This window comes from Citrus sinensis, chromosome 2, assembly GCF_022201045.2.
Source record: "Citrus sinensis cultivar Valencia sweet orange chromosome 2, DVS_A1.0, whole genome shotgun sequence".
Taxonomy (NCBI): Eukaryota; Viridiplantae; Streptophyta; class Magnoliopsida; order Sapindales; family Rutaceae; genus Citrus; species Citrus sinensis.
The window spans coordinates 6,895,897-6,963,640 of NC_068557.1; the positions used below are offsets into that span (position 1 = coordinate 6,895,897).

Consider the following 67,744-nt stretch of genomic DNA (forward strand, 5'->3'; position numbering starts at 1 on the left):
CTTAGTAGTAAGAAATTGAGTTTCGAGCGTTTCACCAATTCAGTTTCTTTCATGAGTAATTTGAAGAATTTCCCAAGTGTCTTTTGTAGAGTCACATTTCGAGATCAATCGGACCTGGCTTTCATCTATACCGTTGCAAATTGCGTTTAGAGCTTTGAAATTATGGCTAGCCACGGTGATTTCTTCTGTATTCCACGTTTTTAAAGATTTCACAGTTTTGAGTCCTGCAGCATCTTCGGTTCCAATTGACTTTATGAAAGCACTCATCGTCTCCTTCCAACAAGAGTAGTTGTTCTTATCAAGTAGTGGTGCACACGGCATAGATCCTTCTACGAATGAAATTCTCCCGTGAATTTCCTCTCTCCTCAAATGTTGATAGCAAGATCAATATCGCAGGAATTCATTGATTTTCTTTCTACATCATTTAAGGATGGCTAGAAGCTGTTATGCCACAGTTGCGAAGAAGACCCTACAAGTTAGCTCATTAGACACCCGATGAGACTTACTGAATGGTCGGCAGGAGCCGGTTGAGACCTTAAAAGAGATGGTAGTAAAACAAGATGACCCGAGCAAGGTTGTGAAGATCGGATCCAATTTAAGTCGGAGCTTAAGGGACAAGCTGATAGAGTGTTTAAGGTCTCATGTTGATGTGTTTGCCTGGTCACATGAGTATATGCTAGGGATTGATACAAGGATTGCTTGTCATAAGTAAGCAATCAGTAAAGAAGCAAAGCCAGTGAAATATAAGAGGAGGTGCTTTAACCAAGAAAGGTATAAAGTCATAAATGTCGAGGTAGAGAAATTGCTCCGAGCAGGATTCATCAGGGAAACCAGTTATTCAGAGTGGATTTCTGATGTAGTACTAGTAAATAAAGCAAATGGAAAGTGTAGAATGTGTGTAGACTTCATGGATCTCAACAAAGCATGTCCTAAGGACATCTTCCCTTTACTAAAAATAGACCAGCTGGTCACAGCCTGCTAAGCTTTATGGATGGATTTTCCAGCTACAACCAAATACTCATAGACGAGCATAATGAAGAAAGCATGGCATTTGTTACTAATATGAGTTTGTTCTGTTACAGGGTGATGTCGTTTGGTATAAAAAATGCAAGGGCCACATATTAGAGATTGGTGAATATGATCTTTAAATCCTCGATTGGGCAGACAATGGAGGTGTATGTAGATGATATGATCACGAAGTCTAAAGAGCCGGCAGAGCACATACGGCACTTAGAAGAAACATTCGAACTGCTCAGAAGATACAAGATGAAACTCAATCCAAAGAAATGTGCATTCGAGGTATGCTCAGGAACGTTCTTGGGGTTCATGGTGAGCTATCGGGGATCGAGGCTAACCCTGAGAAAATGGGTTCGATAACAAAGATGAAATCTCCTCGGATGATGAAGGAAGATCAAAGCCTTACGGGAAAGCTACTAGCTTTTAATCGATTCATATCAAGAGTAATAAATAAATGTCATGCCTTCTTTCAGGCTATAAGAAAAGGGAAAAAATGGAGTGGTCAACAAAGTGCAACGAGGCATTTGAGCAGCTGAAAGGGTATATTACCAAAGCCTCATTATTGTCAACATTGCAGGAGGGTGATGTGTTGTACTTATACTTAGGCATATCCAAATGGGCTACTAGCGATGGTTTGGTGAGAGAAGAAGCAGGAACCCTGTGTACTAAGCCAGCAAAGCGCTAATAGATGCTGAGACCATATACCAATGATGGAAAAGTGGGTGTTCCCGTTAGTAACAACGGCACGTAAGCAGAGGCTATATTTCCAGGTGCATCTAGTGGTTGTGATGATTGGCCAGCCTCTTCGACATGCCCTCTAAAAGTCGGAGGCCTCTGGTCGCTTGGTGAAATGTTCAGTGGAGTTGAGTGAGTTCGACATAACCCATAAACCTTGAGCAGCCATTAAAGCGCAAGCCTTGGCTGACTTGTGGCGGAATGCATAGTGCTGGATGAGAAAACTTACGAAGACCAATTGCCTAGCCAGGTAGAACCAAAAGGGGATTGGTTGATAATAGTAAACGGGTCATGCAATGAGCAAGAGTCTGGAGCAGGAATGGTAATACGCAGCCTAGAAGGAGTCAAAATTTCTTATGTCATAGAATTTAAATTTCATGCGACCAATAACTAGGCGGAGTACGAAGCTTTTATTATTGAGTTAAAGTTGGCAAATGCCCTAAGAGCAGAGAGAGTCAAGATTCGAACAAACTCCCAGTTAGTGAGTAATCATCTTAACGAAAACTTCCAAACGAGGGACGAAAAGATGAAGTTGTATTTAAGGAAGGCAAAACAGATGGTCAAAATGTTCCAGGAGGTGGAAATTCAGCAGATATCGTGAACAAAAAATTACCGAATAGATATATTGGCCATAATGGCTGCAACAGCAGATCCAAAACTACCAAAGTCAATCTGAGTGGAGGCTAAAACCTCACTAAGCATTGAACAAGAAATGAAAGTAATATAGGTGGATGCACAAAACTCCTGAATGGATCCAATTATTTCATATATCCGCGATGGAAGTTTATCGATGGATAAAAAGTGGGCAACAAAGATGAAGTGTTAAGCGGCTATATATACGCTGCTCGATGGGACATTCTATCGGCGGGGATTATTTTTCCTTTTCTGCGATGTTTGGATGATGAAGAGACAGACTATGTGTTGCGAGAAATACACGATGCGATATGTGGCAACCACTTCGGGGCAAGAACTTCGGCGTTCAAAGTATTAAGCAGAGGTATTTCTGGCTAACAATGCACCAGGACGCACGAGAGATTACTAGAAATTGCAGAAGTTGTCAAAGTTTCTTGAATGTTTCTACCCAACCTCTAGAAAAACTTACTGTTATGTCTTCTCTATGACCTCTTGCACAGTGGGGAATTGACATGATTGGCCTCTTACCCAAAGGATGGGGAACTGCTACACATGCTATTGTAACCATATATTATTTTACAAAATGGGTAAAGGTCGAAGCTCTAAGTTAGATCATGGAAAAGAAAACAACTGGGTTCATTTAGAGGAACATTATATGCAGATATGGGATTCCTTACATGCTCATAACAGACAATAGAAGGCAGTTTGATAACCATAACATCAAAGAATTTTGTCAGAATCTAGGTGTTGAGCTGAAGTTCTGTTCTCTAACACATCCCCAATAAACAGGTAGGTAGAGGTTGCTAACAAAGTTATAAAGAAGCTCTTGAAAATCAAATTAGGGGAAAAGAATGGAGCGTGGGTCGATGAGTTGCCTGGTGTGTTATGGGTTTATCGGACAACTTACAAAACAACAACTAGAGAAACCTCATTTGTCTTGGCCTTTGATCACGAAGTTGTGGTACCAGCAGAAATTAGAATAGGAACACATAGAATGGAGTACTTTGATGAGGAGCAGAACGATGATAAGATGTGTCTGAATTTGGACCTGTTAGAGGAGAAAAGAAAAAAAAAGGCCTCGCAGAAGGTGATTGAATACCAACAGAGGGTTGCGTGCTACTACAACTAGAACGTGCGGGTGAGCAAATTCAGAGCTGGAGATTGGGTGCTTAGGAGAGTAGATTAAAGTCCAAGAGATCCCAACAAAGGCGTTTTTATCCCTAACTTGGAAGGCCCGTGCAGGGTGTTGCAAGCAACCGATCCGGGAGCTTAAAAGTTGGTGTATCTAGACAGAGGAGAAGTAAAGAGATCATGGAATACGGAGAACTTAAGAAAATATTTCCAGTAAGCAAGCCATCACTCAGAGTTTTTCGGTCAAAATATTCATGTTTATTGTAGCAGAAGCTGCCACATACTTATGTTTTCTACTTTTGTAGCCGTTTAAGTGTTGAGTAATAATAAAATGATGAGTTTTATTCAGACACATCTGACAAAATAATTTCTAAGGAAAATAAAGGGTCAATAAGTTTCAAGGCCTATTCGAGGCGAGGCGAGACAAGTCAAAAGTTTGCCAAGAACCTGCTCTGTCAAGCGAAGATGAGCAGGCAAAGCTTACAAAATAATTTCAAAGGCAAATAAAGGCTCAATAGGTCTCAAGGCCTATTCAAGGCCAGACGAGTCAAAAGTTTCCTAAAAACCTGTTCTATCAAGCGAAGACAAGCGGACAAAGCCTATAAAATAATATTTAAGGCAAATAAAGGCTCAATAAGTCTCAAGGCCTGTTCGAGGTGAGACGAGCAAAAGTTTGCCAAGACCTACTCTGTTAAGCAAAGACGAGCGGGCAAAGCATATAAAATAATTTCTAAGGCAAATACAGGCTCAATACGTCTCAAGACCTGTTCGAGGCGAGACGAGTCAAAAGTTTGCCAAGAACCTGCTCTGTCAAGTGAAAACGAGCGGCCAAAGCCTACAAAATAATTTCTAAGGCAAATAAATGTTCAATAAGTCTCAAGGTCTGTTCGAGGCTAGACGAGTCAAAAGTTTGCCAAGAACTTACTCTATCAAGCGAAGACGAGCAGACAAAGCTTATAAAATAATTTCAAAGGCAAAAAAGGCTTAACAGTCCCATAGCCTATTCGAGTTGAGATTAGTCAAAACTTGGCTAAGCATATGCTCAATTAAGCGAGGATAAGTAGACAAAAGTCAATGAAATAATTTACAAGCAAATAAGAGGCTTTAAAACCCCAGGGTTATTTTCAAAATCCAACATTCAGATAACTTTATTCACGAAATCCAGCATTCAGATAACTAAGAATACAAAATTACAGTTCATACAAGCCTTTAAGAGCAAATATTTATATGCATAGCAATTAAAGGGCATGATTTACAAATGGTTCAAAATGTGTGAACATATGAAAAGTTTGCGGTTCAAACACGAAGTAAAACCCATAGATCATAAGGGGGAGGCTCAACTGGTTTAGAGGGGTCCACGATAGTAGCAAAGACGGGACTAGTGACTTCAGTAGGAGAAAGGACCTCTTCAACACCTGTATTTAGCACTTCATCCCCAACTTCTCGGTGCTGCTCTTCAGGAACTAGAAGGGTCCCTTCTTGGCCATTATCTCTCTGATTCTGCTCCTTCATATACTTGTTTACACCTGCCTCTAACTTATCCATCTTTAATTTTGGATATTCATTCTTAAGGATAAACATAATTGAAATATAAGTAAGCAACCCAAGAGGGGGGGTGAATTGGGATTCTAAAAAATTATTCAATAATAAAGAAAATCTTAATGCAATTATAACTCAAATTCAAAGCAATAATAATTAAGATGATCACAATATAAAAAGGTAAGGGAAGAGAGATTCAAACACGAGATTTTTACGTGGTTCGGCCAACCTCACCTACGTCCACGCCTCCAAGCTTTCCGGGCTTGAGGATTCCACTAAGCAAGCCTCCAAGGCTTCAAATGCTTACACTTGACTTCCAAGGTGTCAATGGACCTTTACAACAAGAGATTATCCCCAATCTCTTAACCCAAATGTATCCCAACACTTACAATCACTCAAAGTAAAAGATTACAAATTTGTTTTGCCTCTCACAATATACAAGATAACTCACTGATGCTTAATATGTGAATAGATGAAGCAAGAATGTGTTCTAAGCTCTATGAAGATTGTATTCTCGAATATTAGCTTAAATGGTTGTGTTGTGATCCTATCTTCTTTGAATTTGAATGAGCTTATTTATATTTGGAACTGAAAATCTAGCCGTTACAAACTGTCGGACAGAAAACGGTTCACCGTTAACCATTAACAGTTAACCGTTTAGGCTGGTCAAAGTTACCGTTGGGCCAGATTTCAAATAAACGGTTTGCCGTTTAGGATTGCCCTTTTGCCGTTAACTTCCAGAGTCTTGCAAGATAAGCATTGGACATCCGTTTACACTAAACGGTCAAGGCCTTGCATGAAGTAACGTTTCTAGATAGTATCAGTTAACCGTTTAGTATTGCCCTTTCACCGTTAACTTCCAGAGTCTTGCAAGATGAGCATTGGACATCCGTTTACACTAAACGGTTAAGGCCTTGCATGAAGTAACGTTTCTGGATATTATCGATTAACCGTTTACAATAAACGGTTAGCCGTTTGTCTCCAGTAACCTGCACAATGAACATCAGTTAATCAATACCAGAGGCGGACAACCTTCAATTCTGGACGTTATCGATTAACCGTTTAAAGATAAACGGTTCACCGTTAGTTTCCAGTAGCCTTCCTATCTTGGGTGTTTTCCGTTAAGCATAAACGGCTAGAGCTTAGGCAATATGATGCTCTCTGGTGATAATCGGTTAACCGTTTAATAATAAACGATTCACCGTTAGTTTCCAGTAACCTTCCCATCTTGGGTGTTTTCCATTTTCCATAAACGGTTAGAGGTTAAGGAAATGTGTTACTCTCTGCCTTTAATCGGTTAACCGTTTAAAATAAACGGTTCACCGTTTATGACCAGAGTTGCAATTTTAAACAAGTTTTTGCAGAGAATTTCTTTCTAATTTGAAAATCCATCTTTTATGAAGAAATAAGGCAATGATTAAAAGAGTTTTCGTTTATTAAAAAATAGCTCCAATATTTTTGTCAAAATACATTTAAAATTTGCTATCATCAAAATCAATATTATTAACATATTTATGTTAACAATCTCCCCCTTTTTGATGATGACAAATTTCATTCAATGTTTTAGCTCCCCCTTAATATGTGCTCCCCCTACATGTATGGCCAAATTGAGAAATGTGAATAAAAGGATTCTTGCTTTAAATCTCCCCATTTTAAATCCAAAAAAAAATATTTACCATAAATTATCTCCCCCTTCATCATCAAAAAGAAAAGAGGAAATAAGAAATAAGCAAATCCGTTAAAGAAAGTGGCCGGTTTTGGCAAGCGAAAAATTTGGCAGAGTTTCCCCTTAAAAATGAGTAAAACCATTAATACAAAATGAGATAAAAACACTTCCAAAATTAGATCAACATTAACTTCTGCTTTCAACAAGCCAACAACTCCATAAACAAGACAAAAAAAACACTTCAATATCCACAAATATACCAACACTCCAATATCCACAAATAAACCATTTCTACAATATCCAACCAATTCGGCAATCACAAAGCATCAATAATCTAATCATCAAGAACATCACACACATATGCATTAAAATCAAAATAATAATAAAAATGCTAGCAACCAAAATGTAAAATGTATGTGCGAGGACAAAGCTCAAAAAAAAAAAAAAAAAACTACGGAGGCAGAGAAGATGTGCTCCCCGGATCATTGCCGAAATAGCCGAGAATAGTGCGCTATCCAGCGATAAGCTCCATCTGCTGATCAAGGCTCTGCCGCTGGAATATCTGAAAGTCAGAACGCAGCTGCTGGTGGTCACGGGAAAGAGTGTCCAACCGATCAAGAATTAGCTGCTGGCGCTCCGAAATCTGCTGAACATCAGTGATCAGCTGCTGTACGGCATCTGAAGCAGGAGGCTGAACTGGAGCTGGAGGCGGCATAGAGGTAGATGGTTGCTCGGGAACAGCAGAAGGCTCAGGAGCAGGAGGCGGCTCGGAAGAGGAGGGAATGTCATCATCCATCGCACGCTCCTCAGATTCTGAGTCAGCTGGAGGCTGAGGAACAAAACGGCGACGCAGAGGATGAGGATGAGCGCCTAGTCTAAAGTCAGGAAGCTGATCGGGACGATAGATATCATTGAGCATCCGATCATCCTCTGTAGCAATCAAGGTATCCCGGTTTTTGGAGTTGCTTGTCTTTATCCACACTCCATTCTTCCTAGAGAATCCGATACTGGTCATAGCCTCGGGACCAATCCGTCGAGTCTCCATATGTCCAGTATCAAGAAGTGGCACCTCAAAGCGTCGCAGTATTTTAGTGATGATACTGCCATAAGAAAGCAAGCGGTGGTTGACCGCTGGAGTACTCAGCATATGTCGCACAATAATATACCCGAGGTTAATGGGACGGTCTGTAAGAAGGCTATCCAATAAGGCAACGTCCAACCTCGTAACCTCATCCGAGTGACCCTTTCTAGGAGTCACTATGTGCTGTAAAATAGTGTGTAGAATACGAACTTGGAGAGGTAAAAGTTGAGACCGAAACATAAGCAAACAAATCTCATCCGATAAGTCACGACGACGACATATATTACGGACGCCATGAGTATGAGAAAAAGTATCAAAGGAGAGGGCTTTCCTAGAGGTGTAAATGTCAATCCCCTCGCAAGAGATACCTAGAAAGTCAGCTAAGTCCGCATCATCAAATTCTATGGGTACATGGTCGACTTGAGTGACTATCCTATTTGGGCGAGTATCAGAGATTTCCATGTTGGAGTAAAAGACTCGCACTAAATTTGGATAAACTCGGTCATCAAAATCAATGCCAGACTCTCAAGGCTAAAGCATATCCCGAATACTTCTACCATATACAACCAAATTACGGAAATCATCAATGTCAACAAAGAAGGATTCAAGTACCTTTCGACCATCAAAGCGATCTTCGAACCGCTTAGCCAAGGCAGGTGTGGGGAAGTGAATCCTTGAAAATTCAGAGACCTCCCGATGTGGTATGGGATTCCTTGGAGGCACAGATTTACGCCTGAGATTTCTCCGAGAGGGTTCAGCCATGGAAACACGTAATGGGACGAAAGTAAATCGATAAAAGGTTTAAGAAAGAGTAGAGGATGTGAGTAGGATGTTCAATTTGGTTGAAGAAAGGTGGAAATCGGATTAAGAACGAAGAAACCCGACCCGCGACAGTTAGGGTTTAAATTTGGGATTTTTGAATTTTGGGCTCGATTTGAAGTTTTGAATCGGTAGAAATGGTCTAAAGGTGACAAGAAATGATTTTGAGGGTTTGATTTGGCACGAAAAGCAAGAAAAATGAGGATTTGAGGACAAGAAGACCTTCGGCTGCGCAACAATGGAGGAAACGGTGAGAGGGTAACTGGAGAAGGAGAAGAAAGGCTTTGAACAGTTTATATATTTTGCGAAAACGGTTAAAGGGTAACTCCCAAGGACTAAGAATAAAGGTAACGGTGAAGGCTTAAACGCATAACGGCTAAGGAGTAACTGTTAGAGGACTCGCTGTTGAAAAACGGTTCACCGATTGTGGCAAACAGTGAAAGGGTAATTGGACAGACACACAATCTCGTTTCTGGAATTAAACGGTGATCCGTTTATGGGAAACGGCTAACCGTTTATTTTATCTGTAATTTCGCACATTTGATTTAATTTTTGGCCAGCAAATAATATATTTCAAGATCATTTGATTGATCTGAAAATATTTTATGAGCCAATTTAATGCATGATTCATGAACATGTTTTCAACCAATCAATTCATATAATCAAGATATATCAATGCAAATTCATCATTTGTCTACCAAGCTCAAGCATTTCATAAATAATAATCAATCAATTTAGTACACTCAATAGCATGAATAGAGATGTTAATGCAAAAATTTCATCATCCCAAGTTCATGTCGAATTTCTGAAAATTGTTCTTCGCAAAGCGGTTTTGTGAAAATATCGGCAAGTTGTTTTTCTGTGGAAATAAACTCTAATGCAATATCTCCATTTTGAACATGATCTCTCAAAAAATGATGTCTTATTTCTATATGCTTGGTTCGAGAGTGTTGAATGGGATTCTTTGAAATATTTATAGCACTAGTATTATCACACTTAATAGGAATTTGTTCAAGATTAATGCCATAATCTCTAAGTGTTTGTTTCATCCAAAGTGCTTGTGCACAACAACTTCCGGCAGCTATATATTCAGCCTCGGTAGTTGAAAGTGCAATAGAATTTTGTTTCTTACTAAACCATGAAACAAGAGAGTATCCTAGAATATAGCAAGTTCCACTAGTGCTCTTCCTATCCACTTTATAACCAGCAAAATCCGCATCCGAAAAACATGTTAAATCTATATGAGTTCCCCTAGGATACCAAAGGCCAATATCTATGGTTCCACTCAAATAACGAAAAATTCTTTTAACAGCGAGCAAATGAGATTCCTTGGGACATGACTGAAATCTTGCACACAAACATACACTAAACATGATATCGGGTCTACTTGCAGTCAAATAAAGTAGGGATCCGATCATACCTCGATATATTTTGATGTCCACTTCTTTACCTTTTTCATCTTTGTCCAGCTTGGTTGTTGTGCTCATTGGTGTATTCTTGGTCTTTGAATCATCAATGCCGAATCGTTTGAGTAGATCCTTTACGTACTTGGCTTGATTTATGAAAATTCCTTCCTCGTTTTGTTTGATTTGAAGTCCAAGGAAGTATTTCAACTCTCCCATCATACTCATCTCAAATTCCTTGCTCATACATGATGAAAATTCTTTACACAACAACTCATTAGTAGAACAAAAAATGATATCATCAACATAAATTTGAACAATAAGTATGTCTTGGTTCTTATACTTAACAAATAGAGTAGTATCCGCTTTACCCATTGAAAAGTCATTTTCCAACAGAAAATTCTTAAGTCTATCATACCATGCTCTAGGTGCTTGTTTTAAACCATACAAAGCTTTAAGCAACTTATAAACATGATTTGGAAATTTTTCATTTTCAAAATCAGGGGGTTGTTTTACATACACTTCTTCCATAATATACCCATTTAGGAAAGCACTTTTCACATCCATTTGAAATAAAATAAAATCTTTATGACATGCATATGCTACTAACATCCTAATGGATTCTAACCTTGCTACAGGAGCAAAGGTTTCATCAAAATCAATTCATTCTTCTTGGTTGTAGCCTTGAGCCACTAATCTAGCTTTATCTCTTACAACCACATCGGATTCATCCATCTTATTCCTAAACACCCATTTAGTACCCATTACAGATTGATGTTCAGGTTTAGGAACTAATTCCCACACATTGTTTCTTTCAAATTGATTTAACTCCTCTTGCATTGCCATAATCCAAGATTCATCATTTTCTGCATCCTCAAAGGATTTTGGTTCAATTTGAGAGATGAATGCATTATGCTCACAAGTATTTCTAAGTGATGATCTAGTTGTTATACCTCGTGAGGGATCTCCTAAAATTACATCTTTAGGGTGAGAAGAGACATACCTCCACTCCTTGGGGAGTGTTTGAGAAGTACCTTCATTTTGCTCCACATTAGGTTCTTCATGATGTTCCTCTTGAATTCCATGTGGTGCATCCTCTTGATTGTCATTTGATGCTTCTTCTTCTTGTTCTTCTTTTCCTGCATCATCATCAACAATGACTTTCTCCGAAGAGGAAGGGTTAGACTCATCAAATGTGACATGCATAGATTCTTCCACAACTAAAGTTCTTTTGTTATAAACTCTATAAGCTTTGCTTGAATTTGAATAACCAAGAAAGATACCAACATCGGATTTTGGATCAAATTTACCAAGATTGTCTTTTGTGTTCAAAACAAAACATTTGCATCCAAAAACTTTAAAATAGCCAATGTTGGGTTTTCTATCTTTCCAAAGCTCATAAGGAGTTTTGTTAAGATTAGGTCTAATCAACACCCGATTTAAAACATAACAAGCGGTGTTGACGGCTTCGGCCCAAACATATTTTGGTAATGCATTTTCATTTAACATGATCCTAGCCATTTCTTGAATAGACCTATTCTTTCTCTCAACAACTCCATTTTGTTGTGGAGTTCTAGGTGATGAAAATTGATGCTCAATGCCTAGATTATTGCAAAAACTCTCAAATGCATGATTTTCAAATTCTCCTCCATGATCACTCCTAATGCATACAATACCATGCCCTTTTTCATTTTGTAATTTCTTACAAAGCACTTTAAAAGCATCAAGAGCATCATCCTTATTGGCTAAGAATAATACCCATGTATATCTAGAATAATCATCCACTATCACAAAAGCATAATATTTGCCATTTAGACTTGCATATCTAGATGGCCCAAAAAGATCTATGTGAAGAAGTTCAAGTGGTTTTGAAGTAGAAATATGGTTTTTATTCTTGAAAGAAGTTTTAATTTGTTTTCCAAATTGACAAGCTTCACAAATCTTATCCTTTTGAAAACCAATTTTCGGAAGACCTTTAACTAAATTATCTTTCGAAATTTTTGAAATCAAATCCATACTTGCATGTCCTAACCTTCTATGCCATAACCAACAATCATCATGCAATGCCGAAAAACATTTATTAAGAGTAGATGCACATTCTATGTCAATGATATAAACATTACCACATCTATTTCCAACAAATAAAGTTTTGCCATCACATGAGTTCTCAATAACACAACTAAATTTATCAAAGATAACTTTATAACCTTTGTCACATAATTGACTAATGCTAATTAAGTTGTGTTTCAAGTTTTCAACCAAACATACATTCTCAATTAGAGTTGAAGAAACTTTACCAACATTTCCAATTCTAAGAAATTTTCATTTTGAGTTGTCTCCAAAGGATACGTCTCCACCATTTTCAATTTTGGTAAAGCTTGAGAACCATGCATAGTTTCCGGTCATGTGCCTTGAACAACCGCTGTCCAAGTACCATTTATTCTTCTTCAAGCCCTACAAGAAAAAGTCTCAAGTTTTAGGTACCCAAAGCTTTTTGGGTCCTTGAGAGTTAGCAACGGTTCCCTTTGGAACCCAAATGCACTTGACACCATAATATGCATTCCTTTTTACGGGACATCTAAATTTCATATGACCATTTTGATTACAATAATGACATACAATCTTATGATCATTTGTGGAGGTAGCTTTAACAAAATAATTCTTATAATACTTTTGCTTCAAGTTTGGCTTATATCCAAGTCCTCCTTTATCAAAAACACATTTTTGTGTGTTAAGCATATTATCCAACATCTTTTGCCCATTTGTAAATTTCAGAACAATTTCATTCAATTCATTATTCTTTTTCTTGAGTAATTCGTTCTCATTTTTCAGCTCATCTATGTGTGATTTCAAATGCTCATGTGAGATGCTAGGTTTCTCATTTGATAATGCAATTTCATCATGCAATGTTTTTCTTCCTACTTCTAGGCATACAATTCTTGCATTTAGAGATTCATTTTCATTTTTGAGCTTTGCCATTTCCTTTTTAAGACATACATTCTTTTTACCAATTTTCATCAACTCATTATGCAAATCTTGAAAAGCATCATACAATTCATCATAGGTAGGATCACTTACTTCATTGAGATCATCATCCCCTCCTATTGCCATGAGTGCTAGGTTTGATACTTCTTGCGATCATTCTTCATCATTTGATTCTTCCTCACTATCATCCCAAGTTGCAACCATTACTTTCTTCTTGAGTTTGTTGATAAGTGGGCACTCCGATCTTATATGTCCAGGCTTCTTGCATTCATAGCAAGTGATTGCCTCCTCCTTCTCCCTATAGTTCTTGAAGTTTCTGAAATTTCTTCGCTCTCCGGTTTTCTTGAAGAATTTTCTGAACCTCTTTGCTAGCATGGCTAGTTTTTCATCATCCGGTTCACTCTCCTCATCACTCTCATATTTTGAAGCTTTGAGAGCAATGCTTTTCTTCTTCTCCTCATGTCCTTTTTCTGCAGCTAAATCCTCTTCATACGAAATAAGAGAACCAATTAAATCATCAAGAGGTAAAGTATTTAAATCTTTGGCCTCTTCAATAGCAGTTCTTTTAGGTCTCCATTCTTTTGGAAGTGACCTAACGATTTTCTTAACTTTCTCACTATTTGAGAAGGTTTTCCCTAAAGCACCTAGGGTGTTCACTATGTCCGTGAATCTAGTGTACATAGAATACACAGTTTCATTTTGTTCCATTTGGAACAACTCATATTGGCGAGTGTATCTACTGATTTTAGACTCTTTCACTTGATTTGTCCCTTCATAGACAACTTCAAGTTTGTTCCATATCTCTTGTGCACTTTCACAACTAGATACTCTATGGAATTCTTTCTTATCAAGGGCACAAAACAAAGCATTCATAGCCTTGGAGTTTAGAGACATCTTTCTCTTTTCTAACTCACTCCATTGACTCGATGGTTTAGGAATATCATCTCCTACTTCATCTTTGAACGTAGGCATGCATGGACCATCACAAACAACTTCCCAAATTTCATCATCTAAGGCTTACAAATAGATTCTCATTCTAGTTTTCCAATAAGCATAATCATTACCATAAAAAAATGGTGGTCTAGTTGTGGATTGCCCTTCTCTAAAGGTTGAGTCATTTAGGGTTGCCATGGATCTTTTACTCTAGACGATTAAGTCTTAACAAGAGAACGAGGCTCTGATACCAATTGAAATACAAGTAAGCAACCCAAGAGGGGGGGTGAATTGGGATTCTAAAAAATTATTCAATAATAAAGAAAATCTTAATGCAATTATAACTCAAATTCAAAGCAATAATAATTAAGATGATCACAATATAAAAAGGTAAGGGAAGAGAGATTCAAACACGAGATTTTTACGTGGTTCGGCCAACCTCGCCTACGTCCACGCCTCCAAGCTTTCCGGGCTTGAGGATTCCACTAAGCAAGCCTTCAAGGCTTCGAATGCTTACACTTGACTTCCAAGGTGTCAATGGACCTTTACAACAAGAGATTATCCCCAATCTCTTAACCCAAGTGTATCCCAACACTTACAATCACTCAAAGTAAAAGATTACAAATTTGTTTTGCCTCTCACAATATACAAGATAACTCAATGATGCTTAATATGTGAATAGATGAAGCAAGAATGTGTTCTAAGCTCTATGAAGATTGTATTCTCGAATATTAGCTCAAATGGTTGTGTTGTGATCCTATCTTCTTTGAATTTGAATGAGCTTATTTATATTTGGAACTGAAAATCTAGCCGTTACAAACTGTCGGACAGAAAACGGTTCACCGTTAACCATTAACGGTTAACCGTTTAGGCTGGTCAAAGTTACCGTTGGGCCAGATTTCAAATAAACGGTTTGCCGTTTAGGATTGCCCTTTTGCCATTAACTTCCAGAGTCTTGCAAGATAAGCATTGGACATCCGTTTACACTAAACGGTCAAGGCCTTGCATGAAGTAACGTTTCTGGATAGTATCAGTGAACCGTTTAGTATTGCCCTTTCGCCGTTAACTTCCAGAGTCTTGCAAGATGAGCATTGGACATCCGTTTACACTAAACGGTTAAGGCCTTGCATGAAGTAACGTTTCTGGATATTATTGGTTAACTGTTTACAATAAACGGTTAGCCGTTTGTCTCCAGTAACCTGCACAATGAACATCAGTTAATCAATACCAGAGGCGGACAACCTTCAATTCTGGACGTTATCGATTAACCGTTTAAAGATAAACGGTTCACCGTTAGTTTCCAGTAGCCTTCCTATCTTGGGTGTTTTCCGTTAAGCATAAACGGCTAGAGCTTAGGCAATATGATGCTCTCTGGTGATAATCGGTTAACCGTTTAATAATAAACGATTCACCGTTAGTTTCCAGTAACCTTCCCATCTTGGGTGTTTTCCATTTTCCATAAACGGTTAGAGGTTAAGGAAATGTGTTACTCTCTGCCTTTAATCGGTTAACCGTTTAAAATAAACGGTTCACCGTTTATGACCAGAGTTGCAATTTTAAACAAGTTTTTGCAGAGAATTTCTTTCTAATTTGAAAATCCATCTTTTATGAAGAAATAAGGCAATGATTAAAAGAGTTTTCGTTTATTAAAAAATAGCTCCAATATTTTTGTCAAAATACATTTAAAATTTGTTATCATCAAAATCAATATTATTAACATATTTATGTTAACAATAATGCAGTTGTAGCCGAAGGCGAGCCTAGAATTATATTTCTCGTCCATTTGATCCTCCATACTATTGACCTTATCCTTAAGCTCTACTATAACCAACTCTAAAGACTTGATACGCCATTCTTACGTTGATTTCTAGGTGTCTTGCTTGCTTCGATTAGCGTCCAGATTAGATTTCACGTCGGCTAATTCACGATCGAGCTGAGTAGCCTTGAATTCAGAAAGAGCAACTTTCTCCTCGAAGTTAAGAACTTACTTGTAAAGTTCAAGTAGCTGCTCCTCTACACGCTCAGCTTTTTCAGCTTTTTTCTTTAACCTATTGATCTTTGCTTCTCGTTTCTTTTCTTGATGTGAAGCCTTGAACTTATAGTAAGATGTTGCCGTAGTAAGTTGAAAGGCAGTCTTTTAAATGAAACCCCCCATTTCACTAAGAGTTATGCCCTCAAGCTCTGTAACGAACTTGAGCCCTACCACCCTAGCATACTTCCTCTTATATATACCCAGGAAATCACTCCAGTCTTAAGGCAGAGTTGGTGAAGCTCGTTCAGCCGAAGGGGCAGCTCTCTCAAGGCTCCTCTCACAAGACCACTCACTTGCACCCTTGCGGGTTGGAGGAGGTAGGAGAGCCGGTAGAGGAGAGCTGGTCGAGGCGGCGTTATTCTTTTCTAGGGGGTGGGGACATTGCTCGAGTCATTTGTGCCGTGAGCACATTTCCTCGCTATGGCGCCAAAGATCCTATTGTCCATCATTGCAGCAATGTCAACTAGGTGGGATTCGACGAGCTGGTTGATGTCAAAGGGTCTTTACACACGCAAGCGTTGACAGGGGTAGTTCAGACCTGAAGCAACAATCTCTCTTCGATGTTGTAAACCAAGCTCTAAGAATCTGAAAAACATAGTAAATGTGAGAAGGAAAGTAATTATTGATTTAAGGCTTGAGGCATGAAGAATAATAAACGACCTGAGGTACAAAAATGAGAAGGGATGTGGACACTATCACCAGGTGTTTGATTCACCTGACCCCAGTTTCCCTAGAGAAAAAGAATTTGGTCTTCCAGTTTCCATATGAGGTGGGAACGTCAGTAATTAGTTTTCTCTTCGTGGAGTTTAACATGAAATAATACCAACTCGAGTCTTTAGGGCTGTTCCTCAACTGATACAAGTTCTTTATTTCATCAGTGGTGGGCTAGTCGAGTTTGCACCTGAACCACAACATGAACAAGCCCGAAATAACCCTCCATCCATTTTGATTGAGCTGACTAGAGGCCAGGTACATTTCACTCAATACTTTCACAAAGTAGGGTTGGAGAGGCAACCTAACAACTAACTTAAAACATTTCAAGTACAAGGTTACAAAACCCATAGGAGGTCGACTGAGGACATCATTTGTTTCCAAGAATGACGAAGTGGATGTCGTCGGGAATACAATAGAGGTTTCTTAAGTTGTGTAGGTTATTTTGTGTGGTGCTGCACCTCATATAATCGATAGGATAAGAATCAACTTTTGTTCTATGGCCAAGGTTTCTCTTTTTAGTTGGTCTGCTCTGCTCGATACCATCATTTCTATAATCACTCACCCTATTATCATTTTTCGTTCCACTCGAGTTATGGGTCTCACCGGAGCTCGATGCTTGTTCTCTTATACCCCTATTGGGTTAATTACCATAAGGTGATGGGGTAGCCTCTAACGATGGTTGCATGAGAACATTTTCGATACTAGAGGGGCCTACATCACTTAGGGGAATTAGGGGATTGAGGAGATATTCTCTTAACATGTGAGGGTAAGAATCTACTTCCTCATCACTCTCAACTTTAATAATCTTTCCTTTTTGATTCGACATAGTATGAATGAAAACAAATCCAAATACTCGAACAAGAAAGCACAATACAAATCAATACAACAACAACCAAAAGAAAGTTCAGAAAGCGATACCTGGGATGATCTAGGGTCGGCGAAGTGACTGTCGCGGCAAAAACGACAAAAAAGGAAAGTTTTAAGCATAAAGAGGACGCCCGACTTCGAGTTAAAGTCAGTTTTTGGTGAAAGGCGGAAGAATGAGTTGAAAAAATGGGAAAATCGAGGTTTAGGGATTTTGTTGATGAGAGAGAAAAGAGAAACATTTAAGTAATGCATATGTTAGTTTAATCGACGCGTCTCGAGGGCATGTAAACTGCCATTTTAAATTTCAAATACATGGTATGGGAAACTCCACATCATAAGCATTCAAGGTGATATGACAGGAGGTCAGATCGGTATTGCATGGCCTAAGGACATAGGTGTTGGCTCCTAAGTGTTAGAGACCGCTTGAGCAGCTAAGTAATTGAGGAGCGCAATTTCAACCTCATTTAATCCAGGTCAGGGATGGACGACCAAGATTTCGTGATTACCAGAATAGTATCATAGTTTCTAATCTCTGTTCGTTTCATTCACAACACTAGAAACTGGGGGACTGGCGTTTAGGTGACCAAAAGAACACCAATTGTACACATTTTTATCTGGTCGAGGAGATTTGAGAGTGCCAAACGAGATAATATTTAACCACTTGGACCTCCTTGTAAAGGGAAATTGCAAGATGGCACCACGGTCCTCTTCGAGGTACAACCAAAGCTCGACTTGAGAGTAGTTCTTGGAAAGTTGGGTATGATACCCACATTTAAGCGACTATTTTGCCACTTCCCAACCGTCCAAAGGAAGGCATGTTAACCACTTCATAGTTTTTGCAATCCATGAAGACCACGAAAGTTCGAATATTATGGAGGTGGATTCCAAATACAAGAGGAATCGCCGATAAAGCCCCTAAAAAATCACAAAGACAGAAAAAGAAAAAAAAGGGAATATGGGGGAAACTCTGCCATTTTGAATCCAGAATTCATTGTCTTTAAGCCTTTTTAAGGCATTTCCTTCGTTTTATAATTGTCAACTTACATAGATTGATAATCCAACGTTTTTCTCGACGGACTTAAGTATCGAAGGGTTTTCAACAAAAAAATCACCGGCGCCCCTTATCTATTTTTGTGATTTTAGGTCAGAAGAGTAGGACAAAGGTCAATTGAGGTCGTCGAATCCGGTTTATTGGAGAACATACGAGCAGCTTTGTGCCCTACCAAAAACCAATCTAAAGCGTTGACGAGATAACCTGGTCTGCTCGAGATAACGACCAAATTTCAACATCAACACAAATTATTTTCAATAGATCTTAAATTGTAATATATCAAAATGATGTAATACCTCTAAACAAAAAAAAAAAAAATTGACATGCACCCCAAGTTGCTTTTTCCATTTGTTGATTTTTGAAATGCTGCTAAGTTTCATTGTATTATGGGTTAGCCTGTAATACAATTCTGTATGTCATGCAGCTGCCTTTATTATTTTTTTATTATTGCAGATGTAACTGGCCACCGATATCAATTATGAAACAGGTAAATATTAAAGGTAATTATCATACAGCTACCCTCATTTCCAATAAATATCAAAATAATCAGTTCAAAGTAGAACACTACCAAAGAACCCCTCAATTTAACTTGAAAATATACTACTTTCTTTTTTTTTTCTCCGAATAACATGAAAACACGTAAAATATATGAGACTTCTATACTAATTAGAATAATATTTAAATATAAATTAATAAATTGACCAATTAATTTTTAATATTACATTATAAAGTTAAGAGTGTTCTACATAAAAAAAATTATCATAATATTTTATCAATTTTTAGATAATACAATGTAGTATAAATATTTAGACCTATAATATTTCTATATTAGCCAAGTATAAAAAATCTAATGTTTGATATTTTTAAATAATACTCAAAAACAATCTCTTGTGTAAATTAATTCATAGAAATTAATGTGAAATTAATTACTTTATTCATTATATTATGTATTACTTTTATGATTTTCTTTATTCACTATTTTTAAGTCACAATAATTTCTACAAATACTTGTAATGGACAATTAAGTACATATTGTTAATTTTTAATCTATTTTTATTAGTGTTATTGTGATTAATGATATCATAATTCATACACTAAGCCTTTTCCTTTTTTAATGTTGTTAATAACTCCAATGAGCCTTTAGTCTAGCGGTGAATCTCTACCCTCACAGTTAAGCAGGATTGTGAGGGTAGGGGTTTGAGTTCTCATGGACTCAAACTCTTTCAATTAAACATTATGCATGATCATGTGGAGTTATTTGCAAGTCTTTTTCCCTTGCGAAATGCAAGTAGAGTAGAGATATCCCTCATTTATGATAATTTGATGTGTAATCAGTATTAAAAAAAAGTTGTTAATAACTATCATGGCTAGCACTTGGTCAATATTAATTCGATTAAACTAAATTCAGTTATGACATTATTATTTTTTTAGTATTATTTAATTTAATATTATTATTTTAGGGGTATGGTTGGGAGAGGACAAATATAACTTTTTAACTCTTACAATCTCTCATGAGTTTTACTCGGTAGCAATAAATGAAAAAACCATCCAACCGTCCCCTTGGAGCTGAGTAATATTGTTAATTAAAATTACAATTCTTATTCACATTGCATTGTAAATATTAGAAAAAGAGATAACAATGAGCCCGTGTTTTGTGAAATTGTCTCGAAGACCCTTATTATTTTAAAAAATAATCATATATTTCTCTTTTTGGACAATTATGTCCTTTAGCTAAAGTGACCCACCGATATTCCATATGAACATAATTATTCAAAACAAGATTTATATAACAGTTTCACTAAATCATAAGATATTAATATACTTTTTGTCATAACCTTGGGTAATTACAATCTAAACACTACTAATATTGAATAATTTAGAAACGTTTTAAATTAAATCAAATTATTTGAGTAATGTACAATATTATATTTCGTTATATTATTTGTATACTAAATGTTGTTCAATTCATTTATTAGTGTTACAAAATTATTACAATATTGGTAGATTATAAAATCAAGTATCATTGAAATATAAACATATAAAAACAAGTCATCGGATAGAATATAAATTATGTATCCAATTGTATAAGGATAATTTATTAAATTTATTCGTATTAATAATTTTTTGATATTTTTTATTTGTATTACTATAATAAACATTTAGAATGAAATGTAATAAGGTTTAATTTAGGCAGTAAAACTACCGCCAATATGAAAGAATGATTTATTAAATTTTAATTTTTTTGAAATTTTTTCCTATATAAAATTGAAAACCTTATATAGCTTTTCTTTTTTACCCCAAAAATATAAACACTTTAGTACTTCATATTGTTGAAAACCCTAGCCCCTCGCCTCAGCCGTGCTCAAGCATCAGAAACCAGCCACCATCCTAGTAGTCGCGCCGTCTTCGTTCCAACGACACTAGATCACAGTCGCCGTTTTCGTCGCCGTCGCCGTCCCCATCCTCGTCCTGCATATCAGCCACTAGCTCACCAGCCCTCACCGTCTTGTCACTTTCCTCCATGAACTCTCTCTACACACAAACCCTAGACTAGCGAGTTCAATCAAAGGGTGAAGGTTGCTTTCTTTCTTTTCTAACAATAAAGAACAAAGATCTCATCAATTTCCTTTTAATAATAACTTCTAATTAGTGATTCGGCACTTCTTCTCAATTTACAGCTCTCATTTTTTTATTTCGTCTTTAATTCTTGAAGAACGAAGAACAAACAGAAGCCTTTCAACTTTCATCGACTTTGATTCTCGAAATTTAGGTATTTCCTCTATCACTCACTTAAAGAATTAAAATTCTTCACTTTGATTTTGACACCATGGTTAGATATTGATTTATTGCTTGTTTAATTAGTTTAGAGTTTCATTTAATTTGTTTTGAGTTGTTCACTTTTATTGCATCTTCAAGATGGAATTTTGGTACTCTAAATGATACAAAGTTTTATTCCTATGCAGTATGATTAGAAGAAGTAAATTGATTGTGCACTTGATATTTTGCATCTTAATTTACAAATAATTTAATGCCTAAATTCTTATTTTATCAACCACATAGTCAAAAGTGATTTGTTTGGGTTATATAGGCTTACCTGTAATTCTGTATTATTTATATCTTCATAAATTCTTGTTTATGTAGGCTTGATTGTTGAGGCTTCTTTCATCAGTGATGATGTGTTATAGACTTGGTTGTTGAGGTTTGTTTTATCAATGATGATGTGTTATTAAAAAAAAAAACACACACACACATTTTGATTTTTTTTTATATATATAGAATAAGCATGACAATGGATCTTTAAGTGTGTATTAGTAATTTAGTAATTTGGCACCCATTTCTTTCTAACAAGTGCTATTAAGTTCAATTATTTTATTTCACTTATTCTTTACTGACCATGGTAATCATTCAGGCCAAGCATAAAAATACAACATACTATAAATTGATCTAAAGTAGGAAATACTACATAATTCAGATGAGACTGGTTACTAATTTCTAATATTAAAAAGCTGAGATTTAATTTTAATGTGTATGTAAGAATTCATCGGTGGTGAGGGTTGCCATTGTATTTGACTCTTTGTCTTTGGAAATGTTTTATCAAGATTTACTTTTGCTAATATCACTTGGGTAATGCCCTGGACATGCTTATCAAATGTCATTACTGCTAGGTTTATGCTTGTTGTCCATAGTTCTTAGTCTCTAATTAATTCAAAATATTGGGAATATCTTTTTATGGCACATTGATCTTTTCTTGTTGTATATCCTTGATCTGTATTTTGATCGATTAAGTATAGGTGTTTGAGTCATTGCTCTGTATTTTTGATGGATTAAGTATGGAGCTTTGAGTTTACAATTGATCATGGGTATTTTCTAAAATCTTATTACTTTGAAAAAATTGTAGGTTAAAGGAGCAAGTAAGCCCCTTTTCAATAAGGACAAAATGTCGCAGACATAAGGTTTTATCTTCATCTTATTTATTGTCTTAGAATGAAAAAATGACAATTTGTTCAAGCTGTGAAAGCTTGGTAAGGATTCTTAAAAACCAGAAAAGTGAGGATGGCTAATGCGTGGTGACTTACTTGGTGATGGATAATTTGGAGGTGATGCCAAATTAATTTGCGTCTCCGCATTTCAATTTCTATTTCAGTCTCTACTCTCTAGTGCTTGAACTGGTAGCACTGTCTTTTTTCCTCTAATTTTATGTAACCTCTTGTGTCATTGTTCATGGATTGAGATATGGTTTCGATTATTTGAATTAGCTATGATGACTTTGTTTTGTGGCTCCTTAATATTTCTTAAATTGTTTTGCATAAACATTTGTTTTTCCTTATATGAATGTTATCCCTGTTCAGTTATTTGTTGCAGCCTCTCCCATTTTTCATTCTTTTTCCATTTTTTTCTTGAGTTTCTATCTTTAATATTTCATGTGGAGGATTTTGATATGCTCATTACAGTTTTCTTTAATCATAGAAGTAAATAAAAATATGATATGAAACAATAATTCATAGCATGAATGAAAATGGTAGAAAAGTAGAGATTGAACTCTTGTTATTTTGATTTTTTATATTTGTGGTATTACAATATCTTAGGAATTGTAAAGTAATCTACTCCTTTTTTTGTATATTTTTAACTAATTCTGTAATGTCTAAAGTTTCGATTATATTTCAGTGATATTACTAATAGGAACTTCAACTAGTGTTTCAGCATTGCGAAGAAGATTCAATTTTAATTGAGTATTTTTGCCAATGTAATTGATTAGCATTTTTCTTTTAGCTATAGGAGATATTTTAATGATCTAACTTGCATAGTCTCTAATGTTTAGTTGAAATTGTAGTTGTTTGATTGTTAGATTTAATTTTATTTGCTTTATTGTTTATTGGATTTTGTTGCTTATCTTAATTCCTTGGATTATAGTTGTAACATGTAATATGATTTGAGTTGTTATTTTAAAATAAAGAAACATTTACTTGTTATTTTTTATATGACATCTACATGCCATATTGTTTAATTTTATATCACTTGTTACTAGTTAAAATGAATTTGTGGGTAAATGAAATTTTGATCTTGGTAATTCTTGATGTATTGTTATCTTTATTTTTATTCCAAAGATCACTTGGTCGTTAAATGAAAGTAGACATAAAAGTTGCATCGAACAATTATGCAAGTCGAGAGTAATTTTTTTATATTGAATATTGCTGTTAATAAATCCCTTAAAAATATATGTTAAATGAAAATATATTTTGTGTTTATTTTAGATTAAAAGTCTGAGTTTTTCTGTTGAAAACCAAATTTATTTGATCCTACCTAAGAATTTGGATCATGCCTTTGAAATTCTAAATATTGTTGTTTACTTTGTGGTTGCATTGTGTTTTCTAATGTCATTTGTTTTTTTTTTTTTTTATATGTAGATACTTGAAATCTAAAACGAGCAGCAGCTGGAGTCCTAGTTTGTGGAAGTTGTAAATTAATTTAATTTTGTGAAGCTATTTGGTCACAAGCTTGTGAAAAATTCTAATTGTCTTATTACATCTGTTTAAATGAATGGAAGTTTTAGTTTACCTAAATTTTTAGTGCATCGCAAACAATTAATAGGGTAGTTATTATTTTATTTGCAAAGGAATGACAACAAATCAAGAGTACCGACCATTCCAATCAAGACATGCCAAATTCAACAATTAAAGTGATGTTAAAAAAAAAAGTGGTATTCTCTTAGTACCAAATTAAGCTGTAAAAAACTTCTAAAAATGATTTTAGTCAAGTTAGAAAAATTGAAGATCTGATTCTGTAATTGAATAATTGACTTAATATAATTTATTTTTGAGATAAAAAAATATACTTTGGTGTAACATATCGAAACATCAAAAGTAAGTATAAACAAAATTACATTAAAAAAAAAGAAATCTAATCAAGTTGAAATGATAGAAAAAAAATGATGTTTTAATACAAATAAATTAGCATCAATTTTATTAATTTAAAATATTTTGGAAGTTATAACTTACGTTTGCCTTAACTTTTTAAAAGATAAAATTTTTTGAGAAGCATAGCAATTGGCTGCATCCTTAGATGGTATTATTGTTTAAGTTATAACAAATTAAGGAAATTCTTTTAAAAGTAAAGAGAAAGATGAAAATAAATTAATAAGGTTATTTTAAACGTAAATAATTAAAATGGAGAAAGTGGTTCAAAAGAATTAGAATTTTCTAATTTTTTATTTAAAATTATCATGATCTAAAACTTGAATTTAGACATTTTTTATTTGAAATAGAATTTTATTTTTCAAATTATAAATTTTTCATAGGAAAATGAGAAATGATAAATGAACAAATGTTTACGTAGAGTTCAAAAGATCAAGTATGGATAATCAAATTAATGATTAAAATAATCTCTCAAAATAATGAATAACGATTTTTTAATCTTTTTTTCTCTTTCAAGTACAAACAAAGCATTTTTGCCAACCTTTGAAACTTTGATATAACATATTAATTTTCTTGGTTCATTGAATAATCATATAATAAATATATAATTTATTTGATCATAACAATTTGAAAAATAAACTTGAAACATTCACCTAAATGTTGGAATTCAATAAAAAGAGTAGGAATATAGTATCGTGGAAAAAAGAGTTGAAGAGGTTAACACAATAGTTAGAACAACTTACAAAGAATTTGATAAATTCCAATGAGAAGTAGAGATCTTAAAAACGAACTTGAAATATTAACCTAGAATATTGGAATTTAGTATAAAAAATTAGGAATATATAACCAAATCGTGGTGCTAATAATAGTTGAAGAACTTAACCCAAAAGTTGTAAGTATCTACCAATAATCTGATAAATTCCAATAATGCATAGGGATCTGAAAAATAAACTTGAAACATCCACAAAAAATATTGAAATTCAATTAAAAGAGTAGGAATATAAAACCAATATATTGTAGGAAATGAGTGGAAGTGCTTAACACAGAAATTGAAACAACTTGACAAGAATTTAATAAATTCTAATGAAAAGTAGAGAACTAAAAAATAAACTTGAAACATTTACTCAAATATTGGAATTCAATAACAAGAGTAGAAATATAGGACCAAAATTTGGTAAGAAAATAAGTTGAAAACGTTGCCCCAAAAGTTGGAACAACTTACAAAGAATTTGATAAATTTTAATAAAAAATAGGGATCTGAAAACAGAACTTGATATATTTACCAAAATGTTGGAATTTAATAAAAAGAATAGGAACATAGAACAAATAAATGGTGAAAAAGGAGTGGAAAAACATAACCCAGAAGTTGGAACAACTCAACAAGAGTTTGATAAATTCCAATGAAAAATAGAGATCTAAAAAATAAACTTGAAACATTCACCCAGATGTTGGAATTCAATAAAAAGAGTAGAAATATCGAACCAAAATTTGATGGAAATAAAAGTTGAAGAGGTTAACCAAAGGTTGGAAGAACTTACAAAGAATTTGATAAATTTTAACGAAAAGTAGAGATTTAAAAAATGAACTTGATATATTTACCTAAAATATTGGAATTCAATAAAAAAAAATAGAAATATAATAGAAAAAAATGGTGGAAACAACAATTGAAGAGTTTACCCAAAAGTTGTAAGTACTTACCAATAACTTGATAAATTTCAACAATAAATATGATTTAAAAAATGAACTTGAAACATCTATGTAAAATATTGGAATTCAATGAAAAGAGTAGGAATATAAAACCAAAAAGTAGTGGAAAAAAGAGTTGAAGAGCTTAACCTAAAACTCGGAAAGAATTACCAAAAATCTGATAAATCCAACAAGAAGTAGGGATAAAAAAATAAATTCGAAACATTCACAAAAAATATTAGAATTAACTAAAAAGAGTAGAAATATAGAACAAAAAAATGGTGGAAACAAGAGTTGAAGTGCATAACCTAAAAGTTTGAAGAAGTTAACAAGAATCTGACAAAGTTTTAACAAGCAGTCGAGATCTAGAAAATGAACCTGAAATATTCAAGCAAAATGTTATAATTCAATGAAAATAGTTGGAATATAGAACCAAAAAATCGTGAAAATAAGAGTGGAAGAAGTTAACCCAAAAGTTGAAATAACTTAACAATAATTTGATAAATGTAAACGCGAAGTAGGGATCTAAAAAGCAAATTTGATACATTTACCAAAAATATTGGAATTCAATAAAAATAGTAGGAATATTGAACTAAAAGTAGTGGAAAAATAAGTTGGAACAACTTAGCAATAATTAGATAAAGTCTAATAGAATATTGAGATAAAAAAATAAACTTGAAATATCAACTTGAAAATTGGAAATTTAATGAAAGAACTGGAAATATAGAACTAATAACTAATGAAAAATGAGTTGAAACAACTTACCAAAAATTTGATCAATTCCAACGGAAAGTAGGGATCTAGAAATTGAACTTGAAATATTCAAACAAAATTTTGGAATTCAATAAAAAGAGTAGGAATATAGAACTAAAAAGTGGTAGGAACAAGAGTTACAAAAATTAACCCAAAAGTTGAAATAATTTACCAAGAATTTAATAAATTCAAATGAGAAGTAAGGATTTAAAAACTAAACTCGATATATTTATCCAAAATATTGAAATTTAATAAAAAATAGTAGGAATATAGAACCAAAAAGTGGTAGAAAAATAAATCGGAACAATTTACCAAAAATAGATAAAGTTTAATATATTACATAGATATAAAAATAAACTTGAAATATATCCCTAAAAAGCTGGAAGTTAATGAAAAGAGTGGATATATGAAACCAAAAACTAGTGGGAAACGATTTGAAATAATGTATCAAAATTTAGATAAATAACCACGAAAAATAGGAATTTGAAAAGTAAACTTGAAATATGCATTATAAATATTGGAATGTGACAAAATAAGTAGGAATATAACCATTTTATAATATATTTATATTTTTTGTACTATTTTTAAATTTAAAATTATTACAATATTTTTCCTCATTTAATTACAATTTTATCTTTTTTTCAAAATTTTTCATAAATTTTTCACACTTAAAACAAATAAAAATGTAATTTTTATTATATTATCCGGTTAAAAACCGGTTGTGCTGGTTGCATGCATGCGCTGTATCAGATACAGCGCTGCATGGTAGGTTGACTCTGTATTATATGCCCTCATTCTCGCAAAAAAGTAAAATGACAGCAAGATTTACTTTAAGATGGCAAATGCTTGAGGAACAAAGCACCAATCAACCATCAATCGCATGAAATAGTATATTTGCCGATTTGCAACAACACCCAAAGCTTAATTATAATCATTATTACATTTATAATTTACTCAAAAATAAAACATATTTTATTAAGATGTCTGCATCAGCTCTTTTAAATGGTGAGTCGATAGCTAGAGACAAAGTCAAAGACAGATATAAATGGGGACGGCCGGATTAATGATGGTCCCTTACACTTGTTGTCTCTTCATTGCATACGCAGCTAGAACTTTATTTCACAATTCAAGCTATGGGGAATTTAACCTTCACAATCAGAGAAATGAAAGGTGAAGAATTAATCACTGTGTCCATCCTTTTCCATCCAATTAATCCTAACCTTACACTCATGCCGTCATCAGTCTATTTCAGTTAAACTTGTGAGGAACGTGACCTGCAAGTTTTTCAGAATATAGTGCACGATGCACGTTGCGCGGAGGCTATCCAATCCTTATTTTAATGAGAGTCGTACGTGTCTTAAATTTTATATTTTAAATAAAATAATATTTATTAATTTATTAATAAAATAATATAATTAATTTACTTAAATTTTATAAAAAAATTATTAATTATTTAGTCAATAATGTATCATTTAAAATTTTAAAATACCAATTATTACTTTGATCCCAATTATATAGACCCGTGAAAAATTAAAATTACTCGTTTTAGCACGATGGTTTGACAGAGGCTCTCGTGTTGACGTGTGTCTTCTGTTCTATCGTCCTGTTACTACTAACTACTATAAATGAAGCATGAAGCATGCACCGTTGAGGCAACCAATTACATATCTACTTCAAGAAACTCATACTCCCTAATCAATGGTATCAAAATTTTCCCAAGCTCTGTCGATTACTCGGCAGGCACCGGAACTAATTGTTCCAGCGAGGCCAACACCACGAGAAGTGAAGCAACTTTCAGATATAGATGACCAAGAAAGCCTAAGGTTTCAAATACCAGCAATATTCTTTTACAAGAATGACCCTTTACCTTCAATGCAAGGAAGAGACCCTGTTAAGGTCATTAGAGAAGCAATAAGTAAAGCACTTGTGTTTTACTACCCTTTAGCTGGCAGGCTTAAAGAAGGTTACAACCGCAAGCTTATGGTGGAATGCAATGCTAAAGGAGTCTTGTTTATTGAGGCTGATGCCAACTTCACACTTGAGCAGCTTGGAGATGATATTCAGCCACCATGCCCGTATTTGAACCAACTGCTTTATGATGTTCCAGGCTCTGAAGGCATTCTTGGTTGCCCTTCGTTGTTAATTCAAGTGAGTCTCTCTTTACTTTAATAAGTATGTAACTTTATTTTCTGATTTTAGAATTGAAAAAAAATAGTGGTAGTACATGCTGAAGATTAGTTAGGTGATCAGTTGAGTGGCTTTAAGTAATTTATTTAACTAACCACTCGAGTTTGAATAATCTTGAGGGAAGAAAGGGGTTAAAAATATCAATTTTCGACTTTGTTTATTAAAGACATGGGCGGATGTAGCATGTGACCCCCACCGGCCAAATTTTTTTTTTAAATAGAAGAGAAAAATATTTTAATTTTTTAATTAGTTCCCGTTAAATTTATTAAAATAGTCACTATAAAATATAAACCCCCATAAAATTTAAACTTTGACTTTTAAGAATTATAAAAATTTATATTTTAATTAAAAATAATGATAGCCCACGACTCAAAATATTTTCTATTATAAAAAGTAAGATTAATTCTTCCAGTTTCAATAATAATAATAGAACGAACGTTTTCAGTAATGAAACTCATGAAGAATCATCTTTGGAATGGATGAGATAAATGATAATTTAGTTGTTTATATAAAAAATAATAAATTTAATAATATTGATAATGAGTCTATTGCATAACATTTTTAAAATATAAAAATGCGTAGAGAATAATTATAAATGTATTAGAAAATATTTCATATATTCAAAATTTTAGTTTTTTATATTTTACTATTATCTAATTCAGCCCTCGGTAAATTATTTTTCTAAATCCGCCACTGATTAAAGAAGAAATTAATATTAAATTTAGATTAAAAAAAGTATCAATTCCTACAAATACATAGATTTTTCTTGAAAATTCTAAACTTAAAGTCGATATGATTGTTAAACTAATGATACAAATTCATTCATTTAATAATCGTATAAAATGTAATTAATTTTAATACATTATTTGTATCGGTTTTATCGAGTTGGCACGTTTTTTAAAAAATTATTAGTTTTACTAATAATGATGATAAAGATGTGAAAAAAAGAAGAAGAGATCCTTAGTAACTTTTACATTACATAATGACTTTTTGAGGTATATATATCCTGTTTTGCTATCGGAGGATTCATTTTTATGTTTATAGGTGACGCGTTTGACATGCAGTCATGCAGAGGATTCATTTTTGCAATACGTTTTAATCATACAATGTGTGATGCTTTTGGTTTAGTACAATTCTTAAAAGCCATGGAGGACATGGCACGTGGGGAACGTTCCCCGACTGTATTTCCAATTTGGCAACGACAAATCTTAAATGCCAGAAATCCCCCACAAGTAACATGTATCCACCATGAGTACGATGAAATAAACACAAATGAGGTTCCAAGTGACAACATGGCTCACAAATCGTTCTTCTTTAGCCTCAAAGGGATCAAAGCTCTGAGAAATCAGCTTCCTTTTCACCTTAAAGATTGTTCAACATTTGAGCTATTATTAGCTTTTCTATGGAAATGTCGAACAATTGCACTCAAGCTACAACCTGAAGAGATTGCTAAAGTTTCCTGCATCGTTAACGTACGAGGAAAACGTTATAAAATGGATATTCCTCCAGGCTATTATGGCAATGCATTTACATTTTCGGCTGTATGTTCAACAGCTGAACAATTGTGTAAGAATCCAATAGGATACGCCGTTGAATTGGTGAAAAAGGCGAAGGCTCAAATGAACGAAGAGTATATAAGGTCTGTAGCGGATCTTATGGTGATCAAAGGGCGACGAATAAAGTCCTCGACTAGGGGAAATTTCATTGTTTCGGATCTAAGGAATGTTGGACTTGGAGATGTTGATTTTGGGTGGGGGAAACCAATTTATGGTGGAGCTGCTGGGGCTGTAGCAGTGTTCAGCTTCTGTGTTAAGTACCAAAGCAAGAATGGAGAGCCTGGAATTCTTGTACCAATATGCCTGCCGCAGTCAGCTATGGAAAGGTTTCAAGAAGAGCTAAAAAGATTGATGATTCAAGGATCTATGGAGGATTTATGGAACACTAACCAGACTCAGGTTTTCAGCAAGCTTTAAGGGATATATCTCCTCAGTTTACGTAGTAGCTTATTTTGATCATAAACCAATAATGCAAGTTATGCGTCCTCTCAAGTTATGTCTAAACCTAAATAATGTACCCATTACCCTTAACTTTTTAAGGGTATACGTTATTAGTCATTTACGATTTAGATATATATTTTCATAAAAATGATATGCTTGAAGTTAGTATATTAAATAATGTGTTACCAACAATTGACCATCATGTATTTGGTATTTGCAGCACTAATGAATAAATGACATGTTAAGTTTTACATCATTTATAATGCAAACTTTGTATTCTAATTTTATAAACATATTATTATTCTGAAAGCTAAGATGAGTAGAAAATCTTAGTTCAAAATGAAAGTAGCAATTCCATGTCTAAACAGACCTTAGTAATCATTTTTGCCATGTTGCACAAGAATATAAAAGATTCAATAGATGAAATATTTTTGGAAAAAAAAAATTACTTCCAAAATGTTTAGCATAAAACAGATAATACTACACTTTATCAAACTTATTTTGGAAAAGAACTGGACTGTTCCCCCTTTCTGTTTACTCACTATAGCAACAGCATCTTGACAAATCTATCAAAAATAAAATAAAATAAAAACAACGGTGACAAATCTATAATAATAATAATAATAATAACAATGTTGCGGAAACGTGAGTTGAGCAATTACTAATGTGCAACTTCTGAAGAAATATAAATGTGGTGTTAAACAAATGTAAAGAAAATATAACACAATGATTTACGTGGTTCGGCATAATGCCTACATCCACGGGCAAAAACTGAAAAATAATTTTACTAACAATGGAAATTTATAAAAGTGGGAACAACCCACAAAACCCACAACCCCAATACACCCAAATGGAATCTCACTAGAACACTTAAATGGAAGTTCTCTCAAATTCTCTCAAAGAACTCTCTACTTCTCTCAAATTGGGATGATTTACAAATGCATTTTGCGTCTCTATTTATAGGCAAAGCATGCTCACCTACCACACGGCTTCAATTTGACTTTAATTGGCTAAATTGACAAATTTGGTAATTGGTGCCAAATTTGTCATGCAATACATGCTAGCTGTCCCATGCCATTTATTCAATTTGCATATTTTCAAAACCTAACTTTGCTTTTTTGAAATTGGTAAGCCGACCATTTGACTTTTCAACAATTCTTCACCTCGGCGAAGATTTAGTAAATCTGAGCCGATTGTCAATAAATCATCCTCCAGTCTTTGCCTTCTCCGACTGCTTTTAAACTTGTAGGATATTAGTCAAGTTTAGACAATGCCCAAAGTTGATCGCCGTCACTACCTTGGTCAACATATCTGCGGGATTATCTGCAGTTTTAATTTTCTGAAGAAGAATCTTCCCCTCATCAACAATTTCCCGCACAAAGTGAAATCATACATCGATGTGCTTCGTACGCGCATGATAAACTTGGTTCTTCGTTATGTGAATAGCACTCTGACTATCGCGATACACATTAATGTGCTCCTGTGCCAATCCCAAGTTTTCAAGCAAACCTTGTAACCAAATAGCCTCTTTAACAACCTCTGTAATTGCCATGTACTCAGCCTCTGTGGTCGACATTGCAACTGTAGACTGTAGTGTAGACTTCCAACTAATTGGCCCTCCAGCAAAAGTAAATACATATCCGGTGGTTGACCGTCGTTTGTCCAAATCACCAGTATAATAAGAATTAACGTACCCGATCACACCTTGACCAAGTGTATCGTCTCTTTCAAACAGTAAACCAACATCCACGGTCTTCTGAATGCACCGTAGAATCCATTTCACAGTTTGCCAATGTCCTTTACCAAGTTATGCATATATCTGCTCACTATACCAACTGCATGTGAAATGTCAGACCTTGTACACATCATTGCATACATCAAGCTACCCACTGCATTTGAATACGGAACTTGTAACATGTATTCTAGTTCCGCATCTGTTGAAAGAGATAATTGTGGAGAAAGCTTGAAATGAGAAGCCAACGGGGTACTTACAGGTTTTGTCTGCTCAGTCATACCAAACTGCTGTAGTACCTTCTTTAAATATTGCTTTTGAGATAAGCTTACTTTGCCACGATCTCTATCTCTACATATCTCTATGCCAAGAATCTTCTTAATTTCACCCAGATCTTTGATCTCAAACTCTTGGTTGAGTTAAGTTTTTAACTTCTCTATCTCATCTTTGCTCTTCGATGCTATTAGCATATCATCGACATACAATAACAAATAAATGAAAGATCCTTTTTGTAGCTTGCAAAAATACACACAATGATCAAATTTATTTCTTGTGTACCTTTGCCCTTTCATAAATTGATCAAATTGCTTGTACCACTGCCTCGGAGATTGTTTCAACCCATAAAGCGACTTTGTCAATTTGCAAACCCAATTTTCTTTTCCAGCAACCTTAAATCCATATGCTTGAGTCATGTAGATTTTCTCTTCCAAATCACCGTGTAAAAATGCAGTTTTTATATTAAGTTGAACTAGTTCAAGATCAAATTGCGCAACCATGGCTAGCAAAATTCGAATAGACGAGTGTTTCACAACTAGAGAAAACACCTCATTGTAGTCCATTCCTTCCTTCTGAGCGTAACCCTACACTACCAATTTAGCCTTGTATAGAATTTCATTTTTATGAGGAAATCCTTCCTTTTTTGCATATACCCATTTGCACCCAATTGCCTTCTTTTCCTTGGGTAGTGTAACTAACTCCCAAGTTTCATTTTTGTAAAGAGACTGCATTTCTTCGTTTATTGCTTTCTTCCACTGTATGCTTTCTGGATTACTTATTGCTTCTCTGTAAGTGGAATGAACATCATTATCTACAATTGGAAGTGCATAGGCCACCATATCAACAAAGCGAGCAGGTTTGCGAATCTCTCTGCGTGGCCTTCTATATGCAATTGAATCTTGTTGCTGTGAAGGTTCTTGGGTCAGAACCTCTTTATCATTTTCAATCGATGGAGAATCACTATCCATCTCATCGACACCAGCTGGATCAACTTTAACTTTTTCAAACTCCACCTGCTGCAAAGTGCTACTGGTCTTGTCATCCTCTTGAGAATCTTTTTGTTTCAACATAGTTGATTCATCAAAAGTTACATCTCTGCTGAAAATAATCTTCTTCGTAATAGGACACCAGAGACGGTATCCTTTTACTCCACCAGTTATACCCATGAACAATACTTTTTTTGCTCTTGGGTCTAACTTAGATTCTTTTGCATGATAAAAAGCAGTGGAACTGAAAACATGTAAAGAATTATAATCAGTAGCAGGTTTACCAGTCCACATCTCCATGGGTGTTCTGCCCTCAATTGCAGTTGATGGCAAATGGTTGATCAGATGGCACGCATATACAACTGCCTCAGCCCAAAACTCTTTGCCCAATCCAGCATTGGACAATATACAACGAACTTTCTCCAGTATAGTTCGGTTCATGCGTTCTGCCACCCCATTTTGTTGTGGTGTATCTTGAATAGTGAAATGTCGCACAATACCCTCATCTAGGCATACAAGTTATTTCTTCTTGTGTCTTTCATCACCGTCAGCGCCCCAGCTACTACTTTCAACAATCCATCTCTTAAAGTGATTGTGAGCCCTTTAGATTCTAGGACTCCTAATGAGATGAGATTTTTCTTCAAGTTTGATACATAGCGAACATCTGTCAAAACTTGGATTGAGCCATCATGATTCGTTAATTGGATTGTACCTATTCTCATGGTTTTACAAGCATTGTCATTGCCCATAAAAATAACTCTACCATCTAGCTCCTTGAAGTTAGAAAACTAACCCTTGTTAGGACACACATGATATGTACAACCCGAATCCAAAATCCACTCATCTGAGTGACATATCAATGTCATGCCAACCAGACTAAAGTCTGACTCCTCATTATGCTCTATTACATATGCATCAGAAATAGCCTTGCCCTTTTGTAACTTAGGACAATTCTTTTTCCAATGCCCTTTCTCGCGGCAAAAAGCACATCCATCTTTGGCAGGTCTCCCTTTAGACTTGTTCCTTTTTCCATGTTTGCGGCTTTACGAACGACCTCTCGTTATCAGTGCTTCTGCAACTGTATCTCTGTGATCCTTTCTGTCTTTCTTTCTGGTCTCAGAGTTGTACAATGCACTGCATACAACATCGAATGTGACATTGTCCTTCCCATGAAACAAAGTAGTAGTGAGATGATCATATTCATCAGGAAGGAAATTCAACAACAACAGTGCCTTATCTTCATCTTTAAATCTCTCATTCAGATTTAGCAAATCCGCCAATATCTTGTTGAATGAGTTCACATGGTCATTCATTGACATGCCATGTGTATATGTAAATCGATAGAGTTTCTTTTTCATATAAAGCCTATTTTCAAGGCTTTTCTTCATATATTTTTCTTCCAGTGTCTCCCACAATTTCTTTGCCGATGCCTCCCTCATGACAGAGTATTTCTGATCTTTAGCCAGACATAGGCGAATAGTACCACATGCCTGTCTATTGATTTTTATCCACTCTTTGTCATCCATCACGTCAGGCTTTTCTTCAAGAGCAACGTCCAACTCTTGTTGACATAAGACATCCAACAACTCACATTGCCACATACCAAAATTATTGGTACCATCGAATTTCTCCACTTCAAACTTTGCATTAGTCACAGTAGTTCTCGTTGATGAAGACGATGACGATGCCTCTGCCATCCTTTTTATCTCAAATGATCAGTTTCTTCAACAACTATTTACACTTAAAAACCAGGCTCTATGATGTTTATTTCGCGTGAATAAATGTACCAGGAAAGTTCTCAGGAAACTGGACTGGAACTAGGTCCCAATTAAAAACCAGAATCCTTAAACTCTCATCGCCTTTGTTGACAGAACTTTTCTAGACATGCAAAAATACACACTACTTACAATAGACTGTCTCCACTGTATTCGTGAATAATATCGTATATGAGAATAATACCGTATACGTAAACAATATCGTATCCCCCCAAGTACAAACCGTCGGCTCTGATACCACTTGTTGCGGAAACGTAGGTTGAGCAATTACTAATAGTGCAACTTCTGAAGAAATATAAATGTGGTGTTAAAAAAATGCAAAGAAAATATAACACAATGATTTACATGGTTCGGCGTAATGCTTACATCCATGGGCAAAAACTGAAAGATAATTTTACTAACAATGAAAATTTACAAAAGTGGAAAAAACTCACAAAACCCACAACTCCAATACACCAAAATGGAATCTCACTAGTACACTCAAGTGGAAGCTCTCTCAAATTCTCTCAAAGAACTCACTTGCAATTGCTCTTTACTTCTCTCAAATTGGGATGATTTACAAATGCATTTTGCGTCTCTATTTATAGGCAAAGCATGCTCACCTACCACACGGCTTCAATTTGACTTTAATTGGCTAAATTGACAAATTTGGCAATTAGTGCCAAATTTGTCATGCAATACATGCTAGCTGTCCCATGCCATTTATTCAATTTGCATATTTTCAAAACCTAACTTTGCTTTTTTGAAATTGGTAAGCCGACCATTTGACTTTTCAACAGACAGCAGCAACATCTCAACAAATAACAATAGGTTTCTTATAAGAAAATATTCAAACTTCTAGCACAAGAATGCTAACAAGCTCAACAAGTTAACAGAATTTCAGCTTCCTACCATTTTTGAAGCTTCTAGCACAAGGATGTTTTCCGGTTTTTGAAGATTTAGTTTTCTTTTCTGAATTCGACGAAGCTTTAATTTTGACTTTTGAGTGAGAGAGAAGGTCTCATTCGGTGCGAAGCTTTAATTTTGAGATAGAAAGAAGGTTTCACCGGGTGTTGGATAAAAAAAGTGTTTTATGGGTAGTTAAATAAAAATTAATTGGAAACAAATCATGACCATTAAGTTTAATAATGTCACGTGTCAATGGATCTTCAGGAGCTCAAATAGTGATCAAATTAGAAGTGGATATCAATCTTACTGATTAGACATTATTAGGCCATTACTTCTTGAATTTTAACTGGTGTAGCTTGATTTTCCACATCAACTTTTTAGGGATTTGGTACCTTTTCAAAGTCGGTTTCCGTTTTCTTTTTTGGCAATTTGTGACGCCGTTCACCATTATATATATGGGATATGGTTGAACAGTTATTTGTTGCTATCGTCTTATTGTTTTGCTTTGATTTTTTTTCTTGTTTATTCGGAAGAGTTTGAAAATGATCATTCCTGTGTTTGTGAAAATGTCTCTCCAAGTTATGAGCATATGAGTTGCGATTAACTCTGACGTTCTCCAGATCTCCCTCCCGGTGTCACTTTTACTCTCTATCTCGATGACATCAGGTCTATTCCTGATGATGCTGTTTTGGCAGCAAGTTATATATTTGTATTTTTCAATTGCGCCTCTGGTTTTAGAGTCTTTTTGAGAAGTCTGGTGTGAATCCACAGATGATTGGTCCAAGTACGCTCCCCTACTTGCAGGGTTGTAGTACTCTGAACACCACTCCTAAAGGCAATCATTACATAACCTTGCATGATTTCTTGATGACGTGCCGGTTTCAGCAATTCAAAGCGTGAGATCTGAAGGAAAAGAATAGTTATTTTACTGCTCCTTGATCTAATGGCTATCCGATGGCTTCGCATCCGTTCTGTGATCGCAGAGACAGTTATAGACAGTGGACAACCTTATCCTCATTGATTATTTCCGATCCTTGGCGCAGTACTTACTATCAGCGGTATGAGTTTAGGAAGAGATACTATAATTTTTTCCCTCAAGTTTCTATTCTTGCTTCCTGTTAATTACTTCGCCATTTTCCTGTTCTTATTATTATTTTGGGATGCTTTTTCAGGGAACGATCTTGTTCAAATCAAGCATGATGTGGTCTGAGAAACTTATCTTCAGGCAAATTATAACGGGTTTTGTCCGGGATGGGTTCCTTGAGAATTGTGCTCTGTAAAGTGCTATCAGGACATTGGACCGTATCAATCACTTGATAATATTTGACGAATATGGTATTCTAGTTGCTCCGGAATCTATTTCAAAGATGTCTTCTCGTGATAATTTCGAAACGAAGCGGATTTGTCATTTTCTTCGTAATCATGAGATTCCGGATCCCAGCAATTATAATGATTTTTATAGGGAAGGTTTGGAAGATTATTCGGATTTTAGTTTAGAAGATCCGGGTGTATCTGAAACCTCAAGTGGCCTCCGTACTTTTGATTCTAGTGTTCCGGCTATCCAAAAATGTAAAAAGGCTGCTAGGGCTCTTAAAGATTCAAATAAGCCTCGAAGAAGGTTACACAGACAGGGAAACTTAAGATTATGAATGATGTTTCTGACGAAGTAAGCATAGATGGGGAATGGGAGGACGAACCTGATTCGGAAACAAGATCTAAGAAGAAGCATGATCCAATCATTATGGGTAAAGAACACAAACCAAATCCGCATCCAAAGAAATCCAAAGCAGAAACGGAAAATAAATTTGAAGATTATAAGGAATACGACGATTCGAATAATGAAGATCCCGGTAAACTCGATAAGGATGCTGAAAAAGAGATCAAAAGAGTTAGAGATTATTTACAAGGTAATCAATTTTATTTATTTGCCATTCTCTATATTACGCATGCATAATATCATGAAAAATGAATATAATTTTTTGTTTTGTTTTTCCTTATTTAGTAGGGTATTTGGTTTTTCTGATAAAGGATAAAATCATATTAAAAATCTAAACATCTATATTCTCTTTAATTTTTTTTTCTCTCTCAATGTAATTTCTATAAATATTATACATTGATATGTTAACAAATTTAAAGAATAAATCATTGTCCCAAACAACTTTAGAAAAATACTTTTTCCGTCTTAAATTTTAATGCACATTACACATATTTTTGCCATATACAAGAAATTATCATTATGTGGAGATAAGTTTCTTAAGACAAAATTAAAAAAAAATATAACTTATTATAATGTAGAGTTTATTCTTACCATAGCTAGTTTAAATTGATATAATAATTTTTTATGATTACAAGGAGATTATTTTTATATAGAATATGACTATAGATAGAGATTTTTCCGCATATCATATATATTTATGTAATTTTTTTAAGGGACTTGCTAATCGTAAAAGGAGCTCCGCCCCGCTAGTTAATAAAATATCTTTAGCTTCGCCTTGCTAGTTAATAAAATATCTATGATTTTAATTTCATGATAAGTATCAGAGGTAGATAAGAAAAACTAGACCATCTAAACTCCATATGCTTGTGACTTGTCTGATTGACGCTAAGTTTGAGTCTCTCACCATGAAAAAGTGGACAGAGTTTGTCACCAGGCTTTTTCAAACTATGTGTGGCAACTCACGTGATTGCACAAAGTACTCCACTTAGCCAGCCACTTAAAATGTCCAGTAGAAGCTAATGCGTCGCAAGTAATTCAAGACTCGTAATGAAGGTTATGCAAGAGAGATTTCTCACCAACACAAAGAATAACACACACAAGCCACGAGAACACAAATGATTTGCTTTTTACGGAGGCACCAACCCCCAATTTTTCTATTTTTGTGGTAGTGTCGTTAGGGTGCATCAAATTTAAAACTTTACTACTAATATAAATAACTAGTACAGAGTGAGTAAGGATCGATCCCACAAAAATTATGCTAGTTATATTTATTATCAACTCTAAAGTGGGACTTAAAATAAAAGAATAATAGGAATAATAATATAAATTAATCTAACTAAAGAAAATGCCAATTATAAATAAAAGGGGGGTTTTATGAATTTTTAAATAAATAGAAAGAAATAAAGAACTTAAAACTACGAAAACAATAATTTAATAACAACTCTAATTAAAGGAGAAAGAAATAATAATGAGAAAAATTTTGGTTAAAAGATCATTTGCCACCACCAAACATGCACATCATATATCAATTATATCATCAATTTATATTGAAACTATCAACTGTAGACAACAATAAGTTCTGTTAGTCTCAATCTTTCCTTAGTGTGTCGTTAGACAAAACAAGCTCTTCACCTAATTTCTAACCATTAAATAATTTAAAATTAGCTCTTTAAATTTAAGATAATGGAAGCATTAAGTAGAGAAAGATATTAGATTGATCTAGCCAATAAACACACAAGCTCGGATTATTTAACCTAGGTTATATTCTCCAATTGAAATAACTAATTCCAATCTGCTACTAATGATTAAAATATCAAGACAATTACGGATCAAGAATTTTAATTTACCAATAGAATTTATTCAAATCCTATCTAATTGCCACTTAAATAAGATAAGAATAAAATCATAAACATTAATTATAGAAGAACATAAACAATCTCAATTAAATAAACTGAATGATAGAAATTGAACATTAATCATATGAAATATTTGGGGTTTTGAATTCACCCTCAACCAAACAAAAAATCTAGCCTAACATAATTATATTAAGAATAAAAGAGTTAATAAAACTAGACAAATAGATTAATTCAAACGGCTGCCTCCCTATTTTTTTTTCTTCTCCTTTGCGGTTGCAAATTGTTGAGTATGTGTGGCTGCCGATTCTTTTGAAATCAAAAGCCAGAAGTTGGCTTTTATAGTGCTTAAGCCACCGACCTTAGTAATTAAGGTTTGAACTTTTGTTTTCCATTTTTTTTCCTTTTTCATCCTCATGCACAAGCTTTTGTGATTGGCCATGATTTCCAAAAGCCAAAAGGCTTTATTTTCCGTCCTTTCACGTGCTGGCCACTTAATATGGCAATCTTTTTTTTTTTTTTCCCAATTTTGCTTTCATGTGATGGCTTAGCTTGTTAATTGGCTTGGCTTCCTTTTTGACTTCCTTTGTCCATTTTTAGCTCCATGTGCAAGATTAATTTTGCTTGGCCCGTACAAGCTCTAATTGGAAAATATTCTTTATTTCTTTCTAATTCTTAATCTCTTTTGCACTTTTGTCTCTCAATCTTCAATTCTTTTCATATTCTGATTCTTTCAATTAGATTTCTTTCCTAAATACTCCGATTTAATTTCTCTTTAATCCCATAATATACCTAAAATAACAAAATAAAAAAACTAAGATAAAAATAACACAATAAAAATATAATTTACTAAATTAAAAATTAACTAAAATAACTAGAATATTTAAGACCAAAACAAGAAAAAAGATGAGGAAATTAATAGCAAAATATATGAAAAATATGCACTTATCATTCTGCATAATTCAAGTTTCGCATGCTGAAGGACACAACTCTCCACAATAAGAAACATTTACAAATAGTTCAAGTTTCGCATGCTCAAGGACACAACTCTCTGCTTAAAACTTGTGCCCCCAACATACATCCCCATCACTAGTTATATACATAAGTTTGCAAATGACACCCCTATTTGCTAGGTTTATGTGGCTGCGCCACCCTCACACAACCTAAATTTCCCTCCCCAAATTTTAGGCACCACTAGCATTATCTAAAGAGCACATCTCTACTCCCCCTTGAATCAAGCAACCGCTGCCCATTTAGCCTATTAGCAAGGAAATCATGGGATATAATCGCCACTGCCCATTAACTTTGCCCCTCATTTCTGGGCATGTGATCCAAGCCCATGTTTTCACACTTAGTTGTACCCACAATTGCCCACTCATGCTTAATTTTAGGGCCACTTTCTAAGAGTTTCAGCCACCATACTCCATGTTCAACCACCATTGTCCCGCACTTAGCCCGCAAATGAACTCTTTTCATTTTTCACATGATTTGGGCCCACGTGCATGCCCCATGTTGCTGCACAGTCATGCACACTCCGACACACAATTATGCCATTATCTCGCAAACTACCCATGCAATTGAGCTACTATCTCACGCATCGCTGTGCCCCACGCTTGCGGGCTGCTGCGCCCAGTGCTCGCGCGCTCTTGTGCCTTCGCGCTTGCATGCTGTTGCGCCTTGCGCTCAAGTGCCCTACGCCTCGCGCCCACCGGCCCATGCGCGTCACACCCGCTCGCCCGTGCATCTCACACCTGTGCACCCATGTGCTCATGCACTTGTGAAATGTTGTGTGCGCTGCCCATGTATGCCCTTGCGCTCACTATCTCGCATTCCCTACACCTATGCCACAACGCACACTTGTATCAGCGGCCCAGCCCATACGTCATACTTGCTTTGCTTTGATGCTTGCCCCCAAGCACGCCTATGTTTCTGCCATGACTTGGCATAAGGCCCGAAGCCAAGCCAAGACAGTCGGCCATCATGACTTACAGTGGTAACAAACCTCCCCCACCCAAAAAGCACAACGCCTTCATCGGTGGGGTAAATATGTCTGCTATAACCTCCCATACTCAAAGCTATAACCTCCACTAGTGCAGCAACATCTTCCGTAACCTTGTTCAGCTTATCCAAAATCCCATTCATAAACTTCGCCCAAGTTTGCTTTACATTTGCCGTCTTGAGGGAGTTGATTTATGTGTTCTTAGCCAAGCTCTCCAAGTCAGGTTGTAAAGTGCCCACAATTGCCTCAAAATGCACTAACCTGTCCTTTTTTGACTCCCCTGTCATGTTGGTTTCCACTATTATCAATCTCCTTGAAACTACATAAATACATTCTTTCACTCTAGTTTCTCCCTAAAACTATAAAAGCACCTATCCGCAAACTGATTTAACCGAGCTTGGCTCTAATACTAAATTGTCACTGAAACTGAGGTAGCCGTCCTCTGATACCAATATGGTCACCAAAATTTTTCTAACTATGTGTGGCAACCCGCGTGATGACACTAAGTACTCTGCTTAGCCAGCCACTCAAAATGCCCAACGGAAGCTAATGCATCATAAGTAATTTAAGAAGGTTATGCAAGAGAGATTTCTCACCAACACAAAGAACTACACACACAAGCCACGAGAGCACAAGTGATTTTCTTTTTACAGAGGCACCAACCTCTAACTTTTTTATTTCCGCAATAAGAAAAGTTTACAAATAGTTCAATTTTCACATGCTCAAGAACACAACTCTCTACTTAAAACTTGCGCCCCCAGTATATATCCCACCACTATTTATATACATAAATTTGCAAATGACACCCCCATTTGCTAAGGTTAGGCGGCAGGTCACCCTCGCGTCACCTCAGTTTCCCTCACAAATTTTTATACACTATCAAGCATGATTTAAGTAGCACATCTTCATTCCCCCTTGAATCGAACAATCGTTGCCTATTTAGCCTTTTAGCAAGGAAATCATGGGGATGTAAAAGCCGCTGCCCACCAGCTCCTCGATAAGTAACCACCACTACCCACTATCTTTACCCCTCATTTCTAGGCATGTGATCCAAGACCATGCTCTCCTACATAGTTGCAAAAGACATTGGCCCAGTTGCGTGGGCAGTTTGCGGGATAATTCGAGAGAGTGGCGTAATTGCATGTCAGAGTGTGCACAAGTTTGCAGCAACATAGGTCGTGCACTTGGGGATAAATCATACAAAAAAAATGAGAGGAGTTCATGCGCGAGACAATGGTGGTTGAATGTAGACCATGGTAGCTGAAACTCTCCGAAAGTGGCCCTAAAATCAAACATGAGTGGGCAGTTGTGGGTGCAACTAAGTGGGAGAACATGGCCTTGGATCACATGCCCAAAAATGAGGGACAAAGATAGTGGGCAATGGCAGTTACATCTCATGATTTCCTTGCTAATCAGCTAAATGGGCAGCAATTGTTTAATTCAAGGAGGAGTGAAGATGTGCTCCTTTGATCATGCTTAGTGGTGGCTAAAATTTGGAGAGGGAAATTGAGGTAGTACGAGGGTGGTGCGCCACCTAACCTTAGCAAACGGGGATTTCATTTGCAAAGTTATATATACAAATAGTGATGTGGATGTATGTTAGAGGTGCGAGTTTTGAGTAAAGAGTTGTGTCCGTGAGCATACAAAACTTGAACTATCTATAAACTTTTCTTATTGTGGAAATAAAAGCATTGGGGCTTGGTGCCTCCGTAAAAAGTAAATCATTTGTGTTCTCGTGGCTTGTGTGTTGTTCTTTATGTTAGTGAGAAATCTCTCTTGCATAACCTCTATTGGGAGTCTTGGATTACTTGCGACGCATTAGCTTCTGTTGGGCATTTTGAGTGATTGGCTAAGTGGAGACTTAGCCCCATCACATGAGTTGCCACACATTGTTAGAAAAAGCCTCGTAACTAGTTTGGTATCAAATCCAGGCTCGGTTAAATCAGTTTGCAGACAACTAGTTTTGTAGTTTTGGGAAGAAACTAGAGTTCAAGAGTGTAGTTATATAGTTTCAGGGAGATTCACAACGACGAAAACCAACATGAAGGAGGAGTCGACAAAGGACAAGTTGGTGCGCTTGGATGCAGTTGTGGACACTTTACAGTCCGACTTGGAGAGTTTGGCTAAGAATACAAAAATCAACTTCATCGAGACGGAAAATGTGAAGCAAACTTCCATGGAGTTTGTAAACAAGTTTTCAGATAAGTTGAACATGGCTACAGAAGATGTTGCTATACTAGCGGATGTGCTTAAAGGGATCTTGAAAAGGAAGTGGGATTGCTGAAACATGCAGTAGGGAACACCTCTGAGGCAGAGGATGGACCTTCGAAAGTTAAAGTATTCGAACCAAAGGCTTATAAAGGAACTTAGAATGCCAAAGAGTTGAAAACTTTCTGTGGGACATGGAGAAGTATTTTCGAGCTGTTCGTGTGCCTGAAGTGGAGTGGGTCATTATCACGAGCATATACTTAGAGGCCGATGCTAAGTTATAGTGGTGGAGTAGGCTTCAAGAGGATGTTAAAGCGCAACGACCAGCGACTGAAACTTGAGACAGGCTTAAACGAAAACTGAAGGGACAATTCTTCCCGAAAAATGTTAGCTGGCTACGAGGGGGAGCTCGAAGAATCTAAAGCATATTGCATCGATAGGGAATTGCGTCAAAGAATTCAGTTCATTGATGTTGAACATCAAGAACATGTCGGATGTGGACAAGCTTTTCAATTTCATGTTAGATTTGGAGTTGTGGGCTCAAACAGAATTACGGAGGAAACCTGTGAGGGATTTACCGGCTGCAATAGCAGTGACCAATGGCTTGGTAGATTTCAGATTTGTGAACGCTTGTCCTTCCAAATATAAGAAATCAAAGGATGGTAAGAAAGGCAATTCCTACTACTAGAATTTTGGTAAATATCAAATTCGTCACAAAAAATAATTTGCGTCAAAAAAATTATGGTCGCAAGTTGGTCACATTAGGTCTGTCGAGGAAAAGTATATACGACGAAAAAAATGGTCACAAAATATAATTTCACTTTGTCTCTGTTACCTTTTTGCAACCAATTATTTCGTCATAGATTTAGAATATTTGCAACCATACTCAAACTGGTCGCAAAAAATTTAAATATAATATTATGTTTTAATTATAATTTTATAAAATTATAATTTGTTTATTTTTCTTTAATAATTAAGACAATTATAACCAACGTCATGAAAGTAGAAAAATTAAATTAAAATTTATTATTGATAAAAAATACACAAATTTTAGCAAACGAAATTACATTATTTAGAACAATTACATAATTGTAACACTTGGACAATTACATAATGATCCTCAAATAACATTGTAATATTTGGAACAACTATATTTGTTCATAAATTTCTTGATTTTCTTCACCTCTTTGTATATGAACTTCAATATTTAATTTATACCAAAAAAAAAAAGCACAAAGGTTAGTTAACTTCTACACATGATAATTAAATAAAATTATGTAACCAAAAAAATAAAAAAGTTTGTGAGAAAATAAAATAGGAAGATAGAGTGAGAACAAGAGAATGAGAATTATAAGAGTGAGACAACTTAGAGATAAAAATGAAAGAGAGAAGAATATTACAAATATATATAACATGCTAGTCTTTTGCGACCACGTTTAAATTTTGGTAGCAAAAACTTGTTCAAATTGAGTTTAATTGTGTAAGACGGTTCAATTTCCGCAAAATCTTTTGACTTTGTGCAACAACTTGAAAGGGGTCACAAAAAGTAGATATTTTGAGACGAAAATTTGGTTTTGTCCCAAAAAAGAAGTCGCATATTAATTTTATCCTTTTTTGTGACGAAATCTTGAAGTGGTCGCTAAAAGTATAGAATTTTCGACGAAAATGTTTTTGGTCGCAAATAAATTAAAAATAAATATAATTGGCAAATGCTTTTGCGACAAAAATTGTGTTTGATCCCAAAAAGTGAGTTTCTGTGATAAACTTAATTTCGGTCACAGAAAAACAAAACATTTAGCGACGAGATCGTCTATGGTCATAAAAAGTGACATTCTGTGACAAAAATTATATCGTCACAAAAAATATGGTCGCGAAAGAATATAATACTTGTAGTGTTCTTACATGATGGTGGTGAGAAGAATAACAACCAAAACAAAGCCAAGCAAGTGAATCCACAAGGAAAGAGGAGTTCGGGGTGCTTCATCTATGCCAGAGCACCACTACTAGAAAAATGGGCTTTACTGATACTAAATTAGTGTCAGTAATTACTTTTCCTGACACTTGTTAATTATGTCAATAATGCTCCAGCCAGAACACACTGACACTGAAAATTAGTGTCAGTGATTTTTGTGTCAATAATTTTTGTCACAATAGTATCACTAAAATAATGACACGATGGTATCAGTGTTTGATGATATTATTTACATGTCAATGATTAATGTGACTACAGTATCAGGAGCACATTGATTCATTAACGTAAAATATTATTAATGTCATTTTAAAATATTTAGTGTCAGTATTTATTGATGTTATGCTGCTTTTGTTAATAGTATGTTTTTATTTTAATTATATTTTTTTTCTACAATCAAAAGAAAACTCAAGATATATTAAATATACCAAATCTCACAACACAATTCACATAACAAACATTCCAAATACATAATTTAAATTAATGTAATTCAACTACACCACTGTTTGGAAAAGAAAAACATAAGTATCAAATTAAGTTTTCGACAAGTTCTAGACAATAAAGTACTAAATTAAGTTTCAACAAACATTAACGGACAAAAAGAAGCACAAGAGTGTCAATAAATATCAATATGTGGCTTCATTTTTTTCCCACCTACAAGTACATAAAATCAATTAGTACACAACAAATAATAAATCTTGGATATTTGGAAGAAAAAATCATCATAAATTACTCATATATTACCTTGTGATTTTGGGCTATAATTAACTTGGCAACATATGTAGCCCATTGATTATGAAGTCGCAAGAGCTCTTTCATGACGTACAAGCAACAATATTGTAACATATCCCCACTAATAACAACCTCGCAATTAATCCATATAATTGTTTTGTACATCTCATGGTTATTCACATAATCTCTCCAACAATACGCAGTGTGCCAATCATTAAATGTTCATCAGTTAATTAATATAGAGAGAGACAAAAATTTTTAAAAAGAATCTAGCTAACACTTTTTTTATCGCTGTCATTAACCTCTCTTAAATCCTAAGTGAGTGATGTGCAGTAAGACGGGCCTTAGTGGCTTTTAATAAGTCGAGCTAATTCATAAGTGAAGTAACTAATAAAAATTAAGACTTAAAATAAAAAAAAATGTCTTCATATTCTTTAATGGCCTTATAAGTTTTTTTGTTTTTCATGTTTGGTCAATGAAGAGAGTGGGATTCTGGTGGTTGTGTGAGCCGCTAGATTTGCCATGCTGGCGATCATGGAGTTCTAATTTTTGGCTATTAGGTTGAAGCAAACAAATATTTAGGCTTAAGTACAGTGACAATTTGACACAACTATCAACGAAGTTTTGCATGCAAAACACAACTTTTAAAATGAAGAAATGAGAATAATGTCAAATAAAAAAAGAATAATTGAATAATTCCATTTAAGTATTTAACCATTCAACTTTTTATATGAACACAAGTTTAGCACTCACGCACTAATAAATTTTGGCTGTGAAAACTATTTAGTTGGAGTAGAGATACAAACATGCAAAATTTGTAAGCTCATGTTTATTTGACATATATTTCTCAAATAAAGAATGATGCAGAAGCAAATCCTTTAATAATTGTAAAGGCATATCATTTAAACAAACAGGAAAACTGCATACCATGATGAACCCCTTTCAAAGTGTAAGCTGGTCAGCACAAACCACTTTCAAAGTGTAAGATAGTCAGCACAAACCACTGAGTGCCCAAATTCGCAGAAGAAGCAGGTCTACAAGTTGACAAAACCAGCAACCTCAGTCAAAATTATGATACCAATGCACGCAGTTAGAGGTATGATCATAGTTATCAAAAATAAAGATATGCTCTTCCGGCTACATAGGGGAAAAGAAAAGCATTAAGTGTATTATACTTCTTCCAGCCACTTAAACATGAGGTTTGATTTCTGAAGGTAATCAATGATTACTATTAAACTAATCGCATAGTTAATTATTTCTTTGCTGCCCAAAAGGTTGTTTCCCTAATACTCCTAGCAGTATCCTGGCTGAAGATTTCATTTCTCAAATAATTTTATATGCAGTAGAGTTGGCTTCACCAACTTCTCATCCAGTGAGGAGAAAAAAAGAAGAAAAAAGCAATCTAATTTTACTGCTATCCATAGCACTCCACTTAACTTTATGAGAATCTCATTCTAGTTAATTGAATCATGAAGAAGAGTAATTATATTACAGCGAATGGTAAGGGCACTGCCCTGCTTAGTTTCCAGTGTAATGTACAGATTCCAGAAACATCTCTTTCTCTGAGCTATTTTCTCAGCAACCAAACAACATCTCTGTTTTCTTTCATATGCAAAGAGATAAAATGGATCAATTTAAATGAAGAAAGAACAAAAAGTCTTAACATACCACCCAGATAAGCAATTTATTCGGGGCCAAAGGATTCAATGTATGGTATCTGACAAAGGTTGTTTGCCTTGTATTGTCAACTCTCTTGCAATTTCTATTCCAGAAAAAAAATCAGCTGCTCATTTATGATAAAAACAAAATTTAAAATAAAATCAATAGATCTAAAATCAATTGTGGCTTTAAGGAACCTAAAGCCACAATGTTAATTGATCTTAAAAGTTTGTTATAAAATCATATGTAGAAGCAGTTAGTTTCAGTAAGAAGTACATGACATTTAGTAGAGCAATTTTAAAGAATTCTCTATACAAAACAAAAAAGGCATGGATACCCGTTGATTTCTCTTACTGGTCACAGGACACTTAGGTCCATTATCTCTTTTCTTCATGCTCTATTTATCCATTTAAGGTTACCTTGAACAGAGATTGTGGTGGTATAGCAGCGACGACGGAGATTGAGGCAGTGCGACAGTGACGGAGCGGCTGACAGAGGCTGAGAAGTTATTACCGGTGACGAACGGATGAGTATTGATGATAACTGGAAGTAGTTACGGCCTATTGGTGATGATCGCAGTGGATTAGTTACCGGTGACGGTCAAAAATCATAAGTTACGACAGTGGGTTTCCAACTTTGGTGCATGAGATATGATAGGAGATGACGACAACAAAAGAGACAAAAATATAGAGAACAGACTTTGGTGCATCGGAGATGACGGCAGTGGCTAGTCGAAAGTAGTGACGGCAGTGGCTAGTCGAGAGTGGTGACGAAAGTGGCGAAAGAGATTTTGGGTATGTCGGCGGCGTGGTAGTGATTTGTTTTGTTTTCGATTGACAATATGATGAAATGAGGGAAAGAGATTAGGGATTTTACTTTTGCTATTATATTTTTGTTTTTAATTCTTTTAAAAAAATACTTGTATCTTGAATCTGTAGGTCATGTGGTTTTTGGTTCAAATGTAAAAACTTTAAATTTTAAAAGTCTTTAGTTCGAATCGGAAGATTTACAAATCATAGTAATTTTTTTTTTAACCTCTGATACTTCAGTGCCAGTGGTTTTTGATACTTAATTTACTGATACACTGATATCAGTAATTTGTGATACATATTTGTTAAAAGCGGAAAATGGTGCATATGCATACAATTACTGATACGTTTTACAAAATGTCAGAAACTAAGTGTCAGTAAAGGTCATTTTTGTAGTAGTGACCATTGGGCAAAAGATTGTCCAAAACGCGAGAAGCTGAAGGCTTTGATGAAGGAATTAGAAAGGAAGTCTTTGAAACCTTTGGAGGTTGAAGTAGCAACAACGCCCATGAATCTGTTACAAATGTCGAGCAACTTCGTCAAGGTAGAGAAAGAACCAATGGATCAAGAGGTGCTAGCAAGCATTCTGAGGGCTGAATTCCACCAAGGGGGACTAATTTGTGCAACAATGTGGCTGAACAAAGTTAAAGTGAGAGCAATAATTGATACGGGAGTGGAAGGAAGTTGGGTACCACATTTTGGTCTGCAAGTCGCTAGAGCCAACATTGCCGTGGGTCTTACTTCATACTATCGGGTGGTTCCGAATGACACAATGGTGGCCAACCTAAGTGTGGGCACTTGGGTGTGTGAGACAACATTTATGGTGATAGTTATGTCCTAATTTGATGTGATTTTGGGAATAAAGTTCTTGTACAATGCATAGGTGCATGTACTATCTCACTTGTCGTGTATTTAGATCGGGGGCATTAAGAGCCATGCACAGTTGAATGCGAGTATCGGAGTTTGAGTAGGCTGAAACCATCACTCTAGACTATCAACAATGGTTTAGATCGGGGGAGTTTTGCAATGATTAGGTTGAAGAGCACAATCAAGTTAAGAAAGACCTTGACGGGTAGTGAGACACTTGGGCCTCGACTAGACAAGTTACCGAAGAAGATAAGTAACCAAAGTATAGCAGAATCAAAAGCTAAGTCCTTGGCAAATTTTTCTAATTACTGGAAATTGACGACAGTAAGACTGAAGGAGACATTCAAGAAGGTATCAGTTGTGGTGAGTCTTTGCCGTACGAGGGAAAGCGATGGTGCATTAAAAATGAAGCACAAAGCTTCGAGCACTGTAAAACAGCAAACGAGAGTCCTATAAAAACTTCACAGTGGCTGCTTGGTTCATGTTCGTGCTGTTGGGTGTAATGACATTGTTCTCTATTTATTGATGCACATGCAAGTGGTGTGAACATCAAGCATTGTGCGAGGAAACTCATTATAGTGGGCTGAAGTGGAAAATGACATGTGTGGCTGCCGAATCCGAGGGAACTTTAGCATTCCTTGGCAACAAGGCAGCAAGGATGAAACTTTATTGCGACGTCTACAAAATGGACAAGCGAAGGCTTGCGTGGACGTAATGACTTGTGGAAGTCGAGAGGGAACAATTTGTAGCGACAAGTACATTCTTAGGAAGAATGGCTAGTGGGAAAATCGCTAGCACAAAGTTATTTAATAGGTAGTGAATGATTCCACATGGGCAAAATTGCTTGCTGGAGTGCGCCAAGCATGCAGCAACATGGGGCATGCACAGGGTGCCAAATCATGTGAAAAATCAGATGTGTTCATGCACGGCTGTGTGCGGACAATGGCAGTTGAATGTGGAGCATGGTGGCTGTAACTCTCCGAAAGTGAGCATAAAATCAAGCATGAGTGGACAGTTGTGGGTGCAACTAAGTGGAAGAACATGGCATTGAATCACATGCTTAGAAATGAGGGGCAAAGATAGTGGACATTGGCGATTCCTCATCGAGGAGGTAGTCAACGACGGTTACATCCTATAATTTCCTTGCTAATACGCTAAATGGACAGCGGTTGCTCGATTCAAGGGGGAGTGGATATGTGCTCCTTAGATCATGCTTGGTAATGTTTAAAATTTGGGGAAGGAAATTAAGGTGGCGCGAGGGTGGCGCTATTGCACACATTAGTCCCCCTTGGTAGAATTCACCCCTTAGGATGCTTGCTAGCACCTCTTGATTCATGGGTTCCTTCTCTACCTTGACTTCTTTGTTGCTCAACAGTTGTAACGGGTTCATGTGTGTTGCTGCTACTTCGGCCTTCAAAGGTTTTGAAGACTCCCCCTTCTGATTCCTTCACCAAAGCATTCAGCTTCTCAAGCTTTGGACACCTCGAACTCTTCTTTCCTTACGGTTTCCCTTGCTTGGCTTTGTTTTAACCGTTATTCTTCTTCCCACCATCACGCTAAAAATTGCCTTTCTTACAATCTTTTGATTTCTTAGATTCGGAAAGAGAAGCGTTTACGAATCTGAAATCTACCAAGCCATTAGCTGCTGGTAAATCCCTCACAACTTGCCTCCGCAATTCTGTTTGAGCGTACAGTTGCAAATTGACATGAAATTGATCATCTTGTCCTCATCCGACATGTTCTTGATGTCCACCATCAACGAACTAAATTGTTTAACGTAATCCCTCACTAATCTGGTATGCTTTAGCTTCACGTGCATAAGTTTAAGAATTATTACCTCATATTATTGTCAAGGATTAGTAGAAAATCACGGTATTCTTTTTGTTATCTTTTAGTTCATTCATTATATTGTGATGTTTAGGGCAAATAGATATGTATCCAACAAATATTTGCGTGGGTATTGGACACGGATAAGAATTACACTTGTGTCCTCAAGTAATTAACCAGTCATCAAATCGGTTAAATAATTTTTTAAGATCAAATAATAAAGAGAAATAAGCACAGTCTATCTAAATTTCCATAATTTCTCCATTAAAAAATTTAATTACCATATTTAAAAAATATATTTTTTTAATATTAAAACAACTCGATCTTAAATTTTTCATCTTATTCTTACTTTTCATATATTGCTAGGGATGACAATGGATTGGATCTAACCCAAGATCCACGTGATCCAAATCCAATCGGATCAGATTTGGGTCAGTTTAAAATGAATTTGGATCGGATTTGAATATCAATGTGCGGATTTAAAATGGATCTGGAGCAGGTTTGGATCCATATTAATATCTAAATCCATATCCATATCCACCCATCTTTTTATTTTATTTTATTTTAAAAGTTTCTTAATAATTGTGGAATTATAATAATAATAAATTTTATTCATAGCATATTAGTGGTATTTACCATGCATTTAAACTCTTAAAATTTAAAGGTTAGTTTTGTAAATTTAAAGGTCAGCCAGCCCCACAACATGTACATGCAATATTCAAATTGCAAGTCCAGTAATACAACCTGGCAATTTATTTTATTATATTGGCCAAATAATTTTTAAGGAATATAGTTATTCATATATTTAGTCAAATATGGGCATAATAAAAATAATAAAGGACTGGATATAAATCATATTTAATTTATATGTCATTGTCTAATATTGTAGGAATGAAGGTGGGTGTGTTGTTGATATTAGACTTATGAAGGAGACAATAGAATATTAGATTGATTTTACTCCTATAATTACTTTTGAACAATATTTTATTATCTTTCTTATTTGTTGTTTTGATGTAAAAGTATAAGCTACAATATTTATTATATTTTTGAGAAAAATTATATAATTTATTTGTTATCAATACATTTTATCCAATGAATATAAATAAAAATTCAAAATTGTACGGTACCAATCATAAAAAACAAAAGGGATAACCATTAACATGTATTTGATGACAATTAAAAAAATTCATATTTATTTTGTACACATCCAAAGTAATATGTATATTTGCATATTCAATTTTTTTTGGTTATTTAGAAAATATTTATCAATTAATTAAAAAATAATTTTACATCCATGAACTTGTTAATTTTTAAGTTATTTATCTATTAAAATAAGCCAATGGAAATATTAAAAATATTTAAATTTAAGGTCCAAAATAATCGCATTATCAATACTATAAAACTTTATCCAAAATAATCGCATTATCAATACTATAAAACTTTATACCACATTATGAAAAAATTAATTTTAAAAATATACATAAAATACCACATTAATAAGTATTTTAATAAAATATCCAGTTGAGGAAACGTAGCATTTCTCTTAATGAAATTTATGGTCTTTGTTCTTTAAAGTTTTTTTTTTTTTTTTTGTCAAGAAAACATGCTACTGACCTCAAACAAATAAGACCCTTGATTTTAGGGAAATTTACACCATTAACCATAAAATTTTTGGCTTTTTCCATCTTAACCCCCAAACAAATTTCTATCAACATTAGCCACAAAAAACCTTTGAGACCAAAATACCCCTCTCTCTCATCTCTCCCCCAACACTCTCTCTTTCACCCATCTCTCCCAAACTGAAGAATCTCTCATTATCAGTGGCAACATCAACCCTCGTCGGCGGTGGCTTCATCCCTCATCGGTATCCGATCTATCATCCACAGCCTTCAACAACACCTAGGTTAGCCATTTTATTTATTTTCATTAATTTAAAATGAAATTTTAGAATAATAGTGGTTGTAGTTTGAGAGTAATGGTGGTGGTGGTGTTTGTGGTGGTAGTGTTTGTGGTGGTTGTTGTTGTTTTGGGAGTGTGTTGATTTGGGAGTGTTGTTTTGGGAATGTCAAACCACTGCCCAGCGAAGGGCGCTAGCTCGCGCCCGTCACTGGGCAGCAGCGCGCGCGCACGCCCCTGCTATCGCACCAAATTACATTGGGTTTAACATTTTTTTCCGTCAACTCAATTTATTTTATTTTTGTTGTAAATGCAATGTAATAATGTTATAAATATTATAGATACATGGCGAAATCAGAATCATCGAATATCGAAGTAGGTAGGATGTATTTTCGTTATGCCGATCACTTTTCGGGTAGAATTTCGAGCATGTGTAATTTATCTTCGGTCGTAAAAACCATCGAGGAAAAATTAACAAAGCGACAGTTGAATCTATTCAAGAAGGATATATTTGGGCATTTTTTGGAGTGTCAAAGCTTTCCATTTTGTGGGGGTAATTTTGCACAATCTTTTACTGAGGCAAGTGGCCCATGAAGAAGATAGCCGTGAGGATCAGTTATGGTTTCAAATTGGTGAGCATTTGATTCGCTTATCAATTGTAGAATGGTGCCTGGTTATTGGACTTTCATATGGTGTTGATAACGAACTAAGAAATAACAAAACGGTGCATAGGCTACGGAATACGTATTTTGGTGGTGTGCATCGCAAGATCAATTTTAAGGAATTTGATGCATTATTTAAGAAGTTGAAATTCGAGGAAATGGACAATATGGACGCATTAAAGATTGCACTCTTTTATTTTGTGGACAGAGTACTAAATGCAAGAATAAATCACTGTCAAATCAATTTCGATTGGCTTAACGAAATTGATGATATAGAGTACTTCTAAAACCGTTCATGGGGTCGTTTTTCGTGGGAAATGTGACCGGCTCCTCCATCATCACCATTATTATTGAAATGAGTGCTTCTCATACTATTAGAAGGTTTTGCACAAACATTAACCCCATCTGTCTCATCATGAAGATCATCATTGTTCCGGAAATTATTGTTGTGATACGGAGAATACCGTTGCTCCAACGACGTTTTTATTGGAAATACCGTTGCTCCAACATCCTGTAACGTAATGCCGTTATCATCAATGTTGTCATATTTGTTGTGGATTGGAGAATAATATTGCTGCACCGATATTGTCCTTGGTAACACCTCTTCTTCATTATCGGGGCCAGACATATTTGCTCTAAATGAAATTTCTGTATCGACATGTGGCTCAATACCTTCGCTTGGAACTCGAGGTGATGTGGTCACGAATATAGGAATGCATCCAAAATTGGCTACATTGGATGCCATATGCAACACAACCCTCATCATTTCTTCATCAAATATATCTATGGGCAGTGCACATATACGATGTAATGTGTTACTAGACTTCAAAGTTATCTTCATTGTAATACTATATTCATTAGGGTTTATTTGGAACACCTCGTATACGCTTGTCAATAACTGATCAAACAAATAATTTTTTCCAACCAAAAAAACTCTATTTTTACCATTCACATACTCCATATGGCCATCCTTTAATGTCTCCTATCAATCATCGTAACACAATTCAAATACAACTGAATCCATTAAGCCTGAAATTATAAAAATAAAAAATAAATTATTTGAGCCCTATCAAATTAATACAGTTGCAATGAATCTGCCTCTTCGTGCGACAGGCAGCCTGTTGCCAGATTTACCCACGACTCGCAGTTCACTGAAACTCTCAACCAAGTTTAGAAAATAACTCATACCACTATGTGATGCCGATTAGTGTTGGATCCGGATAGATTATGATCGGATTTTACTTTTATCGTTGCCTTTTGCTGTCGTCGTTGGTTGATGATTCAAGAGTGGAAAGCTGCCTTTGGTTTGACGAAAAGGGGAGAAAGAAAATTGTTTTTGGTTTGTAAAGAAGGGTAATTTGGGAAGAAAAACATGTGTTTAACTAATGTTGATAGAAAAAAATTGAGAGGATTAATTGTGAAAATAGCAAAAGTTTTATGGTTATTTTTTTAAATTTCCCTTGATTTTATAATCACGATATGACATGGATTTATATTTTACTAACATAACAGATGGTAAGAAAGCTCTGAAAAACGATGAGAATTGACGTGGATTAATATTTTACTTACATAACAGATGGTAAGAAAGCTATATAAAAGGATGAGAATACTAAACACAAAATGGACAATACGGTAGACAAGTAGACTATATTTTACTAACATAACAGATGGTAAGAAAGCTATAGAAAAGGATGAGAATCCTATACACAAAATGGACAATATGGTAGACAAGTAGACTATATTTTACGTACATTTTGATTGGAATTGCTTCTTTACATTTCTTTAGTAATTTCACGCTTTCTTCATCATTCCAGTTATGCAGTATCCACTACAAGTACAATTTGGTCAGATCCATTAGGCGCAATTTGGATTCATACACTAATTATAAATATTTTTAAAACTAGAGAAGAAGAATTGGATGAGTAAGAGATCCTTTACCTTGAGTAAAACAGCATTTGCCTGAGGTATTGCCTCAAACATGTTCCCTCCAACAAAGTCCAGATTATCATTAGTCCCTTGCAAATTATCAACCACGTGTGGAAGATCAAAAACAGTGCATTTAATATCAGGAAAAGCCGTAGCAATGGCCCTTGCCAGGGTTCCTGTGCCACCAGCGACATCAATCAGGGACTTCAACCCCTCGAACACCTCTTTACAATCTTTAATCACAATCCCAGCTATCAGCTCCGAATCAGTGATCATGAGATCATAAAATAAGCTTTTAAATTTGGGTTCATCAGCTACCCGGTCCCAAACTTTTTTCCCATGCGCTGTCTCAAACAGCGAGGGATCATCGTTTTGCAGCCAAGTTCCCAAGCAATGAAACGCAGTTGTATATAACGGATCAGCAACAAGATCCACAAATGGTGCTGCCTTCAAGGGCGTATCCTTAAGAAGAAGTCTAGAAGCGGGTGTAAGAAAATACTCATCATCTTTTTGCTGAGCAAAAAAGCCTGAGTGAACTAGAATGCGCATGACGCTTTGAATGCATTCAACTTTATTTGGTTTTATATTGAGTGCTGAGGCTATTTGTGAAAGAGTCGTGGGTTGGCCATGGCTGTGAATGATATCTGCTATGCCAAGCTCAACGGCACATTTTAGTGACATGGAATTGACGTTATTGAATGTACAATTCCACACCTGAGCTTGAGCTTTAAGAAGCTCAGAGCTGCTAGCAGCATTCTCTCCATTAATCATATTCCTTTTAAGGCTATATTCCCAGTTGTGTGAACCCTGAAGATTCAAGGCTCTTTATATATAGCAATCTATCATCAGATCCAAAGCAGCGGATTAATTACGTTACCTCGTTGAAAACGTTAATCTATTGTTTCTTATTATTCAAACACTCCAATAGGGTAGGAAGTATCATAGATTCCCATTTGTTAATTGACATAAAGATTCGTTCAGGCATCTTTTTTTGTGCGCTAGTTAAATTTGATTTGAGTTGCTGTGAGTCAATTGTCTAAGTAGAAGATTTTCTGTCTATATATTGTTTGTAATCTTTGAGATTTTTAATTAAAGGCGGGTAAAATTGGATTTAGATCGAATTCGAATCAATCCGATCAAATTTCAATTATTTAGATTAAGAGAAGAAATCATCATAACGCAATTTTAATTATTCAGATTAACAGAAAAAGTCACTTGAACACGATTGGAATATTAAATTCCATCCAATTTGAGTTAAATCGGATTGAACAAAAATTTCATACTTATTCGAATAGGATCGAATAAACTATTCAATTCCCAATAAATATGAAGGAAAAAAACAAATAATCCTTCGTGTAATACACAATCATTAAAAAAAATCAATACCTCGACCGATCTATTCAACCGCGATCATTTATTCAACTAGTTATTAAAGTAATTATCTTGAATGAGGCTTTCAACTGTGAATTGTATAAATGAGGCATTCAGCTAATCAATTGACAAAATAAAATACAAAATAAAAAATAAAGAAACGCAAGAATAGTACATAAAAAATGGCAGCAAATTATCAAAAAAATCAGAAATATATGTTATAACATATACAATGAAGTTAAATATTGGGTGTAATATGAGTTTTAGTAGTTTCCATTCGAAAATTAGAAAAAAATAATTAATAATTAGTAAAATAAAAAAAATCAACCAAGTAATAATAAATGTTTGCTTCAATCAGTGCCGAAGTTAAGAAACTATTTTAATCTGGGCTAGGGATGGCAATGGAGCATATATGAATTGGATCTACTCTGCTCCATATTCAGATCCATAATAAAAATCAAGATATGTATCTGTTTCAGATCCGTCATGAATCCATATTTTTCGCTCCATATCCAAATCCAAAAAAGAAATAAATATCTATATCTGCTCCAAATCCGAAAAAAAAAATTAAAATCCAATTCTGCTCTAAATCCGTCATGAATTCTAAAACTCAACAATAAAAAAGTAATAATTTTTTAGAATGAAAATTGAAGGCCAAAATGTATTGATAACAAATAAATTATATAATTTTTCTCAAAAATATAATAAATATTGTAGCTTATACTTTTACACCAAAATAACACATAAGAAAGATAATAATATCCTTCAAAAGTAATTGCATGAGTAAGATCAATCTAATATTTTATTGTCTCTTTCATCATTTTAATATACACGGCACACCCACCCTCATTTCTACAACATTAGATAATGACATATAAATTAAATATGATTTATATTCAATACTTTATTATTTTTATTATGGCCATATTTGACTAAATATATGAATAACTATATTCCTTAAAAATTATTTGGCCAATATAGTAAAATAAATTGCCAGGTTGTATTACTTGACTTGTAATTTGAATATTACATGTACATGCTTTGGGGCTGGCTGACTTTTAAATTTACAAAATTAACATTTAAGTTTTAAAATTTTAAATGCATAGTAAATATCACTAATATACTATGAATAAAATTTATTATCATTATAATTCCACAATTGTTAAGAAACTTTTAAAATAAAATAAAATTAAAAGATGTGTGGATATGGATATGGATTTAGATATTAAGATAGATCCATACATACTCCAGATCTGTCTTAGATCTGCACATCGATATCCAAATCCGATCCAAATTCATTTTAAACCAACCCAAATATGATCTGATTGGATTTAGATCACATGGATCTTGGGTCAGATCTAAACCATTGCCATCCTTAATCTGGGCTAAAGTAAAAAAAAATATTTCAATAAACATTACTCATTAAGCCTATTATGAATTTTTTTTCTTCAGTTACACTCTAAAATTGACACGACCCTGCCTAACCCATTTGTTGGTTCCTAGACGAATCATGCTATCTAATACGTAGAACTCATGATATAAACTCATGTTGTTTATGTAAAACTGGCCTCAGACCCTTACCATAATCATATAATAACAATTGTGTATCATTTGAAAATATATTCAAAACTTGCACAATTCACATCTCACTATACATGCATACACTTTTAACAGATACATCTTTACATAAACAACATAAACATGCTAAAAATGCAAGTCGTGTAGCAATGCATCTCGTGACTCAACCTCAATTGAATAGAAACTAAATTGCACGAAATCCTGCGGAAACCTGAGAGAAATAGGGTAAATAAGAAAATAACAAGCTTATGGTTCAGTGAATGGATATAATTATACATAAAAATAAAGTAGTGTACTTGTATTTATACATAATCATATGACATAACTCCACACTGAATTCAATACACAAGTAAACATCAAATCATACATACATACACAACAAAATTGCACCAAATAGTGCCTAGGAGAAATAACTCTCAATACTCGTTGGGATCATCATCACCCCAGTAGAGCTAGGGAAAAGCCTCTCAATACCTAGTGGAAGTTAACTATACTGCACGGACATAGTAATCTAACTCTTAATACACATGCACAGAGCTTATGGGAAGAGATACACGTGTAGTGACTAGCAATCACATCTCATGACTCAATTAATCATAAAATGTGCGTACATGTTATTATAACATGATACTAAATCGTACTATCAAATATAAATGCTTCACAGAAGATATAATGGTAATAATAGTACCCACTCACATATTTTGTTTTATCAAGGGTTCGTTAGGCCTCCTGTGGGTTTTTGAATTTTCAAATTTCTCCTAAAATACATTATTCAAAATTTAACTGTTAAATTTGATATAAAAACTTATACGTATGATGTAAGCTAAATCATAATTGTTCAAATTTTATAAATCGGTTACCCACTCACTCGCTGGATGTAAATCTAACTACGATTTCCTCTCAATTCCTCTTTTTAACTTGTTTTGCACTCTTGATTTTTCTTTTCTTTCTTCTTATTTTTCTTTTCTCTTTTCTTCTCTCTCTCTTGCCCTTCTCTTTTCTATCTTTCTCTCGTTTTCTTTAAATTCCCTCTCCTCTCTGTCTCTACTTTGCTCTTGGTTGAAATTTGTATATAGCCACCGAATAGCCACTGAATCCAAGCAAGGAGCTCTTAATTTTTAAAATATATAAAGGCTACTTCAAGCAAGTGAAGCATGCAACCGGCTACTTCTGATTCAACAAGCCATGTTTGGCTTATCCATCACATGCACGCGTGCCACAAAAATTGATTCACGACACTCACTTTTTGAAATTTTAATTTACTAAATGGGTGGACTATTTGAATCCACTAATTTCTTTTCAAACCTATTTTTTAATTAAAAAAATTATTAAATTATAAATTATTACTCTAATTCACTAATTCTAAAAAATAAGAAAATTCTCTCTACGATAACAATTGTCAAAACCACAACTAGTGTCCCTCCTTTTAATTCTTCTATTTTATTTTTTCTCTTGCCAAATCAACTTATCTTTCTCTTAGTTTTTACTATAAAATTAATAGCTTTTACCTATTATTATAAGTTAGAGTTTATACTTCTGATCAAATTTTACTAAAAAAAAAAAATCTAATAGATTCAAAGTGGTATAGAGCGTTTTATTTGTGATTTTTATGTAATCGGTATTGATCCTTTCCTTTTGTTTAATTTACAATAGGGCTGAGTTTGTTAATTTTTGAACAATTTCATTTGTTAAATGCAATATTTATTTTATGTATCACGATAAATTTTCGTAAGGGGAGGATATGGAAGGAGAGAGAATAAGGTCAAATAAATAATTGATTAAATTATATTTTGACAATAAAAATTTTAATTTAAAAAAAAGTACAGTGATCAAATAACCCTACTCTTAGTAAATTTTAAAATTAATAAAATAGTTAATCAATTTATCAAAATACTAAAAATTAGCCTCAATTTCTTCACCTTCTTCCTTTCTCACTCTAAGTTCTCTCTCTATACTAAAAATCTTCGCAACCCTATTAAATTGTCGGCGGATAAGATTAGCCTCCTCCAATGTATTATTTTCAAATATCGTTGAGATCTGATTTGTAAAAGCAAAGGTAAAGAATTAATTGTGTCCATCGCATTTACATAGGTCTAAGAGAGTTAGTTTTTAACTCTCTTAAACTGCATAATTTAAGAATATGTCTATATTAAAAAAATGTGAGCGTTTTTTTAATATCCCTAGGAACTATTAGCTTAAAAATGCTTGATGGTGTCACTAGAGACTTGCACCATGTGAGATATGTTCCTCAACTTAAAAGGAATCTAATATCCCTAGGAATGGTTGATCAGTTAGGGTGTACTATTAAGGCTGAAAATGGATAAATATAGGTTATTGACAAGGGTGCTGTTGTTATGAAAGGGGTTAGAAAAAATGGCCTGTATATACTTGTTGGATCCTCACCTGTGCATGGGATCTCAACAAGTGTGACCAGAGATAAAACTAAGTTATGGCACATGAGACTAGCTCATATCAGTAAAAGAGGTCTCAGGGAGTTAAGCAATCAGGGCCTGTTTGGTGATGACAAAATTTCCTTCTTAAAATTCTGTGAGAAATGTGTATTTGGGAAGGCTACAAGAAAGAAATTCAGCATGGGGAAACAAAAAACCAAGCATACCTTAGATTATATCTACTCAAATCTTTGGGGGCCATCACAAGTTCCATCTCTACGTGGAGCTAGGTACTTTATGTCCTTTATGGATGACTTCTTGAGGAAGGTATGGATTTATATGTTAAAACAAAAAAAAAATGAGGCATTGGAGAAGTTTAAAGAGTGGAAAACTCTAATGGAGAATCAAACTGATAAGAAAATAAAAAGGCTAAGGACAGATAATGGCCTAGAACACTGCAATAGAGAGTTTAAAGAATTCTACAAATTAAAAGGCATAACAAGGCATAGAACTATTACATATACTCTACAGAAAAATGGGCTTGTAGAGAGAATGAACATAACATTAATAGAGAGGGTTAGATGTATCCTGCTGAATGCAAGTTTATCTAAAGTTTTTTAGGCTGAGGCAGTCACAACAGCTGTCTACTTGATCAACATGTGCTCATCCTCAGCTCTAGGCTTCAAGACACCACAGGAGATTTGGTCAGGGAAGCCACCAGATTTGAGTAACCTAAGAATTTTTAGGTGCCCTGCATATGCTCATGTAAAACAAGGCAAGCTTGAACCAAGGGCTATCAAAGGATTTTTTTGGGATATCTAAAGAGCACTTAGGGATACAAGATATGGACTCTCGATGGCAAACCTTCAAAAATACTTATCAGCAAATATATTACATTTGATGAAGAGTTAATGCTGCAATTAAAAGAAACTGAGATTGATGCTATACAATTGGAGAAAACATAAAGTGCTGAACATAAGGTCGAGCACTCTGATAGTTATAAGACTACTGAAGAGTTATCTGAACAATCCAAAGAAGGGAAGAAATCATTAGAATTAGATACCTATCAACTTGTAAGGGATAGGGAGAGAAGAGCTATCAAAATGCCAAGGAAATATGGCGTAATTGATCTTATTTCCTATGCACTAACTGTTGTTGATGAAGCAAATGATGGAGAGCCCATGCGTTTTAGAGAAGCAATGAGCATTGGTGATAAAATGAAGTGGTATGCTGCAATACATAATGAAATAACCTCACTAAAGAAGAATAATACATGGATCTTAGTTGAAAAAACTCATAATAAGAAACTTGTTGGTAGCAAGTGGATTTATAAATTGAAGGCATGAACTTCTAATAAAGAACCACCCAGGCACAAGGCCAGACTTGTGGCAAAGGTATTTACATAAAGGGAAGGAGTTGACTTTAATGAAGTGTTCTCACCTATAGTTAAATACAACTCTATAAGGCTGTTGTTGGCTCTCTCTGTATACTATGACCTAGAACTAGAGCAGATGGATGTTAAAACTGCTTTTTTACATGGTAGTCTAGATTAAGAGATCTTAATGGCACAACCTGAAGGGTTCATTGAGAGATGATCAGAAGACAAGGTGTGTTTGCTTAAAAAGAGCTTTTATGGCCTTAAGCAATCCCCTAGGCAGTGGTATTTGAAGTTTGATGAGTTCGTGATAAGCCATGGATATTGCAAGAGCCAATTTGACAATTGTGTGTATTATAAATTCCTAAATAGTAGTGGTGGTATTTACTTACTCCTTTATGTTGATGACATGCTTATTGTATGTAAACAAAAGGAAGAAATAGAGAAGCTCAAGGTGGAACTCAGCAGTGAATTTGAAATGAAGGATTTGGGTGCAGCTACAAAAATCCTTGGTATGCAGATTATAAGAGATAGACACTCAAAGACTCTACTCATTTCTCAAGCTGACGATGTGAAGAAAGTTCTGACTAGATTCAACATGGAATATTCAAAACCTGTTACAACACTTCTGTCGGCACATTTCAAGTTATCTAAGTCACTGGAACCTATAACAGATGCTGACATCAACTATATGAAAAAGAATCCTTATTCTAGCGCAGTTGACAGCAAAATGTATGCCATGGTTTGCACTAGACCTGACTTGGCACTTGGAGTTGGTGTTATCAGTAGGTTTGTGGGAAATTCGGGTAAGGATCACTTGAATGAAATGAAATGGGTCTTAAGATATTTTAGAGCGACTGTTTCTACTGCCATTTTGTTTGGAAGAGTAGATGGAGCATCACTTGAAGTAGTTGGGTTTGTAGACTCAGATTATGTAGCAGTTATGAGCAGAAGAAGATCTATTACACGGTTTGTATTTACTATGTGTGGGGGTACAATAAGTTGGAAATAATCCCTTCAGTCAGTTATTGCTCTCTCAACGACAAAAGCTGAGTACATTGTACTCACAGAAGTTGTTAAAGAAACAATCTAGTTAAATGGATTAGTCTCTGAATTAGGGTTTAAATAAGAAGTTGTTAAAGACAAGGTGTGTTTGCTTAAAAAGAGCTTTTATGGCCTTAAGCAATCCCCTAGGCAGTGGTATTTGAAGTTTGATGAGTTCGTGATAAGCCATGGATATTGCAAGAGCCAATTTGACAATTGTGTGTATTATAAATTCCTAAATAGTAGTGGTGGTATTTACTTACTCCTTTATGTTGATGACATGCTTATTGTATGTAAACAAAAGGAAGAAATAGAGAAGCTCAAGGTGGAACTCAGCAGTGAATTTGAAATGAAGGATTTGGGTGCAGCTACAAAAATCCTTGGTATGCAGATTATAAGAGATAGACACTCAAAGACTCTACTCATTTCTCAAGCTGACGATGTGAAGAAAGTTCTGACTAGATTCAACATGGAATATTCAAAACCTGTTACAACACTTCTGTCGGCACATTTCAAGTTATCTAAGTCACTGGAACCTATAACAGATGCTGACATCAACTATATGAAAAAGAATCCTTATTCTAGCGCAGTTGACAGCAAAATGTATGCCATGGTTTGCACTAGACCTGACTTGGCACTTGGAGTTGGTGTTATTAGTAGGTTTGTGGGAAATTCGGGTAAGGATCACTTGAATGAAATGAAATGGGTCTTAAGATATTTTAGAGCGACTGTTTCTACTGCCATTTTGTTTGGAAGAGTAGATGGAGCATCACTTGAAGTAGTTGGGTTTGTAGACTCAGATTATGTAGCAGTTATGAGCAGAAGAAGATCTATTACACGGTTTGTATTTACTATGTGTGGGGGTACAATAAGTTGGAAATAATCCCTTCAGTCAGTTATTGCTCTCTCAACGACAAAAGCTGAGTACATTGTACTCACAGAAGTTGTTAAAGAAACAATCTAGTTAAATGGATTAGTCTCTGAATTAGGGTTTAAATAAGAAGTGGTTACAATTAGCTGTGATAGCTCAAGTGCCATACAATTAAGTAAAATTGTATCATGAACAAACCAAGCATATTGATGTTAGAATGCACTTAATAAGGGATGAAATTGGCAAATGAGTGGTGAATGTGGTCAAGGTACCTTTTGAGGTCAATCCAGCTGACATGTTAACCAAATCACTGCTATCAGTCAAGTTCAAGAACTTGCTGAACCTGATTGGAAGTGTTAACTTGTAATCCAAGTTTACTTTTGTTGATTCAGTGTAGGGAGAATCATGAACATAATAGAACTAAGGTGGAGATTTTTTAAGCCGATTTAGCTATATTCTGTTATAAGGCTACTAAAGTGGCTGATGTGCTAGAGTGTGTGGGGTCCAAGAGAATAAACAGTTAAACATAACAGCTTAGTTTTGTTAGTGAAGGCACACGTGTGAAAAAGTAATATATTTATGTTGTTTATGAAACTTGAGAGATATCTAATTACTTGAGCATTATAGAGAGAAAACGCTAAGCTTAGAGAAGTTTTAATTTGCATTGTGGAGTTGTCTTTGTAATCAGCCATTCTTGATCAATAAAGCTCTTACCCTCGTTGTCATTTTTCCAGCCGTGGATGTAGGTTCATTTGTGGAATTGAACCACGTTATCTTCTTTGTGTTCAACAGTTCTTGTTTCCTTCTGCATTCTTTCTTCTCGTTCTTTCTTGTATTGGTTGTTTATAGTTCATGTGTTGATCGATCTTTCTTGGTGTGTTTGATATATTACTCTGTTTTGCTTAACACATTGTTTGCCTAGTCCTTAAGTCGCCTATATTTATAATGTTGAGAACATTATTCATGTTGATGGCGCCAACAATATTATGGCAATAACTTAATTTTGCAGTTGTTTCTTTTTTATTACCTAATTTTACACATTTTGTTTCTTTAATTTTTTCTTATTCACAGAACATCACCTATATGATCCACTTCCAATTCATAGTAAGTCACAAAGCTACCTAGGAAAAAAAAAAAAAAAGCGTCGGCTATGATGGAGGGAGGTTATGACGGGGTCAAGCCCATGACCCTTAATAATGGGGCATACTACTTGCAATCTATAATCATCAAAAACCCATGACCCTTAATGAGCTCATTAATGCATTACCATTTCATCCCATAAAAGCCCAATATGTTAATGAGGTCATTAATGCATGACCAAATCATCCCACAAAAGCCCAATATGTGTACCTCTTCATGTGGATTCTAGTTCACTCAGGCTTCTTTGCACAACAAAACTTTGGCCAAAATGACCAAGAACGCAGCTCTGTTGCCACCAATGCTTCTAAACTTCTCCTTAAAGACATCACTTTGACCCTAAGATCTTTCTTGCAAGCCGTGCTTGATCCCATTTTGACAACACCATGCCAGCATGTTACTACTTGGTTTCAAAACGACGATCTACGCTGTTTGACACGACACATGGGATGGCATTTTGAGAGTATACTGGGCACGAGCCAGAGATCAACAATTTCGTGTGCCGTGTCAAATGGGCGTAGCTAGGATCATCATTTTGAAACCAAGTGCTAACATGTGCCATTGTGTTGTCATAACAGGATCAAGCACGGCTTGAAAGAAAGGTTTTACGCTCAAAGGGTTGTTTTAAGGAGAAGTTTTGAAGCATTAGTGAGAACACAGCCGTGTTCTTGGTCATTTTGGCTCAATTTTTGTTGTGAAAAGAAGCCCGAGTGAACTGGAATCTGAATAGGGCGGTACACCCATTTAGCTTTTATAGGATGAACTATTAGTGCAGTAAGAAGGTCATTAAGGTCATGGGTTTGTGATGGTTGCAGATTATGTCTGGTATGCCTAATTGAATTGCACATCAGTTTGAGAGACATGGAGCTTATGAAGTTGAAAATGTGATTCCAAACATGGGCTTTTGCTTGACGTTATTCAGTATCATGCCCTCTATCGATGAGATTCATCATTAGACTAAGTAGGGTTAATACTGATGAAACTCAGCTGAATTTGAGATCTTGTATATAGCAGCGTAAGAGTCATATGTAATATGTATACAATTGTTTATGATAC

General features: G+C 34.9%; 1 protein-coding gene, 1 long non-coding RNA gene and 1 pseudogene across 2 annotated transcripts; 2 read left to right on the plus strand and 1 right to left on the minus strand.

Moving 5' to 3' along the window:
- Window positions 1-28,602: 28,602 nt before the first annotated feature.
- On the plus strand, window positions 28,603-31,397 carry LOC127900240 (methanol O-anthraniloyltransferase-like; annotated as a pseudogene).
- Window positions 31,398-36,902: 5,505 nt separating this feature from the next.
- On the plus strand, window positions 36,903-49,931 carry LOC112497157 (uncharacterized). The gene is made up of 3 exons (XR_003063748.2): window positions 36,903-37,856; window positions 37,971-38,705; window positions 49,364-49,931. It is a non-coding gene; the product is annotated as an uncharacterized LOC112497157 (long non-coding RNA).
- A 5,348-nt stretch (window positions 49,932-55,279) lies between these two features.
- On the minus strand, window positions 55,280-57,719 carry LOC102620119 (probable O-methyltransferase 3). Its single transcript, XM_052434866.1, has 4 exons — window positions 56,935-57,719; window positions 56,748-56,824; window positions 56,078-56,147; window positions 55,280-55,978 (listed from the first exon to the last, which is right to left on the minus strand). Exons 1-4 carry the CDS (start codon window positions 57,691-57,693, stop codon window positions 55,280-55,282), a joined length of 1,605 nt encoding a protein of 534 aa, XP_052290826.1. The 5' UTR covers window positions 57,694-57,719.
- Window positions 57,720-67,744: the final 10,025 nt, after the last annotated feature.

Excerpts from the sequence above, each read along its gene's own strand:
- LOC102620119 (XM_052434866.1), bottom strand. The coding sequence starts at position 57,693 with ATGATTAATGGAGAGAATGCTGCTAGCAGCTCTGAGCTTCTTAAAGCT. Across the intron at positions 56,825-56,934 it reads CAAATGCTGTTTTACTCAAG|TGGATACTGCATAACTGGAA; the intron begins GTAAAGGATCTC and ends TTGTACTTGTAG. Across the intron at positions 55,979-56,077 it reads GAGGCAGATTCATTGCAACT|GAGACATTAAAGGATGGCCA; the intron begins GTATTAATTTGA and ends GATGATTGATAG.